The sequence below is a fragment of the Otolemur garnettii genome, unplaced genomic scaffold (genome assembly GCF_000181295.1).
Source record: "Otolemur garnettii isolate 467f Iridium unplaced genomic scaffold, OtoGar3 scaffold00009, whole genome shotgun sequence".
NCBI lineage: Eukaryota > Metazoa > Chordata > Mammalia > Primates > Galagidae > Otolemur > Otolemur garnettii.
This window is the reverse complement of record NW_003852404.1, coordinates 1784950-1838050: the sequence shown is the minus strand read 5'-3', so window position 1 is coordinate 1838050 and position 53101 is coordinate 1784950. Positions and strand designations below refer to the sequence as shown.

The following is a 53101-nucleotide window of genomic DNA, read 5'->3' as shown; positions in this document are numbered from 1 at the left end:
AAAAAAAAAAAAAAAAAGACATTTATACTCTACACTTAATAGATTTGACATGTACTCTTACAAAACATGAATAGACTTTTTTTTTTTCAAAAAACATACAAATGGTTAACAGGCACATGAAAAAGTGCTCAACATCACTAATCATGAGGAAAGTGCAACTCAAAACTCAATAAGATGTAACTCCACACTTGTTAGAATGGATGTTATAAAAAAGACAAGAGATAAGTGTTGGCAAGGATTAGGAAAAAAGGTAACTCTTATACACTATTGGTGGGAATATAAATAAGTATAGCCATTATGAAGAACAGTATGGAGATGCCTCAAAAAACTAAAAATAGAACTACAATATGATCCAGCAATCCCACTTCTGAGTATATATTGAAGAACTAAAATGAAAAAAATATCTGCACTCCCAACTCTCATATTCATTGCAGCATCATGTACAATAGCCATGACATAGAAGAAACCTAAGTGTCCATTGATAGATGAGTAGATTTTTTAAAAATATGGTATACACAATGGAATATTAACCAGCCTGTTAAAAGAAGAACATCTTGCCATTTGTGACAATGTAGATGAACTTGGAGGGCATCATGCAAAGTGAAATAAGTTAGACACATGAAGATAATGTATGATCTCATAGGTGGAATATAAAAAAGTCAAATCCATAGCAAAAGAGAGTAGAATGGTGGTTTCCGGAGGCTGGGGGTGGGGGTGAAGAAATGGTGAGGAACTGGTCAAAAGATACAAACTTTCAATTATAAAATGAATAAGATCTGGGGATCTAACATGACTATAGTTAACAATACTCTATTGTTTACTTAAAATTTCCTAAGAGAATAGATCTTGTCTCAGCGCCCCAGTAGCACAGTGGTTAAGTGCCAGCCACATACACTGAAGCTGGCAAATTTGAACCCGGCCCGGGGCCAGCTAAACAACAATGACAGAGTGGCACCTTTGGCTCAGTGAGTAGGGCACTGGCTCCATATACCGAGGGTGGTGGGTTCAAATCCAGCCCCTGCCAAACTGCAACAAAAAAATAGATGGACGTTGTGGTGGGTGCCTGTAGTCCCAGCTACTCGGGAGGCTGAGGCAAGAGAATTGCCTAAGTCCAAGAGCTGGAGGTTGCTGTGAGCTGTGATGCCACAGCATTCCGCCCAGGGTGACAGCTTGAGGCTCTGTTTCAAAAAAAAAAAAAAAGTGACAACTGCAACAAAAAACAGCTGGGCCTTGTGGCGGGCCCCTGTAGTCCCAGCTACTTGGGAGGCTGAGGCAAGAGAATTGCTTAAACCCAAGAACTGAAGGTTGGTATGAGCTGTGACACCATGGTACTCTACCGAGGGTGACATAATGAAACTTGTCTTAAAAAAAAAAAATAGATCTTAAATGTTCTCAACACACACACACAAAAGGTAAGTAGGTGAGGTGATAGATGTGTTAACTAACATGATTGTGGTAATCATTTCACACATATATAAAATCATCGTGCAGGACACTTTAAATTTGTACAATTTTATTTGTCAATTATACCTCAACAAAACTGGAAAAAAATTAAATAATAAGACACAGGTAATTATAAAACCATTTTTCTGTGCACAAAAGCACTTTGGACAGAGAAGCCATTGACACTTAATATTTTTCAAAGGTTTCACAATACATCTGAAATCAAGTCTAGTCCCTAGCACAGCCCAAAGTGCCCAGACGGGAAAGTCAGTCCCTGCCTGCCCTCCTAAGTCATCTCCATGCTCCTCCACCTCCTGCCTAGGTCCCCAAGCCCCACTCTGTGTGGCTGCCCGTTGCTGGATGCTAGTTCCCTCACCTCCTCCTTGCGTTGGTGCCATCTGAACTTCACCTTGTTCTTTCCTGCTCATCCTATAATTCTCAACTTGAGGATCTTTCCCTTGGGAACCCCATGCTATGACTAAATTTCCCCCCTAAAACAAACTCTCACAGCACCCTGTACTTTTCAGGTTGAATTCACATTGGAATTCTACCCTATATATTTATTACCTTAGGGCACTCTTGGACACCGAGGGGCTGCTTCTTGGGCAAGAGTGACCCCCTGAGTGGTAACTTACCATTCAGCCAGGTTACCGACAGGTGTTTTCTGAAGCAGCAAACAAATCTCTCATGGCCTTCTGAAACTCAGCAGGAAGACCACAAATCACTCCTCAGTCCTCCAGGACTAATCCCCAACTACTGACACTCAAGCCAACGAAATGCAATCCCTTCCCCCTCCTATGACCAGGGCTTCTCCATGCAATGCCATCCCCTCAGCTCTGTATTGGGGTGCAACCCTTTGGCCAAGTCTCTTCATCTGTGAATAGTACCTGAAGGTCAGCAGGACCCTAATGTTTTAAACAAATAGAACTAAAGCAATGGGACAGAACCAAAAAGCAACAACATTAACAAAAAGCACCTCAACCACAACTTTATGGCACTCACATTAATTTATTTGGATGGATCATAAACTTAAATGTAAAGCCTAGATACACCTATAAAGCTTCCAGAAGACACAGGAGGATATGGTCATAACTTTCGGGAAGACAATATTTTCTACCCAGGACACAAAAAGCCCTAACCATAAAGGTTTTGGCTATTTATTTAGTTATTTATTCCGCCACATATCCCTTCAACATATTTGCAGGTGTATTCTGCCACATACCTCTTTAATATATTTCCAGAGCTGATATTTGAATTTTTTTTTCCACAGGAATTTACCAAATATTTTATTTTAGAATTCAGCCCTGATGTCATAACTACAAGACATTTTAAATCAACAGTTCCTAAGCATGCTATCACATTTTTTTGCAGTTTCTATAGATTTATAGATGCCACAATAGTTAATAGAATGAATCTAAAGTGTTTTCCATTCTTTCTTCCTCAGTTCATTTCTTTTTATCTTCCCACTGACAGTCTTTGTCAGCTCTGGAATAAATTCTACCTTTCTGGGATGTTTCTAAGGTGCTGTAGTTTTTTTTAACATGCTCCTGAATCTCCTTTTTAAGTTGTTCTTGATCGTGTAACTTGTAATCAGGATTCAGAACAATAAAAGCCTTTACTACCTCTCCTCTGATGGAGTCCGGACTGCTGACAACAGCTGATTCTGCAACCGAAGGGTGCTCAATTAGGGTACTTTCTACTTCAAATGGTCCAATTCGGTAACAAGAAGATAATATGATATCATCTGCTCTTGCAACAAACCAGAAGTAGCCATCTTTATCCACATACCCTCTGTCCCCAGTGATATAGAAATTGCCTCATAGAGTTGAAGCTGTTTTTGAAGGATTATTTATATAGTGAGTAAAAAGACCCAATGGTCGGTTAGGTAGAACTCGAATGCCAATATCTCCTTCCTGTCCAGGAGGTAAAATATTGCCATGTGCATCTAAAATCTTAACATCAAAAGCTGGAGAAGGCTTTCCCATTGAGCCAGGCTTAATTTTCATTCCCTTAAAATTTCCACAGATTAGAACCGTTTCAGTTCGTCCATATCCTTCATAGATATCAAGGCCAGTCTTGTTTCTCCATTGTTCAATCACTTCAGGATTGATTGGTTCCCCAGTGCTCACACAGTGCTTTAAGTTTTTGAACTTATAGCTGGTCATATCATTGTGTATAAGCATTCAGTAAGCAGTTGGTGCCGTACAGAAGACTGTGATAGGAAACTTGGAAAGCATTTGCAAGATGGAAATTGGCTCAAAATGGGATAAATAGTGTGAAAATACACATGCTCCCTGGCTCCATGGAGATTAAAAACACTACTCCACGCAGACTTTGCCCAGCCTGTGTCTGAGGTATTCCACATCACATCTGAGGGTGTCAAATCTAGCCAGAACCTTCCGTTTATAGATAATCCTAACCAAAACTGCTATGGGTGTGCCCAGTCATCTTAGGAGATCCGCTTGTTCCACTGGTGAAGAAAATGGCCATCATTTCATCATGTTTTGTCTTCACACAGATATGGTTGTCACTGACATATTTCATCTCCTTGAGGTTCCCCCACCCCTCTCTGGAGTTCTGAGACACAATCAGCTTGGAGTGCAGATTTTCACATTTGGGTGCAACAGCATCTACTGTTGGGGCTAAAACATAGTTGGTAATGATACACTTTGCATTTCTCTGATGTCTGGAAAGTTCTCTTTCATAATTTCATGAAGAAGAGCCTCAGTGTTTTGTGAAGCAACTATGGAAGTGTCTTGGATTGTGTGTGAAAACACCACACTGTACCCCCAAAGTGCATCAATGTACACAGTTACCATTCAATAAAAAAAAAAAAAAAGAAAAAAAATAATACACTTTGCTTTTGAAGATTGTAGTCTGTAGAGGATATCTTTCTGGGTCAGCTGAGTGGTTCCTGGAATTAAAACTGTACCTTTTCCACATTGGTTCATTGGTGTAGGATATCTTGAGCAAAGTTGAAATACTCTGGAATCTCCAACTTGAAGTCTTGTTTTATGGATTCATAGCTGGAAAAATTCTGTGGTGTTGCTATTCTATAGTCTTTATGCAGTGCTCTCACAGAGCCAGGAATTACTAGGTGCTGAAAACATTTGGCACGAAGTAACATCTTCATGGTGATGAGAGCAAGCATCCGTCTTGTTGGATGTTTTAGCACTCAGTATTTCCACAGAGAGTAATACATCTGTTTCTTTGGGTCTTCATTTCCAAAGGTTCCTCTATTACTATCACACAAAACTTACATTAAGTAAGTTTTTATGCTGTTCTCTTGTTAATCTGTCTTTTGTTTTAGGAGCTGTAGCTATGAACCTTGCAATGGAGAAGGGATATACATGTTTTCTCCTCTATATTATCTATCAATTTTTTATATTTAGACCCTAGAAATAATTAATGATGAAATGTTAAAGTCATTCCACTTAGTTAGGAATCTGAATTTTTTTTTGAGACAAGACTCTCACTTTGTCACCTTCTATAAAGTACTGTCATGTCATAGCTCACAGCAACCTCAAATTCTTGGGCTCAAATGATTCTCTTGTCTCCCAAGTAGTTGGGACTATAGGCACCCACTACAATGCCTGGCTATTTTATTTTTTGAGACTGTGTCTGAAAAAAAAAAAGATAAAGATGAGACCCCAGTGGGTTTTTATTTTTATTTATTTTGTATTTATTTTCACTTAATTTTTGTTAAATCATAATCACATATACTTATGGGGTACAATGTGATGATTTTGATATAGAATGTGGAATGCTTAAATCCAACTAATTAACATAACCATTGCCTCACTTACTTTTGTGGTAAGACATTTATAATATGTTCTCAGTTGTTTTGAAACGTACACTTGCACTGTGTACATTAGGTGAGATCCCACCAAATACCCTTCCTCGTGTCACACTATTTTTAGAGATGGGGTCTTGTTCTGGTTCAGACTTGTCTTGAACCCCTGAACTCAAGCAATCCACCTGCCTTGGCCTCCCAGACTGCTAGGATTACAGGCTGAACTTTTTTTTTTTTTTTTTTTTGAGACAGAGACTCGCTATGTCACCCTGGGTAGAGTGTCGTGGTCTCACAGCTCACAGCAACCTCAAATTCTTGGACTTAAGCGATTCTCTTGCTTTAGTCTCCCAAGTAGCTGGGACTACAGGCACCTACCACAACACCTAGCTATTTTCTGGTTGTAATTGTCATTGTTGTTTGGCAGGTCTGGGCTGGATTCAAACCCACCAGCTCCGGCGTATGCACCCTAGCCTCTGAGCTATAGGCGCTGAGCCTGAACTTTGCTTTTTGACCTAGCCTCTTTCATTTCTGGAAATCCTGAATCTTAAAAAAGTTTGTAGTTATTAACATCACTAGTAATGTATCCTAGTGAATCCTGGATCAGAGTAAAAAATATTGTTATAAAGGGCATCATTGAGACAATTGCTGAAACATTAGCATAATTTTTTCCTGTATATGTAAGAGAATATTCTTATTCTTAGGAAGTGCATAATGAAATATCCAGGCATATTATAATGCCTTTTAAACTCATATGGTTCCGGAATATATAGGTGTGTGTATGTGTGTCTCCACACAGAGAGGAGAGAGACAGAAGGAGAAGAAGAGAGAGAAACAGATAAAGGAAATGCGGCAAAATATTTACAATTGAGGAATCCAGGTAAACCACATATGAGTGTTCTTCATACTCTTCTGTGAGTTAATTTTTTTTAATTTTCAAAATCGAGAAGAGTTCTTGGTGAAACTAAAAAAAAATATATTCTTCCTGCATGTGAATTGAAATCTTTCTCCTAAAGAAATCTATCCCTTCAGATCTAATTCTGCCCCTGAGAATATCTTTCTGGATCAGTGTATTTTTTCCCACTATAATAGAATTTCAGACATTAGAATAATGGTATCCTAGCATTCTCAAAACCTTTTCTCGACAGATGATGTGGGTGGGAACTTCATTCCCTCCTGACCTTTGCTCCCTTCCTGCTCCTAAGTCCTTCTCTTCTAATCAGAACTGATGTACATACACACACAAACATATATCCCCACAAGCATCACACACACACACACACACACACACACACACACAAACACAGAGCAACATTTGACTTTAGCAATCCTATGTCAGCTTTCACATGTGGAGAGCCATCCATGTGAATGGACAAGGAGTTATTTTCTTTGCTGCATAGAAAACCTCAACAATTTGGGAGGCTGAGGCAAGAGAATTGCTTAAGCCCAGGAGTTGGAGGTTGCTGTGAGCTGTGATGCCATGGCACTCTACTCAGGGGGACAGCTTGAGGCTCTGTCTCAAAAAAGAAAAAAAGAAAACCTCAACAATATCCAGGTCTTTTCAATGTGACTGTAACACAGACTGTTACTGCACTGGCAAAGAAAAACTAGATAGCAAAGCATTGGAGCTTCAAGAACTCACAATGTGGCTCAGTGCCTATAGCTCAAGTGGCTAAGGTGCCAGCCACATACATCAGAGCTGGCGGGTTCGAATCCAGCCCAGGCCTTCCAAACAACAATGACAACTACAACAAAAAATAGCCAGGCATCATGGTGGGTGACTGTAGTCTCAGCTACTTGGGAGGCTGAGGCAAGAGAATCGCTTAAGTCCAGGAGTTGGAGGTTGCTATGAGCTGTGATGCTACAGCACTCTATCCAGGGTGACAGCTTGAGGCTCTGTCTCAAACAAAACAAAACAAAAAACAAACAAACAAAAAAACCAAATCACAATGTGTGGAAAAAGAGAAGAAATAAGACATAAAGGACTGTTAAAGAAAGGTTACTGTAGTGTAATGTGTTCTTCCATGCCTTTCTTTTCAGAGCCAGAAAAAAATGGATGCTAGATTTCACCAGTTTTTTCTTAAGTGAATGAACTGCCACACAAAATGAATGGCTCCATCACACAACCTAGCAACACAATCGGACACTTTGAACCAAGATTGTCACAAGCTCTAGTCAATGCACAAAGATACAAGATAAATCTGAATCCAGAGGATGTCTATACATATTTAAAGTATTGATTGATTGCGTGGATTGCATGAGACCTGCCTGGAATAGCTTGGTACATTTTGCAATACCAAAACTTTGTGTGGCGACCAAAGCCCTAGAAATTTATTTTTCTCAAGATGCCTCTCAATCTGTTTGCGAATGTGTTTTCCTGGCCTGGTGCAGGATATTTGAAATATAGCTAGCCTCTGAGGTCTCTCATCCACCTCCTTGATTCTGAGCACAGAGAGCATGTGCAGGCTCTGTGTTATAGTAGACCATTAGCACCATCTAAAGGCTGCACACCGAATGTCTTGCCAGTATGCATGTTGCTCAAATGGCTGTTTGTTGTGATGGTATAGTTCTTTAGGGGACTGATACTCTGAAAATTTTCACCTGGAATGAAGTAGTGGGTCACTATTGCAGCTATGTGGCTGTGATCCTTGTACTCTTGGGGAGGTACATGTGGTCTATTGTGCTTGTCTGTTAGAAAGAGGTAAAAGAGTAGGCTATGTATATCTGAAGCTGTGTTGGACTCCTTTCTTGTGTAGGCCCAGTAAATTTCCTGAGCTGAAGGATGACAGCTCAGGAAATTCATTCTGCCCGTGGGCCTAGTTTAAACTTCGCCCTGAGTGTGGGGGTGTAGAGGTAAGGGAGAAAGGATGGGGACAGGTATCTAACAGCTATTACCTTGCCCTGAGAGATTGGGGCTCCAATCTTGTTTTGCTGTGTGCTAAGTTTGTTACTTTAACCTCATTGAACTTCTTATCTATAAAGCAAGGCCATTCAACTGGGTTATCTCTAGGGGCCCCTCCTGTACTGACTTCAGTGTAGCCTTGGGTTCTGGAAAGATGTTATAGATGGATGGGCTGGTTCCTTACCTCTATTTCATATCATTGCAGGGAGCAAAATAAAATTATCCAGGCAGGACTCTGTTATGGAGTTCTTACTCCCAGCCAATTTTTACCCAAATCCTTTGGATTCAAAGCCAAGAAAAGTATGATTTAAAATTTATTTGAGAAGTTTAAAGGGGCCCCAGTGGCTAGCTATAGTCCTCAGGATCCCTAGAAGCTGGTGAGGACCCAAGAACCTTTTAGAAATAGATACTGGTCTTTTTTTTTTTTTTTTTGAGACAGAGCCTCAAGCTTTCCCCCTGGGTGGAGTGCCGCAGTGGCATCACAGCTCATAGCAACCTCCAACTCCTGGGCTCAATCTAGTCTCCTGCCTCCACCTCCCAAGTAGCTGGGACCACAGGCGCTCGCCACAACACCTGGCTATTTTTTGGTTGCAGCCATCATTGTTGTTTTGGTGGGCCTGGGCTGGATTTGAACCTGCCACCTTAGGTGTATGTGGCTGGCGTCTTAGCCGCTTGAGCCACAGGTGCTGAGCCTAGATACTGGTCTTATAAAAGACTTACACAGTCAGTGGTTTTTAGAATAAATTTACCTCTTTTTTTTTTCAGAGCAAAGTAACCTCTGATTCTAAACCAGGTACTCTGATGTAGTCATCCAGTGGGAAAATGTCTTGTCTGAAGGTCAAACCTAGGTAAGTGCAGAGAAGGAGGCTGGATGGAAAAAGAAAAAAAAAAAAGAATCAAACTTAGTAGACAGAGATCTGTGGTCACTATAAGACTTGGGACAAATCATGCAACCTCTTTAAGCTTTGGTTTCCATGTCTGTAAAATGTGGGTAACAGAAAAGTTGTTGAGGGGATTCAATTACATAGCGTATCCTTCTTGTCTAGCCCCAGAGAGTAAAGAGTCTATGAGTGATGTCATTGGCTTCCTATCTTAAAATCAGTCTCTCCTGTTGAATGCAACAGAGTTCACAAAGAAAGGCTGAAGGCTCTTGCTCATGAGCACAGGCCCCAGCAAGAGTCCAAGTCTAGACTCAACAAAGGCTTGCCAGTTTTCTCTGACACACAGCCCAGGGCCTTGCCTTTGTTTTTCAAAATGTCCTCTCTGCCCACTGTTTCCTGAGTATCTGCTGTGGCCCTGCTTTTCCCATCCAGGGTCCTGCTTCTCTGTGTTCAGCATAAGTAGCTTTTGCTATCAGGGTACTTGAAGTTTTCCTTTGATCGCTCTGTAACTAAGCAACTTAATTATGAATCAAGATTCTGCCTAAAAGCTTGTATCTCTCTTTCTTTTTTCCTCAAATACTACTGGCTTGTATCCAAGGCCTCAATGCACAAAAGCGAAGGGAGGGATGACCCACCTACTACTGAGCAACCCCCAATTCCTTCCCATTCATCTGGTGCTTGGGGCTTTTGTTAGAAGGAAAAAGAGAGGAAAAGTGAACTAAGAAAAAAAGAAAAGGAGAAATATAACACATTTCCTAAAATATAACATATTTTTTATTTTTTAAAAATTATATATGTTTTGTGGTAGAGTCTCACTTGTCGCCCTGGATAGATTGCCATGATGTAGATTATCTCACACTAACCTCAAACTCTTGGACTTGAGCAATCCTCTTTCCTCAGCCTCCTAAGTAGCTGGGAGTACAGGCGCCCACCACGACACTTGGCTAGTTTTTCTAATTTTAGTAGATATGGGGTCTTCCTCAGGCTGGTCTCAAACTTCTGAGCTCAAGCAATCCACTCACCTCAACTTCCTAGAGTGCTAGGATTACAGGCATCAGCCACTATGCCTGCCCAACATATTTTTTAAAAATTCTCAGAATGAGTGATGCCTGATCATCAGTTCTACTCTACATAAAATAACAGAGTTAACTATGTTTAAGACTGGTCAAAACAATATTTTAATGGTATTACCAGATTACCTTCATTATTCATCACGTATATAAAACATCACCCATGCACAACCCTTACAAAGAAGAAAAGGAAAACTAGAGAAACTCAATAAGTAAAAATACAAGATTTCTTCGAGTGAAAATAAAATAAAAATAGATTTCTTAAAAGCTCCTTTACTGGCTTGGCGCCTGTGGCTCAAGCAGCTAAGGCGCCAGCCACATACACCTGAGCTGGTGGGTTCAAATCCAGTCCGGCCCGCCAAACAACGACGGCTGCAACCTGAAAAAAAAAAGCTCCTTTACTTTGAAAACAGGTAAGTGTTAGAGGAGGGAGTGAGGGTGCGTGTGTGTGTAAAAAGAATATTCATGGAACAGGAAGAGACTTTACAATCTGGTCTTAGAAACTAAGTAGAGGTGATTGACTTGGGATTAGACAGTCAGTTAATGGTGAAGTTAAAGGTGCATTTAGGTTTCCAGACTCCAAGGAGACTGCCGGGTAGAGCCACATTGGCAATAAAGTCTCTGAAATATCCAAGTTACCATTGCTTGCCAAGTTCCAAGCTGATTCATTCATAATTTGCAGGCCCATCCTTTTTGCTTTGTTTTTAGATTTATCCATCATAATGGCCTTTTCCCCTTGTGTTCAGTATATCCACAAAATCTCAAAACCAATATGTATTAATAGTTCAAATTAATATTCCTTGTGGGTGTAAAATACATACCAGACTTCAAAGATTTGGTATGAAAAAAAGAATATAGGGCGGCGCCTGTGGCTCAGTGGGTAGGGTGCTGGTCCCATATACTGAGGGTGGTGGGTTCAAACCCAGTCCTGGCCAAATTGCAACAAAAAGTAGCTGGGGGTTGTGGTGGGCGCCTGTAGTCCCAGCTACTTGGGAGGCAGAGGCAAGAGAATCGCCTAAGCCCAGGAGTTGGAGGTTGCTGTGAGCTGTGACGTTACAGCACTCTACTGAGGGCAATAAAGTGAGACTCTGTCTCTAAAAAAAAAACAAAAGAATATAAAATGTCTCATTAATTCCTTTTCAATATTGATTACCTGTTACTACCAAATGATAGTATTTGAGATAATTGGATTAAGTAAAATATGTTAACATTATTTCACCTCTTTCTTTTTTTTTTAAAATATGACTACTAGGAAATTAAAATTATATATATAGCTCATATTACATTTCTGTTAAGCAGAACTGATTTATGTAATACAGAATTATATTGTTCCAATTTTATTTTATTTTATTTTATTTTTTAGAGACAGAGTCTCACTTTATCGCCCTTGGCAGAGTGCTATGGAGTCACAGCTCACAGCAAGCTCCAACTCCCAGGATTAGGCGATTCTCTTGCCTCAGCCTCCTGAGTAGCTGGGACTACAGGTGCCTGCCACAACACCTGGCTATTTCTTTCTTTCTTTCTTTCTTTCTTTTTTGCAGTTTGGCTGGGGCCGGGTTCAAACTTGCCACCCTTGGTATATGGGGCTGGTGCCCTACCCACTGAGCCACAGGCACTACCCAAATGTTCCAATTTTAATTTGATTTTCTATCCTTTGTTTAATTCTAAGACTTGCTACGAATGTTTCTGGCTCTGGGTGAATGATTGCTGTTTTGGAAAAATGGGAATTAATGTAAGAGACAAATAATTAAGATGTATTAAACTGTGTTAATTAGTAACTGTGCTGTTTGTAGAAAATGTATACCTGGCGCTAATTGGTAGTTGTTCTATTTTGGAAAAATAGAAATTAATGTAAGGAATCAATGATTTAGATGTTTTAACTTGTATTATTTACTATAGTCCTCCCTTCTTTGGGGTGGAACATATAGTCTCTGACTCTCTGGTGTTCTTAAATTTAAAATTGACCAAGATATTTACCTTCATGAGATTCTTCCATCAGAAGATGCCTTTCTTCATGCCACCAGAACATGCTTCAGAATGGGCTCATTAACTTACATCTTTAAAAGGAATGGTTAAGGGGGGAAGAGGGCACAGTATTTTTGAGAGTAACTGGATGATCAGAAGAAGAGAAGGTTGTACATTTATTTAAGAGTAAAATAATTTCCCAGGAAAAGTATTGAGAAACTTGCATACTTCATTGCTTTAGTTATTTTACTATAAGGCTAATTCAGGAGTGTAGGTGGGCACATAAAATGATCTCATGGGCATTTTCTGCCAGTAGTATGAATGTAATTTGAAGGTAGAATACATAAACTAAAAATTAAGCTGTAAAACAACAATCAGCTCTAATTTCTTCTATTGATTTAGTACTATTTTTTAGTATTTTTTAGCTTTAAAACATGAAAACTTTTTACTGTAGAGTAATATAACAAGAAATCTCAAGAACGCATAAATTTTGCTGGGAAAAAATTAGAGCAAAAATAATGTTCAATTTAACCAAAGCTGTATTTGAGAAGTTATAATTTGATCAAACTATGAATATGTAATGGTAACAACAGCTAATACTCATGAGTGCCTACCAGGTGTCAGATATGGTTCTAGTTCTCTACAGATCATATACGACTCATTTAATCCCCAGAATATTATTGTGAAGTACAATACATGCATATTATCCTCATCCCTGCCTTATAGATGGGGAATCTGAGGCAGACCAAGACCAAACAACTTGTCACGTGGCTGATAAACAGCAGAACAAGAGCTACGAACCCATGCAATCTGGCCTCAGAGTTCATTCTCTTAACATCTGATGATGAATACTATGAATTGGCAGGTAAGAGGAGACAAAGAATCAGAGAAATTCACAGGATGTTGGTTTCAACAACAATAAAGGCCTGTAGTCCCAGCTACTTGGGAGGCTGAGGCAAGAGAATCACTTAAGCCCAAGAGTTGGAGGTTGCTGTGAGCTGTGATGCCACGCACTCTACCGAGGGCGACGTAGTGAGACTGTCTGAAAACAAAACAAACAAACAAACAAAGTAAAGCCCTATTTTGTGTGTTGTTCATTAGAAATTATTAGCAAGAAGAATCAAGATCATAGCATCTGCCAATGGAGTGAACGCTAGTTGGAAAGTCAGGAGACAGAGGATCAGAAACCTCTATAAAATGAGAAAGTTGGACTATATGCTTTCCATGTTCTTCTTCAAACCAGTGATTCTGTTAGTGCTGGGGTTTCTTCCCACAATGACTACCTAAAGAGCCATAAATTGCAAATGAAGTTATGGAACCTAGTGTGGGAAAGAGGAGGAGACTGTCCCAATGCAAAAAGAGAAATAATTAGATATGTTAGGATTATGGGGAAAAACACACTTAAAAACCAAAGAGTAGACTAAAACATTGAAGAGAATACATTCTTTTTTTGCAGTTTTTGGCTGGGGCTGGGTTTGAACCCGCCATCTGTGGTTTATGGGGCCTGTGCCCTACTCCTTGAGCCACAGGCACTGCCTCCAAAAGAATACATTCTTAAGACTTTAGTTATTTAAAACCACAAGCAGGATTTAGAATGTTAGCTCTTACAAAGAGAGACTTTACATATTTACATTTATTTTCAGAGCACATGTGCCTGCAGATACTTGAGCTACACTTTGTAATGAAGATGGCAACATTAGATTTGGTGATGGTTTTGAAGACAATGAAGAACTCTGAGATAAAAAAAAAGCCATAATAATTAGGAACCACATGCACTTATTCATACTGTCTGTAAAGTGAGTGTAATATTAGCCTTAAGGGCTTTGGGGAAGATTAAATGAAAGAAAGCAGAGAAAGAGGTAAGTACAATGTCCATTTCATTCTATGCTGTTAATTAAGGTTAACAATGATGACAATGATGATATGCTACATAAATGGACCTATTTCTAGGGACTCATGTCCAACTCTCAACAATTTATACCTAAAACATTCACATTATACATAACATTAGGACATTAAAGCTATTCAAAAGATCATAGCCAAATATAGAATTTGGGGGTTTTGAGGGTTTTCAGGGTGGGGGGGAAGACAGGGCCTTACTATGTTACCCAGGCTGGCCTTGAAATTGTGAGCTCAAGCTTTCCTCCCACTTCTTCCTCTCAAGTAGCTGGGACCATAGCACTGTGGCCGGCCCATGGTAGAGTTTTAAACCCATAAATACAATTTTGTTTCATATATAACTTGGAATGTATTTATTTTCTCCAGAAATTCATATTAAATAGTTTATTCTGTAAAATTCTATTGGGTTAAAGCACTGTATGCGATCCCTCAACAAGCTCCTCACATTGTGGGGTCATAGTTTGCTAATGAGAACTGACAAATAACAACAACACAAGGTGGTTCGATCTGCCTTTCCTTCTGTCCACGTGCTTTTGTAAAAATGAAGAAAAGATTTTCGAACAGCAAAGAAAATATAGACTTTGAAGCCAGAAGATGACCTCAGGTTTCTTATCTGTGACACTTCTGTAATAATTAACTTACCCCATAAGGATATTTTGAGAACAAATCAGATACTATCTGTGCAGATGCTGTACAAAGGGTAACGTTTAAACGGTCACTTTAAGACCAAGAACATCAGATTATCTCTTTGTGGGTTATCTCTATGTGTCACTAGTGCACTTATTATAGTCAGCTCTCACCCTCTCTAGCCTATATTAAAAGCAAGGCTATGACTTTTTCATTGCAATATCTCCAGCATTTAGTATTCTAGCTGACATATAGTAGGTGTTGGCACATATTTTTAAAAACTACACATTTAAAGGAAGCAAAAACATCGATTTGAACCCTGAAATATTTGGGTCATACAATGAAACTAGTTGGCTGAGATCCAAAAATAATGGACTTCTTTCTTTTTATAGGCCCATAAATATGTAGAAGTTGCAGTTACAGGCTTAGATCTCAAGAGTCAGATATGAGATGGAATTTGCAGTGCAGGGTATTTATTAGGGACTAGCAGATGTGGAAGAGAAGGGAAGAAGCTTTTTTTTTTTTTTTGAGACAGAGCCTCAAGCTGTCCCCCTGGGCAGAGTGCGTGGCACCACAGCTCACAGCAACCTCCAACTCCTGGGCTCAAGCGAGTCTCCTGCCTCCGCCTCCCAAGTAGCTGGGACCACAGGTGCCCGCCACAACGCCTGGCTATTTTTTTTGGTTGCAGCCGTCACTGTTGTTTGGCGGCCTGGGCTGGATTCAAACCTGCCACCTTGGGTGTAAGTGGCTGGCGCCTTTGCCGCTTGAGCCACAGGAGCTGAGGCAAGAAGGGAAGAAGCTTAGGTAGGAAGAGGAGTGCTCATTAGCACGTCTTCCATCAGGCCAAGATAGCCAGGCTTTTTACATTGGCCTCCATCAGTTACTGGATATGAGCCACTCTGGAAGAGGACATCCTTGGGCATGGTGACTCTGCAGCTGAGGCAGTCCCTAAATGTGTTGTCAACAAAGGAATGGGGACCTGGCTGGTGCATCCCTATGTTCACCACAGTCATCAAATTTAAAATGCTCTGCCTACTGTGTGAGAAGATAGCATTGATGTTTGAAGATACAGAATAACTTTAGTCAATGAGTCATTTAAAATTACCTTCACAGTTGAATAAAAGAAAAGTCCTGTGCTCTCACAGATTCATGATAGAATATATCAAAACATGTAATTAATATAAGGAAGACTTACAGGAAAACAAAGGGTTCTAACATTGATTTGTGGGCACGTGATGTCAATTTCTCATGAAATGCTATATTTGGCAGGTGTCTCCAGGTATCCGTTTGTTCACTGAAATACTTTATTTTATTTTATTTTATTTTATTTTTTATTAAATCATAACTGTGTACATGAATGCATTTATGGGGTACAATGTGCTCATTTGATATACAATGTGGAAAGCTTACATCAAACTTCCTAACATAACCAACACCTCACCTATTTGTTGTGGTAAGACATTTATGTTTATGGAAATACTTAATAATTTAAGTGAAGAGCTCCTCCTAGGGTGTAACGATTCAGCTACAGGCAGAATTTTTCCCACATCCAAGCCAGTCCATTGTTCTAACTCATGAATAGAACAGACAGGTTTGTTGGTCAGGATGTGCCTGTACCCTGGAGTCATAAAGAAGGTACCAGCAGCAGGAAATGGCTTCCCTTTCCGGTATAAGCCTCCCTACTCCCACCTCTTGGGCCCTACGCATTTCAAGTTTCATTTTGGGAAGCTCTCTTGCTCAAGTGTGTATGTTTCAACAGTGCCCAAAAACCTGACCAAAAGCAAACATGTGCCTTAATTCCTTCAAGGTCACTATGAGGAAATCAATTTACTCAAACAGTTCCTCAGTTATGTTGTGTATGCAGCCTCCTTTACAAAATGATGCGTTCAGTGTATTAGCAAACACTTGAGTTTAGAAGAATATCAGCCACGATTTCCTCAGAACCAAGAAAGATCGATTTATCTTTCATTTTAAGCTTCTGGAAAAAGTTTGGCATCTTATAGGTAGAAGACTTAAGGGAAAGCTAGGATTTCAAGAAGACCAACTAAGTTCATAAACCCCTCTATCTTCTAGAGTACCATAAACATATTATTATTAAATGCTCCTAAATGATGAGGGTAAAATCAGTTTACAAAAGGCTTGCCTTGACTATTATGTTTCATCATACAGTTTTCTAAGATGTGAGCTACCGAGATTTTAGTATTTTAATTTTCCTTTTCTTCATGTATAATAAATGGGGAAGGCAAGGGAACATTCCTTAGGCATTCCAGGAGTAGTGTTTTAAACTGATCAATGTTTTCATTTGGTTCTCTCTCAATCTTTAGGGGTAGGCACCAAAATAAAGCTAAATATCTTTAATTTTTTACAAGCTATGATACAAATTCCGTAGTAACTTAATATCCAACGATGTCTGAATTCTCTCAGTTCCCAGGGCTATTTTAGGTCTTCAGGGAAAATAGAGCTCTTTTTCTCCTTTCTCAGCCTTGGTATGCCCCCCATTAAACTTTTCCCTGCCTGGCCACACTCTTTACTAGTTCATTCACTGCGTTCAGCATGGAAGATCTAGAAAGAAGTGAAATAGTGGGCGGGGGAAGAGAAAGGAAGCACCCAGAGCTGTGGGGAGCAGGAAGCCTGAGTTCTAGTTCCAAATCCAAGACTGTGTGTGACTTTGAGCAAGTTCCTGGATTTCTGCAGGCCTACACTTGCTTGTTTGTTTAAGGAGAGAAGAGAGTAGATGCTTTCTAATTCTTCTCCCAAACCCACTGTCCTGTGATTCTCTAATGCTCCAAGCATATTATGCTCATTTTTATGGAGGAAGCTTTGACAACAGACCATGTAATAAGATCTGAAGGGGCTATTTGCTATGGCTTCCAGAGAATTTGGAAGATATGAGTCATAGAACTTCCCTCTTGAGTCCCAAATTGGTAGGAAGGAAACAAAGACTGGAATTTGGGGTGCATATTCTAGATTCTCAAAGCAAACTGAATTTTCTTTTTTGCAGTTTTTGGCCAGAGCTGGGTTTGAACCCACCACCTCCAGCACATGGGGCCAGTGCCCTACTCCTTTGAGCCACAGGCGCCACCCCCAAACTGAATTTTCAAAGCCAAGAAAAGATATTTTAAGGCTAGAAGTGGTATTTTCACTTTGTGATTAGAACATGAAAGAACAGCCATAAATGTGTTAAGAATTATAACTTTTAATTTTCAATATTAAATTTAATTATTCTTATGATAAAATTTATCTTTGTATAATGGTCCAAATTACCATTTCATATTTGCCTTCCAAATGGAGAGAACCTCCAGTTTAGTGGACTGCTTGGTTCTGTCACCATGAAGGTTAAGATCAAGGTCACAATTTAATAGTATTAGTTTCACTCTGTTTCAGAGCCATGAATACAAATTTCACCCTGCTGGCTTTCTAAAAAATATATGAAAACTGCTCCAAAGAGTGTACAAAATCATTATCTCTACAGTACAAGTAATTCACAGGTTGGCTGTCCTAACAGTCAGGGAAGGGTACCATCACCTCTGGTTAACCAAGACAGCATGGTGTCAGGATTGTCCTGGAAACTTAGTTGCCAAGTCTGGGTTAGTATTGAGATGCCTAAAGTGGACATAAATAGCCCTATGCTAACATAATTAGTATTCTCATAACCTTCAGTATCACTGGATCTGGAGCACTAGGCAGTCAATGGCACAGACACCATTGTTTGTGAACTATTTGTCCTCCTACTGGTTCATCAGACTTCACTTATGAATATTTATCATATTTTCTTTTGAGAAAAGTGAAGAGATTAAAAAGGAGGTAACTTCTCTATTTTATTCCAAACCAGCTAAGGAATCCAGAAGGCATTAGATTTTGTGTTCCTTTAATAGCTAAATCCTGAGACTAATAGTCAATTTTCATAAACCCCCACCACCCTAGTACATTGATTTCAAAAAAATGCCACCACTGTGTGTTCTAGAACCCCACCTCCCTCTTCTTTTGGACCCTTTCCTTATATCACAGGAAATGCTCAAGCACTAGCTACACGTATCTTATAGTCTATATCATGGTAGGCTATTGGAGAGGAAAAAAAATACTTACACAGTCAAAACTTTGAAGATCCTCTGTTTTTATTTCAAAACATGGGAATAACTCAAAATTTGAGCCTCAAGAACCAAAACATATTTGAACCAAATGTTCAGAAGATGAGCCAGGCCATTGTTTTGGCAACAAGCTTCACATGGACATATGGATATTAGAGAATGATGCCCGCGACACAGCTAAAGCATTTGCATGCATGAGTATGGTACATTCTCCATGCCACTAATATATATATGCCTTTTCCAAAGTCAGTGCAGGATCCGTATTTGTGCAAGTCTTTAAAAGTCTCCTCCCTTACAAAATTTTGCCATAATTTATCTGAGACAGCCTTCCGGTGATAAATTCTTTATACCACCTTTACTTCCCCAAAGTCATTTCTGAATAGTAATTATAGCTGTCAAGAGTTCCAGTATCATAGAAGAGAATCCGTTTGTTAGTTATTTTAATGTCAGTTAGCTGGCTGTAAGTAAACCTGGCTACACATATCCACATGCTTGGTATCTGGAATTTAAAAATGGGAACCTTTAGCAGGGATGGCAACCTTAGACCAAAAGGACAAAAACCCAACAACAGAAGATGTCCCAAAATGAATTGGGGCTTTCCTGTTTTCCAAAGCGAATTCTTAACAGCGACAGGCAGACACACTTTTGCATGGGGCCCACTTTTTCCCACTAATGCTGAATTATTGGAAACCCAAACAGCATTCAGAGCCAAGGGGGAAAATGCCTGAATCTGAAAAGGAACCAAAAGAAATTGTACCAGGGAAAAAAGATGGGAACTGAAAACAAGTTCCCAGAGTATCTCTCTCTGTCAACAAGCATGTAGAGTCTTTATTGCTAGAATATGCAGAGTCCCGTGGGAATTGCTGCATCTTTTTTTTTTCTTTGTCTTAACTCTTTTCTTGCTACTCTTTCGCTGGCTGGTTGATCTGCGTCTGTGGTTGTCCCATCTTGAAGCCACCCTCAGCAGCCGGACTCAGGAGCTACATTCCTCACAGTGACAGGAGAGGATGTACCGGTAGGTGGCAGTGAGTCGCATGCCCCCTGAGCATCGCAGGCGCAATGCTTTCAGCTTGGAGGTCTGGGGGCGGCAGCAGTGACAGGAGGAACGGAAGGGTTGCTTGAGGACAGTGCTGAAGGATACCAAGGGCTCAGAGCGTGAGGCTTGGCTGCAGTGTCCTTCACACCTGGCCAGGAGCACCATCTGGGGAGAGAAGAGGAGGTAGTGACCATGCAAAGATGCCAAAAACCTGAGCTAGCTACCATAGCAACCTTTTTTTTTTTTGCAGTTTTTGGCCGGGGCTGGGTTTGAACCTGCCACCTCCAGCATATGGGGCCAGCGCCCTACTCCTTTGAGCCACAGGCGCCACCCTCTATAGCATCCTTTGAAAGGCCCACACACTTCTTGCCAATTCCTGCTGGATCAGACCAATGGCTCTCAGCACTGGTTGCTTATTGGAATCACCTGGTCAACTTTAAAAACACTTCAATACCCAGGGCCCATTTCAGGCTAATTGATTTAAAATCTTTGGAGGTAGAGCCAGGTTTTTTTGATTTTCAAAGCTTCTTAGGTGATTTCAAAGCACACATGTAATGAGGGTTTAGAAGCACTGGATGAGGCTTATCACCATTCTGTGCAACTAAAAATCAAAGAACAACAACAAAAATATTTCTCCTGATACGTGTCAGTCTACCCCTGGTCCAGTGCATTACAACTCTATCAGTAACAACATGCAGAAAGTCATTCCAAATTGAAATCAAAGAGTAAATAAAGAATGGCCATAGGAGAAAGGAATTGGTTTGTATAGGGAATAGCTAAAGAACAGGGATACAGTTTCTGAAGGAGGGATAACCTCAATGAAATGTTCTAGATGCTGCAACTTGGGACAAAAGTATGACATTTCTTGGTTTGTACAGTGAAGGGGCATGAGATCTGTGCAATCACACCTTAATCTTCAGAGTCATTTAGGGCAAATACTAGGATACACTTATTCTGATCATCTCCATTTCCAAAGATTTTGGCTGGGGTCAAAGAGGTTGTATGTTCTTTACATTGGCTCTTAACTTAGCTTTAGTAAACAGATAATTTTAAGAATCTCACGAAAACTGATAAAGTTATGATCAGAAACAAGTACATAAGCACATACTCAATTTTTTGCATACAGCCTAAGGGAATGGAAAAAAAGGCTTATTATGTATCCCATACATAAATCCTGGTATCCTGGAAGTGGAAGTCATGGATGGGGTAGGGTGAACCAGCTTGATTCATAAACTACATAACCCCATATGCTACAATAGAGAGGGGGTTGCAGGACCTGAGATTAGAGGTCCGTGTTTATGTAGGGGGGGTCTTGCTTGGTGAATTTTATTTTAAATGATGGAGGAAAAGTTGTCTATAATTCGAGAGCCAACAGCAGGGCCATACAAAGTGCAACTATTCAAATGAAAGATTAAACAATACATATATATGCATGAAACCTTTTGACATTTGCCTTATGATATTTTGGGAACTAGCAGTTATTATTAAAGACTCATCAGCCATTATTTCTGACATCATCCTGTGGGGCAGAGTTAAACACCTGAGGATTAAAAGGAAATGGCTAATCCATCTTCCCAAAAGGGAGAAAGGTAACTTCTGGTAATTATAGATCATTAACATCATTATGTGAGAAGATGCTGTGGGTAAATCCAAAAGTTACTTAGCAACCAGCAAGGCAATATGAAATGCTAGAGTAAAAACAGCAGGGCTTGAGGAAGAATAAGTTGGACTGGACCAACTAATTAATTTTCTCTGAAAGCAAAGAGCAAATGGCATCTATTAGGTCTTTTGATTTTATTAAAGATTTTTATTCTACTCTTCGGATTGATAGGCAAAATAAACATATCTGAAACAGGTTTTTGGTTTGTTTGTTGTTTTCAGAGAGGGGATCTTGCTATGTTGCTCAGGCCAGAGTACAGTGACCATTCACAAACATGATCATGGCTCACTGCAACCTTAAACCTTAGCACTCAAGGGATCCTCTTATTTCAGCCTCCTGAGTAGCTGGGACTACAGGCATTCCCACTGCACCCAGCTCTGGAACAGACTATGAGAGATTATGCCGTAGGTCCCTGGTGCCCACCCCATCTCTCTAATGAGAAAGAGTCCGTGATTTTCCCTAGTCCTTTCTTTGACACCTGCCAGTATGTGGGAAGAACTGCTTCACATCTCACCTTGAGTAGCATTAAATTTTCTGATTTCTAATTTAAATCACCTATTAGGTTGTTTCAGAAGTTATTCAGAGTTACCTTCCCAAACAGAGTCTTTATTGACCCTGTTTCAGTCTGGGTGGATATAGCAATCCGGTACCAACAGACTTAATTCGGAATGGCTAAAGACGATGTGGGGCATCAAATCCAAATGATACATGTGCAGGTGAACTAAACATACACTGAACTGACCAGGCTACTAGCACTGGCTATAAAAGGACCAAGTCAGCAGTGTAGGGCCATTTGTAGACCAGCTAACCTGATTATGATTTCACTAAAAGTTTCAGGATATCAAGCTCTATCCCAGCCCTCACTGAATGACAAGAATTCTAGCATGGGAGGAGCTGGGGCCAACTCCAAGGGAAGAGAACTAAGCTCCTCTTTCTCAAGAACTGGACTTTCCGCACAAGAAGAATGTGTAAACATGTACAATGAACACCTTCAGTGGCTGCCTCGGTTGTCAGAATAAAATCCTTCATTTTGAACAGATGTCAAGGCTTCATGACCCAGGATTCACATATCTTTCCAGTCTTATTTGCAACTGTTCTTATCACCCACTGCCTACTCCGATCAAGCTTTACTTAGGAGTCTATGAAACTGCCCCCAATTCCCCTGCCTCTTGCCTTGGCTTGTGTCTTCTCTCACCCAGGAATGTCCTTTCCACCTGCCTAACAAAATCCTATTTACTATGTGGCCAAATTTAAAGTCCTCCTTCTCAAAGAAGAGCCTATGAAATAATTATTGGATTCTTGATGTTCTCAACACACATACACATCTATGCACACACCTTCGTTGTGGGATACCTAAGTATATAGATCCTAGATCAAAGCTGAAAGAGGTAGGACATCTACCTCTGTTTTGTGTGTGTGTGTGTGTTTTAGAGGTAAAACAGCATTTTGGAAGATAAGATCCACAAATATGTGTCTTTAAGGAGTGAAGAGATAATCATCTGCTCTGGGTTTACTCTCAATAGCCCACATTTTAGCCTTTGTCACACCTCATCTGTCTTTTTTACTAAACATTTTCTGGCCTCTTCCAAACAAGAGCTTCTCAAACAGGAATGTGCAATTGAAACAGCCAGGATCTTTTTAAAAGGCAGGTTCTGAATAATTCTAGAGTAGCACACGAGATTCTGCATTTCTCATAAGATTCTAGTTGATATTGGTATTGCTGGGTACCCACATGTTGAGTAGCAAGGCTCTGGACCCATTAAAGTTTGAGGGCTCAGCTTAAGGTTGAGGATCACTAGATAGCCATCATTTTCCTAACAGGAACATATATGGAGTGCTTACAAGTTGTCTCATTTAATCCTCAACAACAGTACAAGAAAGGTACTATTATGATCAGTACTGTTACAACAGATGAGAAAACTTGGGCTTTAGAGAGTTCCAGTAATTTGCTCAAACTCAAATTTCTGGTAAAAGGCACAGCTGGAACCAAACCCAGGTATGTCTGAAACTAACCCCCTGACCCAAACAGCTATAATACCTGCCTCCTAACACTGAGATGTTTTAAGGAGGCGTGAGCCAATTCATACCTTTCCCTTACCTATACTGACGTGTCCCTGGGACCCCTGACCATGTCATTGCCATAGACATATAAGCCAAGTCTAACCTTTTTCTTATGGGTGTCTTGGGAAATAACATCACTACCCTCAAGCTCATGCAGAGCTGAATCTTCTAAGAGCCTGACTGATCAGGTGTGTCCATTAGCATCATAACAGGGACCCTCCTGTCCCATCCTAGAACAGTGTTTTGGCTATTTTACCCCCAACTGGGTGGGAAACATATTTTGCCTTTTCATGGCACTGAATACTGTGTACCTCTATTTCTGTGGCCCTTGAAGCACCCTTTTTCTCATCAGGAGTGAGACCCACCCATGCTGTTTCTCCCATTCCTTTAGCCACAAGCAACCTCAGTAAACAACTGCTCATTGCATCTTTGGGTACCCAGTTCAACCTCCAAAGGGTCTGTGTCAGACTGAAGGCACCAACAAAATTACAATAAGGGGAACAGAGCAGCATGGGCGGGGCTTGGGGGAGTGGAGGCTTTGAAGAAGTGAGTGGGCAGCTTACTCTCCAACTAGAATCTGGTCCCATCACCTGGGTCACAAAGTAACACTACGTGGCCTGTGTACACTGCACACCACCCTTCCCTCTCCCCCTTGTTTACTTGCAAGCATTTTGAGGGCAAAAACTTTGTCTTTTTTTTCTTTCTTTCTACTTTAGAGTCTTCAGCACCTTCTGCAGCATGTCCACCCAGCAGGCACTGAGTTTAAGCAAGAATCAAGTTATGTGTCTCACGCAGTCAATTGTGTTATAATCATGACAGTCCTGACTCCTGTCACTTTTCCTATCACACTATGAGCTTAGTGGGCAGCTATAGTTGGCCTGAGAGTCCTAACAGCTTCCTCTCAACTCCAAGACTCAGACCTTACCATGTCAGTCCCTTTTCCTCTGGGAGTTTTCCTGGGCTTTATCCTCTGAACCCTCCTCCTTCTCCTTTGCCCAGGGCCATCTGCTCCCATGGCCCTGAAGAGTTCAGAAAACTGTGCCCTGGTTCCATACCCTGGCCTGGGACCACTATCTATCTCCCACTCTTCATTCAGCTCAGCCATCACAGGTCTGCCCTGCCAACCCTATTCCTGAAAACCCCTCTCTGGCCTGGAATCCCAAACTCACCCTTTTTACGCTCTCCTTCCTCCACTCACCTGGGAAGGAAGGTCAGCCCAGACAGCAGAGGCTGTTTCTCTTTTACTTTTATCCTTCCTCTTAGCACCCAGCACAGCGGCTTATATTCCCTTTGCTCTTCTGCCCCACCCTGTGTTTAACAAGAACCACAGTGAAGTTCAGTTTCCTAATCCTTTAAGACTATAGGAGATCCCAGCAGTTATTGAGGTCTCAGTAGTGACTGAAATAGAAAAGCAAGTCTAAACACCTGTCCAGTTTATAACCTCACCATTAAGATCATAATATCATTTATTAAATGTCTTATTATATGCTGGACACTGTCCTGACGAATATTATCAGCAACACCCATACCCACACCCTCAGGTGGACAGCTCCATTTTGCATGGGAAGAAATTGAGGCACCAAATGCAGAAAAGAAATTAAAAACCAAGTGGCTTTCACTTCAAAGCCATTGATACCTGAGTTACCAGTACCTTAAAGATTCTTCAGGCAGCCCATTCCCACTAACCACTGACCTTTTGCCTATTTGCTGTACAGCCTTTACTTAGAATTTCAGAGAAACATGGTCTTCCATGAAGATTATGAATGAACTTGCCACTCCCAGGATCCTTTGTGCCCAGGAGGTACCACCCCTTAATTCTACCAGGTACATCCTAATCTGTGGCACATTCCTGGATGAGCCTTGTGGCCAGTTTTTCCTGCCTGATTCCATCTCAGCCCTTTCCTGAATTGCTAGGAGATGGGTGACAGGATCCTGGGACTGTCCAGCTGCAAGTTCAGAGCTAGGATGGACAAGTTGTCTCACTGAAGGCTCTTAGAAAAGTTTTCAGTACTATTTCTTTGTTCTAGAAAAAACTGCTGAGTATAAATCATTATTGCTGGCTGATCAGAAGTTGAGCCCGGACTTCCAAACAATGGCTCCTACATTCTGCTTGTGTTCCTCTATGTAGTGGAAAGATGAATGTCCTGAGGCAGACATTGCCAGTCCCTGGTTATATATGACATCAAGCAGCCTACTTCTGTCAGGTTTCACTTTTCCTTAATGGTAGAATGGGCATGACAACACATGCCATCACAGATTTGTTTGCAATAACTAGAACATAACAGTACTGGTATAGAATGAGGTACCCAACACATATGAGGTGTTCAAGCAAGTGCTCTTCTTTCCCTGAACCTGGGTTACATGGTCCTCTTCATCTGTCTTTACAAGGCCAGGTGCTAGATAAACATGAGTTAAGCTCTGGCAACTTACAGGTAAACATAGGCATGTGTCTAGTAACAGCTCTTGAACATGATGTTGAAGGAGAATTTTTGTGAAGAAGAAAAATCTACCCTAAATGTCTTCTTTGTAAAAGAGACTAGGGTTGATTGCTCTTTTTTCTAGATACAGGCTAAATGTTTTATCTTAAGTTTCTTTTTTCTTTCTTTATTTTTTTTTAAGAGCCAGAGTCTCACTTTGTTGCCCTCAGTAGAGTACTGTGGCGTCACAGCTCACAGCAATACCCAGCTCTTGGGCTTAGGTGATTCTCTTGCCTCAGCCTCCCGAGGAGCTGAGACTACAGGTGCCCACCACAACGCCTGGCTATTTTTTTGTTGCAGTTAGGCTGGGGCCGGTTCGAATTCACCACCCTCGGTATACAGGGCCTGCGTCCTACTCACTGAGCCACAGGCGCCACCCTATCCCAAATTTCTGAAGGCACACAATTTCATTAAGACAGACCCACTTGGGAGAAGGTCAGCCTGAGCTTGTGAGAGCCAAGAATTATAGAATCTTTCCAAATGAAAAACAGTTTTGTTCCTGGATACACAGAGAAAAATCTAATCCAGAAAATATCTGGGTAGTTGGGGTTTTTCCAGACATATTTTATGACCAAAGAAGAAAGGTTTATAATTGCAAGTACCATGTACATAAAATTATTGCTATATTTGGGATCATTTGGGATATTTGAAAACAAACTGTTCCCATGAAATTACAAAAATTTCTCCTACATCACAATTTTGTGTTGTTATTTACCGTGGCATTCTGGAAAAAACAAAAGTGACCAATGTTACACTGAAGTCTGTTTCTAACGTTCATGCTCAAGCACCGTGAGTTTGTCGGGCTTCAGATAATGAAGTCTCTTCTTTGATCCTCCCTAGGTTAATGTGAGAATTGCTAAGACATTCCTTCAGCATTCCATCCACACTTTCTAGATTGTTTTCTGATTTTTACAGATGCTACTATTCCTTTCTATCATCACAGTGACACTTTCTTTGACAAAATTTTAACCCCTTCCTTTTTTTTTTTTTTTAAGAATCATGTTTATGGAGGACAACTCACCAAAGCAGAGAAATTATCCAGGGACTAAGAAACAGCACTAAATATTAGTGCTGTTTGTTTCTGAAGAGGGGAAAGAAAGAGAAGCTAGTAATTGCTATAGTCAACCTTACTTGGGCTTACAGTTTCTGAGCAATTACAGCCATAAAAACACTCCTCATATATATATATATATATTTTTTTTTTAAATTTGTTGTAATTTTCTTTTCCTAGGAAAGGATTGTAGGCCTGTAGAAATTTACATTCATCTATTTACTTCTTTTTTTGGTTCTACAAGTACAAATAAGAGACAAAATTTTTCTTAAGTGGAAAATCTCTGATTTTTCCCACAGTCATAGGTCTTGTTAATGTAATGGTTAAAGTGATTTAACTCAAATTCTAATTCCCCCAGACCTAAACAAGTCATCATCATTGAGCTATAATCAGAGAAGTTAATGGAAATTTTAAAGGCAGACAGAAGTCATAATGTTTTTAAATAGAGAGTGGAGAAATGGACTTATATGGTCTTAATTCTAGTGGTTGATATTATAAAAAAAGTCTTGATTATACTGGTAATTTAAAAAATACTTTTCATGTGAGAATATTTAAGTGCTTTTAGTCTTAAGACTATAAGTGAACATCTCTGAAGTTGGGCTAAAAAAATTCTCATTCACCAAATGTAGACAAATTTCATTCACGTGCCTGTCTGGGGTCAATGATAGTCATGAGAATTCATTCAGAATATGTTCTTCCTTACAATGTGGTCCATGTGGCTGGCCACTCTTGGTGGCCTTTTAAGCATGATATTCCTTTGCACGCCAGTTGAGCATGGGTTTCCTCTGCAAGAAAAATGTAACCTATTCCAAACAAAAATAATTTGGATAACCAATGTAAAATGATAAATTATCAAGTTTTCATCGTATCTTTTGAGATCATTTTCACATAAACATGGCACGTGGAGAAAGGCTCAGAACAGAAAGCCAGTTACCATATATTTCACTAGAAAACTCGATGGAGATCCCTCCAAGAAGTAGGTTCCTATGCTCAATCATATTTTATTTTCATTCTTTTCCTTTTTATTGCTGGTGGAAGTAGAAGGAGTTATGACAGCATTTTTCTTTCATGAATAAGGACAGTACCACTCATAAATTTCACAGCCAGGAACAAAAGACACAAGATGAGTGTGGACATGGTTGATTAGCCAGTTTTACTGACAAAAGTGCTAAGTATAGTAGGAAATCCTAAATGCCTGATTCTCCCACAAGCTCTGTGGGCCAGCCACATAGCTCAAGGTTGAGTTAGGATCATAGTTCTCCTTGAATCCCCTGACAAAGAAATATGGCTTCTTTCTTGTGTTGAAGGGGAAGGTGATGCTCCCCCACAGAGACCTTGGTCTTACCTTTGAGCTACACTTGTACAATGGGTGACTGATAGAATCCACATAGTGGTGCCTCATGCAGCGTCGAGGGTCCGAGTCCATCATAAATGAGCTGTCCCTTTTGCTGTCTGTATCTCCCATTATCACCAACAGGGAGAGCATAGAAAAGGATGCAGCTAGTACATGATTTCTCATTGTTGTAAGGGAAAACTTCTCCAGAAGAACAGTAGAGGGAGGCAGAGGACAAAAATTTGGAAATACCGTCACCTCCTAGGATCCAGTTCCTTTCAAGGAAAGGGCAGGATCTGGCTGAAGCTTTCTGGTTGTCATTGTCCTTTGTATGTCTGAGTTTTGTCTTACTCTTTGCACTTGCAATCCATCATCACAGTATCTGCAGCACAGCTGGAATGAAAACAGAAATTATTTTCCCCAGAAATATTTACCCAGAACCACTAATGGAACCCAGGAGGGATTGAGTGGAATTTTTCCATGTCATTTTGAGTGGAGAATATTGGTTTCTAGAGTGTCATTAGCATAAGCTGTCATCCATTCCACACACCCCCAGCTTATACTACATATTTATAACCATTTGGAAGTGGACGTAATGGTTTAATGGAAGCACATGTTTACTTTAATTGCTGGAGTCCATGTTCCTAGGGGCAAAAATAGTTTGAACTCATAGTAAAGATTAAACATGTGGTTCTGGTGACAGCATAACTGAATTGGGTGGTCTCATCTTTATCCTTGGTGGGTAGGGGCAAAAGGGTCTATTCGGTTTCTTAATAAGCTTTGGTGTCAATGTCAGCTTACAGGGTGAGAAAGGAGGCAGATCAGTGGTAATGAACACAGGCCACATCCCATGAGGAAGCACATTTTCCATTTCCAAGTCCATACCCACCTACCCACCTAGTTTTCCACTTTGGTGTGCTGAGCTTATCCTGTTTTTGTTTTAAGTCCGGTGCCACCTAGCATCAGTGACAAACTGCATCTGAAATACACAGTATGATAACTGGCCTCCAGCATGGTTAAGTTAGCACACATGTATTTGCTAACAGAATCACACATTTCTGTAGAGCCTTTGTAGCCTGGGCACAGACTTACCATTAAAATGGGATCGTATTATACAGCTTTTATTAAAATTTGCTTTGTTCTTTTAATCATACCTCTTGGATAAAGGGCTAGAGTCCAGAGATCTTCCCAAATCAAATCACTAACCCCACTAGGCATGGCCAACCTCAATGCTTTTTAGCACAGCAGAAGACAGAGTACATCCAAAATATTTCCACACCATTAGGAAAATTGTGGAGAGCTGACATTACATCCAAAACAAAACCAATGTGATAATTCAAGCTTCAGAAAAACTTTCAAGGGCATTTTAGATAAAGTTTGATCATTTTGTTCACAGTACATTTTTAAACTTCCTACTTATGCATGTTCTGAATAAACAGGAAAAAGTGTTGATAAAATCAAGATTAGAAGTTCAAGTCGGTATAAGCCAATTTGTTTTGCCCCAGTAGAATAGCCTCAGACCCACTTAGCCTCAATCAGCTATCTTGCAAGTATGGGGCAGGGGTTCCTAAGTGGAAAGGGATGTGTAAGGTAGGGCTACTTCAGAGCAGGGCGTTATTGGCAATGGCAAAACCTCAGTACATGTGTTTCAAGAAAGTCCAAGAAATTTCAGGAAGGGCAGGGACCAGTAATCAGGGGACCTACCTGGTCTTGATTCCTGCCATTTATTAGCTGAGAACCTTACCCAAGTCATTTAAACTCTTTCAGCCCCAATTTCCTCATCTGTAGAGTAGATGAGTTATCAGAGATGGCATCTGCTATTCCCTCTTGTTTAAAATGCCACTATGTGATAGCTATGGATTCAGTTGCCATGATTTCCACATGCAAAAGGTAATCTTAAGGTTGAGGAGCCTGTATTTCCATACAACTACATACCATTTTCCTTTATGTGTATGCTAATGCAATATCTTATAAAAATGGATCAAACCTGTGTCCAGTGTTCCAAGTCAGCAAAGGGTGCAGAAAAGCATATTTTGCTTTCTTTTCAGTGGCATATTCTAGGTTTCTCTTGTACATATTGCCCCGAAACTCACCAACATTTCAGCTCAAAGAGTGAGAACTTTCTTGGAGTCTATGTTCATGAGATGCAATATTGCTGACTATTTCATGAGTTTTAATCTGACTAAATTATCCAAAGTGGTTATCTGACTCTTTGAAGCCTTAAATTAGCCTCAGAAAGAGAACTGATTGGATTTTTCCTTCCATTGCTCCCATCTACAGATATTTTCCCCAAGAGTCAATGGTCAAAAGATGAAGGGAAAAGCAAACATCCTGGTCCTGGCCCTCCTTTTCCACTGCCAGCAGCTTCTCTTCAAAGCCATGGCCAGGAGGCATGGTAAATAAGTGAATAAAATTAAAACAAAAATGTATAGCCTGATGACAAAGATAAGCTACAACATCAACAACAAAATCCTACACATATGTATGTATGGTTGTATTAACATTTCCACTTTCTCCACAGGAAAAAAAATATGATGCCCCTTAAACATGGAAGATAGGCACCCTCACTCATTTAAGAGAGATAAAAAATAAAAGTATACTGAGATACTTTGCTCAACCAATCAGATTTACAAAGATTCCAAAGTCTAATCATGCACCCTATTGGCAAGGCTATGGAAAAACAGGCCCATTTTGGAGCTAGTTCAATATAAATTGGTCCAAACTTGGTAGAGGCCAACTTGGCAATATCTTTAAAAATGTAAATGTATGTAATTTAGACCCAGTAATTTCACTTCTGCGAATTATCCTGTATGTGAAATCACATGAGAACATGATGGTAATAAGCGTAGCATAAAATTTGAAGCAGAACAAAATACCTATCAATAGTGGACTGATTATATTTTATACAGATTTATATAATGAAATACTGGGCAACTATATAAAAAAAGATGAAGAAACTCTATGTACAGATTTCTGTTAAAATGAGGAGGGACAAGAATATATATTTGTATTTGCACAGAGAAGCCCTGGAAGGATATCCAAGAAACTAATAAAATTAGTTACCTGTGGGAGTTGTGGGGGATGCATGGGAGAAAGACGTTTCACTGTATACCTTTTTGTAGTTATAGACCTTTGAACCTGTGAGTGTGTTACTTATTTAAAAATTTATATAAAAAACAATGCTTTCTCTTTTAAAAACTCAGCTTAAAACCAGTAACTTGTTGGACACAGTGGCTCACACCTATAATCCAAGTGATTTGGGAGGCTGAGATAGGAGGCTTACTTGAGGCCAGGAGTTTATGACCATCCTGGGCAACATAGTGAGATCTAGTCTCTGAAAAATAAAACCAATAACAAAAACTAGCTGGGAACAATGGCACACACACACTTAGTCCCATTTACTGAGGAGGATCACTTGAGCCCAGGAGTTCAAGGCTACAGTAAGCTATGATCAAGCCACTGCCCTCCAGATTGTGCAACAGAGCAAGATCTTGTATCTAAAAAAAAAAAAAAAAGAAGTGTCCTTATAATGGACTAAAAGGCCCTATGTTATCTGATCCCTCATTCCCTCTCCACTAACCCCCCCCAAACAAAAAAAGCACTAGTAGCTAAGTTAATGGATGTTTAATGTTTTTCCCAGTTTATTTTAATGATATTATATTTTTGATTCTTATAATATGGGAAGACACAGGAAATAAAAATACTTTTAGTTCTTGTACATTACTGCCACCTAGTAGCCCCATCTTGAATTGCAATCATAGTTAATTTTTTTTTCCTGAAAAGTGAATAAAACATTTTTGCAAGCCAATATTGTAAAGTTGATATGGATCAAGAGATAGGTAATGTTAGCTGCAATGTAATTTTATAATATGTTTTTCCTGTTAGAGATGATAAGCTGAACCTAGAAGTAGCAATAAAGAATAAAAGAGAGGAAATGTTGCTACACCACTGATTCTAAGAAACAGATTTATGATTTCAACATACTCATACAGCACTATACTTTTTGACCAGCATTTATCTTAAACTCTGAATTAAGAATGAATATCACAATGTAAATAGGCCACAGAAATTGCAGAACCTTCAAAATAAAAAGATAAGACTCTTGTAACATAACATCTTAAGTGTTCAAACTTAATGAACCAACATTGTTGCATTGATGAAGAAATAAAAATAAAACTCAAGAAATGAACAATGTTAGGGTGAGGTGTCTTAACACTGTATTGCTCTGGGTGTACATAGCTGAAAATATGCAGAGTGAGGTTATAGAGCAGGGGTGAGACCTCATTAAAAAAGAAAATCAGGAATTAAGAAAATTTACACCAGTTAGGTGCCTGTAGCACAGTGGTTATGGTATCAGCCACATTCACTGAGACTTTGAGGGTTCGAGCCCAGCCCAGGTCAACAACAATGACAACTGCAACAAGAAAATAGCCAGGCATTGTGGCGGGCACCTGTAATCCCAGCTACTTGGGAGGCAAAGGCAAGAGAATCACTTAAGCCCAAGAATTTGAGGTTGCTGTGAGCTGTGATGCCATACATAGTACTCTACTGAGGGTGACATAGTGAGACTTTGTCTCAAAAAAAAAAAAAAAAAAGAAAGAAAGGAAGAAAGAAAAAGAAAAAGAAAATTTACAGCACCAAGATCCTCACTTTCAGGCAGCCTAGGAGTATCTCTACTTTGTAAGGGCTTCTGACATTTTCTCAAAACTAAGTTAATTCTAGTTTGCCTTAATGTTTTAAAGCCATGTGTCATAAAATCAAATGCTGCCTAACTTAATGCTGACTTAATGTAGGCAATAACGAATTGAATAAGAATGACTCTTTTACTGAACTCACTAGTCCTGTGGCCACTCTATCCTGTGGTATAGTCTCTGAAATATGGACTTGGCCAATGTACAGAGACCACATTCTAATAGCTCCAATGTGGAGCCTCTGCCGGCAGAAGAGGCATGTAGGCTGGCATGCCCAACTTTGGAGCTACCCTCCAAATGATACCAGTGGAAAAGAACAACTGGTGCCCAGATTTCCCCACCTGTCACCCTCAGCGAAATAATATAGCAGAGCTTACAGCAGGCCCAGCCTCCTGGGTGAGACATGGTGTTGTGCCCACAGATCTGCTCACTCTTGGCCTGACCTTCTGCCTAGCAGAGGGTAAAGTATTGGTTTCATGCAATTTATTCCAGCAACAGGCCGAGACAAGTGGAATGTGCCAAGAATGGCCATCGTCTTGGCCTGCTTGCCAGGCACAGGAGGGTGGCTCTTTTGGTCCATATTCCTCCCCCCAACTTTAGCTGTTCTTAATACTAATATATGCAGATATTCACTCCTGTGGCTTCTTTCAATGAGTATTTTTTAAACATATATTCATTGAGGACTCACTATATGTCTCCTTTTGTTCTATCAGATAAGAAATAAAGGTCAGAAAAAAAAAAAAGATAGTTTCTATCCTGGACCCATCTTCTAACTCAGCTCACTGCATCTACAGGCAGAGTGGCCTGTTGTTTTCCTGAGTGACTTTTTGGACACATTGAAAAATTTTCTTAACATCTAATTTGTACCCAAGATGCACTGCTTCATTTCTAAGAAGATCTAAGTTTAGCAGTTATCTGCTTAATATAATGACTTTGGAATGGAGTCAATGGATCAGCCAGAATTATTTGGTATTTATTATAATTTTTAAAAATTATGATATGAAGCGTGAATAAAGTAAAGATGGCAGAACATACAGTCTCTCTCAAAGGAATTCCCCCACCCAAATACAACCCAAGATTTATAACTGTGGAAGAAAGCTTGCTATGTAACACTTCATACAATACAAGGATTGGAAAAGTAAGAAACTCTAGGTCTAATTCTGAGAATATGAAGTACTAAGTAGCCCCTTCCCAGGAACTCTAAGAATTCCTATTGGATCTAATCAACTAGATGCCTTGGAGAGTAAGTCAGATGCCTCTTCCCAAGGCACTTAATTTACAAACTGTAAACAGTATGTTGGATTTTATAAAGCATCCTGTGCACTTAATGAATAGTTTTTCATATTATTTCTATGTAGAAACACATCAGTAGCAGCCAACAAGTCAGGCCTGGGCTGACGCAGAGGTAGCAGTACTGACTGCAAATGCCTGTAGGCTGGTAGCCTGCCAACCCCAGGTATCTCCAAGAATGGGCAGTCACAAGGTCAGTAGGGAGGGAGTGTCTGCTGGCCCTTTCATCTCAGAGACAGACACGTTTCATGTGTTGATTCTACAATGCTGGGGTGGTGAAGGATGAGAGAGCTTGGGAGACAATGACTGTCCCCATAGTGCTACCTTAGGAGAAAGGGGACAACATCCTTGGGGTTAAACAATAGTTCTCCTGTCTGATAGGACTCTGTGTTCCCTCAACCTGCACCACTAATGAAGTGTGACCTAACTCAGCTGTGGGGGTGATGGAAGAAGAAAAGAGAAGCAAAAGAGAAGAAGGAATATAGCTGAGGAAAGAGGCAATAAATCACAATTCTGGGATAAATAACAGTGCTACAACAAATGATTGGGAATAGAAATAACTTGGGGGGGGGGATGAGCCAACTGTCAAGCAGCCCCGACTGTGTGTGTGTCCTTGGCTTGAATAGTTTTACTGTCTGGGGAAGGACTGGAGTGGGAGGACTCGGCCTTGAGCCTGACTGAAACTTCAAAATCTTGATCTTGACGCATTATCAGGAAATGCAGAAAAACCTCTCATTGTTGTCCAAACTCTCAGTTACCTATTACTTTCATCTTCTCTTTCCCAGGCCTATTGCTAGTTTATATTTTTAGTGCCCTGTGTCTAGCTATTTTGCACTGATTTGTCGGAAATATTAGATAACAATTGCACTACATTTTGAAAACTAAAGAGCATTCGATTGTTGCCAGACCTGGTAAAAAGTAGGCTGCTCTGAGGCTCTTCAAGCCATCAGCCCTCACTGCCATCACTGGCTGTGTGATCATATATTTTTTTTTAATTTCAGATTGACTGTGTGATCTTGAGCAAATCACTTGCCTTCTCTTGGACTCAGTTTCCTCATCTACAAAATGGACATATTGGTCAAAATATTTCTACGGCTCTATCCATTTCTAACAATCTCTAACTCTACCCAAGCTTTTCAGAGTGCATTGCCTATTTTGGGACTACGTAGTCCCCAAAGCAATCTTACAAAAAGAGTTCCTTCCATTTTCAAGGAGCTAATGATTGCATAAGAGCCCAAATGAGGTCTAATGTGGTTCCTGAGCAAAAGCTGAAGGGCAAGAATTAGCCTCTTGATGAGGCCATATTGGTGACCTGAAATAAAAACAGCCCTTAATAATCAATTGATTGGGTTCTTGCAATGTACAAAATATAGCTTATAAATTTATAATATCCTATTAATAATAGGAAGTGGTTAGCAGGGATATTTAACCAGTTCCTGTTTCTCCTAAAGCCCTTGTAAAATTCATGGTATTTCTATCTAGTCCCCATGAAAGCGTAAGAGGAGAGTAGAAAGGCTAATAGTAAGTCAATTCTAGACTTAGACTTCTCTCATTTGATGACAACACAAGCTGAGTTCAACCTTCCTACACTTGCCTTATGAATGACCCCTATTCCTAAACTGAACTTAAGCTACAGATCTACTCTAGTGGAGGATAAGAGACGACAACTGGTTAGACAATAGGAAACTGGCGACCTGCAGAAGACTGAAACTGGATCCACACCTTTTGCCACTAACCAAGATAGACTCTCACTGGACTAAAGATTTAAACTTAAGAAATGAAACTATAAAAATACTAGGAGAAAGTGTAGGGAAAAAACTCGAAGAAATAGACCTGGGCGAAAATTTTATGAGAAGGACCCCCTGGGCAATTGAAACAACATCAAAAATACACTACTGGGACCAGATCAAACTAAAAAGCTTCTGCACAGCCAAGAACATAGTAAGTAAAGCAAGCACACAGCCCTCAGAATGGGAGAAGATATTTGCAGGTTTTGTCTCCAACAAAGGTTTAATAACCAGAATCCACAGAGAACTCAAACTTATTAATAAGAAAAGAAAAAGTGATCCCATTTTTTTGTGGGCAAGAGACTTGAACAGAAGCTTCTCTGAAGAAGACAGGTGCATGACCTACTGACACATGAAAAAATGCTCATCATCTTTACTCAGAAGAGAAATGCAAATCAAATCCACTTTGCATTAGATATCATCTAATTCCAATAAGGAGCCCACATAACAAAATCCCAAAACTATAGATGTTGGCTTGGATGTGGAGAAAAGGGAACATTTCTGCACTGCTTGTGGGAATGCAAGATAATATGTTCCTTTTGGAAAGAAGTTTGGAGAACACTTAGGGAACTAAAAGTAGACCTGCTGTTCAATCCTTCAATTCCTCTACTAGGTATAAAAGACCAAAAATCACTTTACAACAAAGACATTTGCACCAAAATGTTTATTGCAGCCCAATTCATAATTGCCAAGTCATGGAATTAGCCCAAGTGCCCATCAACCCATGAATAGATTAATAAATTGTGGTATATGTATATCATGGAATATTATGTAGCCTTAAAAAGATGGAGACTTTACCTCTTTTATGTTTACATGGATGGAGCTGGAACATATTTTTCTCAGTAAAACATCTCAAGAATGGAAGAAAAAGTATCCAATGTACTCAGTACTATTATGAAACCAATACATAATCACCCACACTTTCATATGAAGGAGGGAAGGGGGAGGGTAGGGCAGAGGGAAATTTGGGTGGTGGGAGGGTAATCGGTGGGACCTCACTTATGGTGCATATTGCAAGGGTACATGTCAAATCTATTAAAAGTAGAGTATAAATGTCTTAACACAATAATTAAGTGAGGTGAAGGCTATGTTAACCAGTTTGATATAAGCATTCCAAATTGTATATAAAATCAGCACATTGTACCCCATAAATGCATTAATGTACACAGTTATGATTTAATAAAACAATTAATAAGAAAAAAAAGAAAATTTGTGTTCTATGCAGATGTAGAATTAATAAGATCTTAGTGTTCAAGAACAAGGCACCTTGCTTGATAAAGTGTCTAGAGAACCTCTGAACCTCTGTGGTAGGGAAGATACATTCCTGAAGCTCTGGGCTAGGACATGGCTCTAAAAAAGTTGACCATTGGGTCTGGTTCTTGGATTCTGTGCTAGATGTCTGTGGGCTTCTATAGTTTCTGTGGAAAGAATCATTCTGAGTTCTTAACAGGTGACATAACAAATTGACTTTTAGAGTATAAACCTTGCATAATTAGAAATGACCAAGTCTAATTACTCGAATGTCAAAAGCACTTTTTTGTCGGAGTCTTTTCCTCTCAGGGTTTGGATTACTTCTGTAAATCTAGCCACCTGACTCAAAACTGTGACTGATATGGTGATGAGCTGTCAGAAAGTGCTTAGGTGTGGCCTTTTCTACAGTGCCACAAGTCCACAGTAGCCCTCAACACAGAGTCCCTTTCCATCCTTTCATCAATAGGGAATAGAAACAGGGAGAGAGGAAGCCACAGAAGATGTATAAAAAGAGGAGGGATTATTTTTGATGTTCAAAATCCACCACTGTCTGTTCAATTTTTTCACATGGTACAATTGCAGAAATGGAAGGATCCCTTCATTTCACCCACTTCCTCCCAGGAAGGAGGTTTTTGTATGAGGAACAAGACACATTCTACCGCCCATGCATAAGACTCTCTGGAAAGAAAGCAGGAGAGTTCTGAGATATCCAACTTAAAGGAGTTAGTCCTGCCAAAATGCATGAAGGTGTACTCTCCCTATGGAAAAGAAAAGGTGGCTGGGTGTTCTGGGGACCCTTGTGCGGAAATAACTCAACACTTGCTCTGCCATTGGATTGCTAGCTGTGGCATGGCTTTAGGAGGAGAGAGGTGACCCATCTCAGTTCAGGGTACAGGCTCCCTTTTACCCTAGAGCCAAATGAGTATGTTGGCTTTTCTTCAAAGTGTCCAGCAAAGTGTTTCCAAAGCTGCATTTGAATCTCCTCATCCACAACAACAACATTTTGGAATGATGGGTAGTGATCTCACCTAACAGCTGTAGATAGAGCCTTTGGTTAAGAAAGGGGTATGAACAATAGGAGCAACTCAGTCTTCCCATTTCTCATTTAATTTGCCTTTTCTGCCCAATGGTGGGATTTGAATACTGAATTCAATCCTGTTTCAATTCGGAACACTTCTGGATGCAGACCTGTGTCAAAGGGGCATGGTTAATTTAAAAATCACAAGAAAATGCATGTCATTATCTTGCTAATAATCCTGAATTTGTTGGGCTGGTGGTTTTCTGTTTGTGTTTCGCTTAAACCATGCATGCTACCATTATATCCTTTGTCTGTCTGCTCTCCTGTAACAATCCTATTCTGCTACCTTTGGATTCCAAATCTCAAAAGACAAATTTAGATTCTGAAAAGAAGTAATATTTCATCATTTGGGGAGGGGGAGTAGAATCGTAGGAATGTATGGAGTCCTAAAATATGCCTTTGGGTTTTTTTAAAAAAGACTTTAATTAAGGATTGGATTTCTTTGATTCTTAATATCCATGTTAGGAATATGTATACCTACTTTTCACTTAGCGTTGAGGATGGGGGATGTTTTTTCACTTGAAGAGCTGACCTCCTTTTCAGGTAAAGAAGGCAACTTCAAATCCCTTCCTAGGAGAGAGTGGGTGAAATGAAGGGATACTTCCCTTTCTGAAATTGTGCTATTTGAAAAAATTGAAAAGGTAGTGGCAGATTTTGAACATCAAAAATAAAATAATTCTTCCTCCTTCTCTTTGTTATTTCTCCCATGACCTGCTCTCTTCCTATTTTTATTCCCTATTGATGAAAGACAGCAGAGTACTCCATGTTTAAGGCTGTTGTTGGTTTGTGGCACCTTAGCATTTTCTGACAGTTCATCAACTTTCTTGAATGTCATAACCTGTAGCCCTTTCATTTTTAAAGGATATTGCAATTGGTTGGATCACAGCTTAAAAGAGAAAGCTGGGATTGAGCCAGGTCTTGGAAGACAGCAAATAGTCTGAAAAATTCTTAGCTTTTGTAGAAAAGAGAGAGAGAGAGAGAGAGATATCTATTGCAAATTTCATACTCGTTCTAAAGCTGCTAGTCAATGTTCATGTCCAAACTTTGCCATGAGGGTGAAATGGACCCCAATTAGATGAATTCCTGATTATGAGCACTGGAGGATATGTCACCCACTGAAGCTGCTCATTCTTTGAATCTTCTGAGTCAGCACTCTTTCTAACAAGAAAGTAGTTGTTCCGGACTGTGAACCCCATCCAGGGTGTTACATCCTGACTATTGAAAATAGGTCTGGGGGTGTGACTCTTAGGGGATATATGCTCAACCATCAGGCTTTGAGAACCACCAAGGAAGAGGACAGCAAGCATAAATAATGCCAAGCAAATGACTGCCAGAGATACGAGGAAAGAGCTTTGCAGTTTGCAGATGCAGGGGAAGCTGGCATCAGAAATAATGCTATCGGCACAATCTTCCTCAGAAACTCAACTGTGTGGGTGTGTAAATTTGCAACCTGCACAGCCAAGCAAGCCCTCATTTCTGTACCAGATTCTTCTGCCCCCTCCCCCTCATACACAAGGGTTTCGGAAGGATTCCCCATCCTCTGTTTTCTCCTGACATCAAACATAGAAGTTCATGGTTGCTGACCTGATGGGCTAGGAGTGGGTACTACCAGCTGGAATGTTGCCACTGGCAGGGGCAGACAAGAAAACAGGAATGCTCTTAATGTCTGCCCAAAGAAAACCTTTGATGGACAAAAGAGTGGTTGTATTTTTACCCTCTCCCTTCATGCTGCCAGGCGTCTTTAAATAGATCCTCTAGCCTAGGGACTTGTATGGAATAATTCATATTAAAACCCAAGAAGTAGCAGTGAAGGGGAATTGGTTCTCTCTTCTCTTTCTTTTTTTTTTGTTTTCTTCCTTTCTTTTTTCCTTCCTGTCAAGCTAATAGGAAATACTCATTTTAATTCAGCTGTGTTAAATCTTTTCCTTTTGGATCGTTGAATGGACTTTAGCTAATTCAAAAAAGTCAGCCAAAGCCCCCAGGAAAAGAGAAGGAATAGGAAGCCACCTTGTGGATTGCTCTTTAATACCTTTTGGTCCCAAGGACATTAGCAGCATCTTGTAAGGATGCTGCACAGGGAGATTTACATGAGGCTCTTAAATGGGAATCTCTAACTGAGAGGTTCACTTTTCTTCCGTTTGCAACTCCTCAACCAAACTGTTGTTCTGCTGTTAAGAGAAAGAATTAAAAAAAAAAAAATCCCTCCCTATTTTCTGGCATCTCATGCATTTTTATTGCGGCTCAACCCAGGATCAATTTCTCCCCTCTCCTTTTCTCCAAGCAGGTTTCATGAAGACATCCATTCAGGCCTCTGGTAGTCAGATTAAAAGTCCTATCTCTCCTTCTTTCTGTTTGGGGAGGGACAGATGTGGGAAGAAAGATGAGAAAGGGGGCAGGGCAGGGCCCAAGGATCCAGGAGGCTTTGTTTCAAGTCACTTGTCTCCCCCCTAAAACAGAGAATAACCACATTTCTCTTAATGTAGGCCAAAGTGCATCCAGGCGTTCCCCTAGTGTTCCCACCCCCGGGCCTTTGCTGGAGATGTTCGGGTCACTGTGATAGTATGCTTGTCCCTGCCAACCCGGTCACTCCAGCTCTGCTCTCAGCAGCCTAAAGGGCAGCTGAGCCATGTGGCTGCTCCTCTCTGTGAGTGGGTTCAGGCTCGGGGCTACAAAAAGCCCCCCAATCCTATCAGCCCAGCCTGGGAGAGCTGGTGCCAAGAATGACATCTTGGGAATACTATGGAGATGGGAGACCTCATGGGCTGTTCTCTCTGAGTGGAACAGGACCCACGCTGTCTGGAAAACAGGCAGAGCAAAGAGCCAGCTCATAACAGAAGGAGCTCAGGCAAAGGGGAAAAGAGGGAAGGCTGGGAGCAGTGGTGAGAAAAGAAAAGAAAAGCCACATGCCACCCAGGAAGATTCCAGGGCAGGCAAGAGGAGGTGGTGGAGGAAAGACTTGCAGGAAGAAAGTACCCAGACATGGCACTGCCAGTCTAGCTGGATTCTTTTCTGAATTAGATTATGCGAAAGAAAGAGGGGAAATATATAGCGGCCAGCTGTTCAAAGGCTTACAACCTTGCTTTTATTGTCCGGGTAAGTTGGTGAGGTGGGGCATCAGAGGAATTCCAAACATACCATCCCAGAGAAATTTTAATATGTTCCACAGTGTCATACACTAAGAGGAAATGACAGCTGATCACAGCCAGGGCAGGCCACAACAATCCAGACCCTCCCACCGGCCTGCTTCCCCCTCTGCATTAGCACTTCTCAGTCCTTCCACCTGCCTCCCCATCCCCTTTGTGCCCACTGGCTGCTGGCCTAGCCAAGAGGGCCTAGACAAAGTAGCATTGACCAACTGTCATGAGAAGAGGTGAGGATGGGCTCAAGGCCTCCGGCCAAGAAGCTGAGAGCTGGCGAGGGTGAGTCAGGCACCCCAGAGAGTCAGAAGCATTTTATTCCCACTATGGGGGATTATCTACTGATAAGGACCAAGTCAAGGACCCTGCTGATGCTGTCTTCAGGGTTTTTTCCCAGTAACCTTACCGCATGATAAAACACAATACTGAGTTACTTGAAAGCAACACTGTGTGTGGTTCTGACAGAGACTTGGGTTTGGGGAACAGTTTCCAGCAGCTTCTTCCCAGCGGCCTCTTGAATATAGGCCAGGCCCAGAGGTCATTAGTTTTATTCCTGGGGGTGGAACAAGTAAATGGTGGGAGATACTAACTGCATCTTTCTCTGTGCGCATTTCTAATTCAATGATTCATCTAGTGTCCCTGATATCAGCTGCTGAGTAGGTGACTCATGTCCAGCCCCCCCCCATAAAAACAGCATGTGGTCCTTTCCAAAGGGTGCTCCAGTGAGCAGAGAAAGGATCAACTGCTCTTTTTCCAGGCATCTTCTACCCAGGCTGGAAAGATCCAGGCTATGATAGCTGTATAAGTGACATGTGCCCAGGATCTGGTGAAAAACGAAACCCCTTAATCATAAATGGAAAGAAAACTCATTGATGAGTGAGAAACATTTCAAGTAAATCTGGAAACCAGTGGCTATTTTAAATGGTTTTTTATGGCAAAAGAAAGTTCTTGTACAGTCTACCCAATGGCAAACTCCATTTCAGTCCTGAAGACAGCATATGGACTTAGGGTGTGGGACAATGTCTCATTCACCTGGACTAGCACAGCATCATCAGGACTAGCACAGCATCAGGAACATAGAAAATGCTTAATAAATATTTATTAACAACAATTATAAAATAAATAATTAACCAACTAAGAATAATAGTACTTGAACTGTGAGTTCTTAAAATAAGAGTAAAAATTGCCGGCCACCTTGGGTGTCTATCATTCCAAGAAACTCATCACATTTTTTAAGAGCCCAGGAAAATAAATGAGTTGGAAATTGTTAAATGTATTGAAAAATGATTTATTTTTCCCTTGACAGTGTCATTGGAACTCAAATTAAGATTGAAAACTCCACAGGCACATTTCCATCTGTGAGTGTCAGCTGCTTGGTACACAGTCACAAGAAGGCCTCAGCCAGTTCTCCTATTTACCTGAACCAAATGTATTTTGAAAGAAATGATGCAAAACATTGCATTTTGTGTTCAAACACTCTCATGTAATGATCTGAACAATAGTTTAAGAAAATTGTTTTGATTCAGCTAAATGCTTTGCTATCAGCAATGGTTTTAAAAAAATCACAGTAAAATTCTATAGCAATAAAATCCACTGTATCTTTTACAGGATTTCTTAAATAGTGACTATATTAACTCATTCAAAAGTCAGATTTTCATTCAACAATGCTTGTAAGGCTAGTTATCAGTAAAAACCAGAAACGTTCCCCCACAGATGATGTCTTGCTTGGCAATGAAAACTGGTCAATAGGACCCTAAAGTTTACTTGCAGAAACAAGAGTGGTAAGAAAATGAATAGATATTTGCATGGTCTAAAAGCTCTGCTCAGTAAAGAAGCATTATGCAGTCCCTACTGCCTTTGGTTGACACCCACAGCGAGCACTACATTTTAGGCATCTCTATGCTTTCAAATGCACCTGATATTTAACGTTCTGGGTTACAGCAATTTGCTGATGCCAGCTCCTTGTAATTAAAATAGCCTAATATTAAAAATAAAAAGAGGAATTCTTTGCAGCAGCCATATCTGTTATTAATGACAATTACAAAGAACTGTACATGGGACTCCTATCTTGCCAAATAGCTTCCCTTCCCACACCTGAATCTCTGTAGAGAGGAGTTTGCCTCATTCACAGAGGCTTATCTAGGCTTGTCCTTTACAATGAGCCTCAGTTACTGGGCGTTCTGAGTCATTAACATTCTGTACACAATCAAACTTCCCGTCCCCCAAGAAAGAGTTATGCCCAGGCCTCCTACAGCTCAATTGTTCATTTAAAGAGAGCACTTGTATTCAGGAGTTTGAAAGAACCTTCTGAATATTCCTCAGGTATCTGCAGGAGCCATTCCTACAGGTCCTGTTCCCTGTGCTGGTGGGAGCATCCTTTCTCTGGTTATTCCTTGGACATCATGCTGCAAGGACGAGCTGACACTAAAAATAACCCCCTTCAGTAAGTCCAAGGCAAACAGCATGCATTTCCTAGGACTTTTTGCCCAATCAAAATCATACAGTAAAACCATCCTCATCTCTGCCCCATGCTCCCGAAAGCAGCTATGGAAGCAAAGTCCTGTGCATTGGGAGAGAGTGCAAAGGAGAGTGCAAGATTCCTACAAAGCATGACACAGAAAGCTAGAAATAAATGTTGCCTATTGTTTGAAGTCATTCTGAGCACTCCGGCAGAGCCCTGGCAGGAGATCAGCAGCATACATAAGTAGTAATAAAAGTAAACAGTGCGTTTTCAAACTCGCAGGCTTGCCTATGTTAATAGTACCCCCATTGTGAGTGGGATGAGGGTGGTGGGGAAGATACTGGGCTGCACGAATCCATGTTGGCGAGTTGCTGCTTCTCAGCCCCCTTTCACAGGGTCAACTATAAGAACCCTCACAAAGTTACATCTAACTACGCAGAGAGTTGGAAAAGAAAATCTCTTTAAGTCAAACCAAAAGATATTTTCGAGCTTCTCTGAGAGGCTCCCTGCTCTGTCACAGACTTCAAAGACCCGTTCATTTAAAAAACACAATGCTAGCATGCTACAGATTAATGCAAATTAAAGTAATGCAAATTTAAGTGGTATTCAAAGGTGTCTCTTTGTCTGAGAGGAGGATGAAACGCTCGGTTTGGAAAGAAGCGATTTCCTAGGCAAGCCGGCAGCGCTTGTTTTCCTGCTTACCTTGGGGGAAACGCAGGGCTCCTTTCTTCTCAGACTTTTCTGAGAGCTAGAAAGAGGTCCTGTTACTTCCAAATGCTTTTGTTCTTCTGTCCCTCTGTCACATGGCTTGCCTTTTATATTTGCAACACACAAAAGTTAGGACTGTTGTTTAAGCGACACAGGGAGAGAGAGAGAGGGAGAGAGAGAGAGGGGGAGAGAGAGAGAGAGAGAGAGAGAGAGAGAGAGAGAGAGAGAATGTCAAATGGAAAAGTGCCATTGCAGTCATATATCAATCAGGCGTGCGGCAGCAGCAGCGCACTAGCAAATGGAAATGCCACGGAAATGTGAGGCGCTGGTTTTCGGGGACTCAGCCGCTGCCCACCGCTCGACTCCCCTCCACGGAGCATCTTACGATGGGAACAGCGTACAACAAGGGCGAAGGAAGTTTCTCTCTCTCTCTCTCTTTCTCATAAGAGGCCAAATGAATATTCTGAATTTAATTCTTTTGCAAGCATTTGGCTGCCATAAAGATGTGCAGTCTGCAATAGAGACGCTTAGTTTTGGAAATACAAAGACAGAGCGGCAGTCTGTTGAAAGATTCGGCAGCTGACTGGGATGAAGTTGAAATGCTAAGAGGAGAAAGATGAGAATCAGAAATCTTTCTCAGGCGATGCTGTTGAAGCAAGTGCAAAACGCTGCCCTATTTTATCACGATGTGTGTGGGTGGTGAGAGTTCTTTTTCTTCCCCGGACTTGTTCATCCATTACACGATTTTTAGCCGTATATACATGATTATATTTACAATAGCACTTTAAGAAGCACCTTCATCTGCATAATTTAGGATAAAACTTTAAATCTGATTGAGAAACAATGAGAATGTGGACTAACAGGTTAAGGCCAACTCACCACACCACAGCTAGTAGAAAAGTGACGTTAAGTACCTGCAGCTGAATAACGCTGTTATGAACTGTGGGATTACAAAGGGAAATATTTCATAATTCCTTTCCTTAAAAAGCTGAAAATTAAGACAGAAAGCTGTCAGCAATTTTGGTTGAAAATACAAAGAATCATTTATGAGTTCTTCACACTAGGTAGACTCAGCCCCAGCATAATTTATTTTAATACTGGTGAAGAATTAAACTGAGGATTTTTTTTAAAGAAACAATAACACGGAAAGTAAATATATCATAGAACTTCATAAAACTTTCTTGGGAGCTTCTTATAATCATTCATGCTGAAACTGTCTTCTCCTGCTGTATCAAACCATTTATTATTCATTAATAAATTGGCAATCACATTATTATTTTTTCACAGATCCTTACTCCAGTCACTGATGTTTACAAGAAACATCTTATAATTTTTAGGTTTACCACCACTCTTTATTTAAAAGCCTCTTTTCTTTTGTTCTACCTGGGAAATAAACCCGTCTACCTTGGACCAGCCAGTCACAAACAGAATCCACCTGCAAAGATAAAGGACAAATGACAAGTTCAAAGCCTCAAAGGAAAATCTGGCACTTGGTTGATGATAATATTGGCTAAATGTCTTAAAAGTAGAAGATCAAAATGCAAATGGAAATTGGGCCTTAAAACTGGAAATAATCTGAAAAGGGAAATGACTTGTAGCTGAGTAAGAGCGGTGGAAATAGTAAGGAATACATTTTCTGGCTCAATTTTGTGGGTCAGATTGGGAGGGAGAATGAACTCTTTGGCCATGAACATTTTCAACTATCAGAGCTTACAATCTATCCACCTTTTCATTTCTCCTAAGAAATAATCTGTGGCTTTCTCAACATATGTTCTCCACTCCACCCTGCCATCTTTCGCCTTCGGGTTGTCAGGGTCACCCTATCTGCTGTGAAGCAACATGAAAAGGTGCGGTTCTTCCTGGGCGGAATTTTCCAGAAAGTGTAAAGATTGCAAACACATTGACTGCTTGGCTGCAGAAGACAGGCTTTCTCCCAGATGGAGCCCCACTGCTTCCTCCAACCGTTATTCTGTCAGGGGTGGCGAAGAATACCATCTGCTGCCCCATTCAAGAGGGAAGTTTTGCCTCCGCCCACTGGGATCCAGAGAGCTGTTTCTAAGCCTGTCAATAGGTATCTGGCAACAGCAACTCTTTTCATCACATCACCATGGTTTTTAGAAAGGTCACTGTGCCACGTATAGTTTCTTTACTGGCCATCATTAAAGTTGATGAGAAAGAAGGGCCTTTAACTTTCCATCCATACAAAAGGGATGAAAAGACCCCTGTTGTTATTTCATATGCACGGGGGGTGGGAAGAATTTGCAGAAAAACGTTCTATCAGCTGGATGGAAAATCCTTGAAGGGATCACCTCTGAGCCTTTTATTTCTGGTCTTGTTTTCAGGTTGCATCTCTCTTTCTTGGTAGCCCTAGTGGCCATTTATAGGAGTCACCTAGCATCCAAACACCCTGGGGGAATGCATAGTCTCAAAGCACATGGGAAATACGACCTGTTTCCTTGTTGTTGAACCTAAAGGAGAAGGTGTTTCCTCTCTCTTCCTCTGGCAGCTGGAGGAGCCAAAGGTGATCAAGTTAGGTTCACCAAATGAGCCATCTGGGAGGAGTGGTCAAGGCATACTGACATCCAGAAGTTATTTTCTCTGTGATCCCACTGGAAATCAGAGTCTAGAGGCTGCAGCTGCCAGTTTGTCAAGAGCAACAGAGCCCAGCAATGTGATGGTGGGTGCCCTGGAGACACAGAGCCCTCCATCCTTAGCAGTCTGGTCTCTTTGGCTGCATCCGTGTTCACCGTAATTTTATGAGCCTGGAGTTCCAGCTTTCCTGGTGATTCTATGAACTGTACCCTTTGAGGTTGGCAACTGGGAGTCCAGACCTGAATACTACATTTTCCAAATGTAAGCAAACTATAACATCATTAACATACAAATGGAAATACAGCCTCCACTTCCTCCTAGTTACTTTCCCAAACAAATATCTGGTTTTAAAGTCATTGTCAGTCTATGATAGCCTGTGCTATAACATTTTGAAAATAGAAAATTTTTATATGGGTATATAAGAAAATCTATGGTGTGTAATCCTGACACATCCACATAGCCTCCCAGGCACAGTTTACAATTATCTGTGAGAATGCTAATCTTTCTTGTCATTATGAATATGATAGTATTCACTCATTCAAAAATACTTGCTAATAATGATAACAATTACTTAATGGGTGTTTACACTCTGCTGGTCTCTGGGCCAAATTTATATGCATTGTCTCTTTCAGAGAGATACACAAGTCCATAAAGTAGAACCTATTATTGTCTTAATTTTATAAACGGAGAAACTGAGGCTCTGAGAAGTTAAGTTATTTGCCTGTGGTTGACACAAGAAACAAATGGCAGATAGAAACTCTGGCTTTCCTGTCTTCAAAGGCCATGACCTAACTACTATGCTATGCTGCCCCCGTTCAACAAAAATTTCCTGATCAATGCCAACATAGTAATGCTCTTGTGGGGAAACAAATAAAAGTAGGACATAATGAGATATCAGGTAACTCCAACAAGAATGGCTCTTATCAAAAAGTCCCAAACAACAGATGTGGAGAAAAAGGAACTCTCATACACTATTGTTGTGACTGCAAACTAGTACAACCTCTATGGAGAATAGTATGAAGATACTTAAGAACTAAAAGTAGGCCTACTGTTTGACCTAGCAATCCCACTACTAGTTGTTTACCCAAAGGAAAAAAGGATATTTTATTTAAAAAAAAAGATACTTGCACTTGATTGTGTACAGTGGCACAATTCACATTCGCAAAGATATGACAAGAACCCAGGTCCACCAATGCATGAGTGGTAAAAAATGGTTTAATAAAATGGTTAAAAATGATTTTTTAATAAAAAATGGCAATATATACCATGGAGTATTACTCAGCCATTAAAAATGGTGATCTAGTATCTTTTGTAACAACCTGAATGGAGCTGGAGACCATTCTTCATAGTGAAGTATTGCAAGAATGGAAAAACAAGCACCACATGCACTCAATACTAAATTGGAACCAGTTGATCAACTAGTTGCACATATGAGAGTACAACTCAATGGGAATAAGGGACATGGGAAGGGGGAGGAAGAAATGGGTAAATCACACATATTCTGAGTGAAGGGCACCCTTACAACTCTGACTCAATCTTTACAAAAGCAAATTATGTAACCAAAACTTAGGTACTCTGTAATATTCTGAAATTGAGGGCATGGATTCAGTTTTTAAAGGTGTTTATAATACTGTAGGGAAGAGAGAAATTTTCACACTGTAGGGAAGAGAGAAATGTTTACTTCTGAAGACTCTGCAAGGTAGAACTTGATCTGTGCCATCAAAAAAGCAAAAAATACAATCAGGGGAAGTGGTACATTCAGGAGAACGTCATTGTATCTTTGAAGGCACAGATAGGAACTAAAGGACAAAGGTAAGTTTCTGGAATGACAGGGTAGCCAGACATTTTGGCTGGGCCTAAATTCATGCTGTAGTGAGCCAGGAGGATGTGGTGAGCAGAGTGGAGCCAAGCTAGGGAGCTGGGGCCAGAAGAGGTTAAAAAGGAGAGGAAAGAGCAGAAAGCCAGACTGAAACAAAGGAGAGCTTATGTAAGTGGAAGAAGACTGAGGCAGAGGAGCAAAGACAAGTTGTATGGCAGGGGTGCAAACAGGTACTTTCATTCATCCATGCATTGAATACTCCTCTATAAAAAGAACTGTCTTTCAAAAAGTGTGATTATTTAAAAGTCATCATCACAAAGCCATGGTAAATAACTGGAAATAAACTTTGAAATACAGAAAAAAAATGTTTTTTCAGTGCCTCCTAACTGCCCAATGTTTTTCTTATCCCAGGGGCCCTGGCATTGGATCAGACAAAGTTTCTATGATTATGGTGGAGGACTATGTCAGTAAGGACACATTAAAAACAAATAGCAAAAACCTCATGTATCACTGGCTTAAAATATAAGGCCATTTATGATGCCCAATCAGGAAGTGGTGGCTCCATGATATCATCAAAACCCCAAGTCCTTCTACTTCCATCATACTCAGTATTGTTGGCGTCTGTGTTCCTCTGGCAGGTCAATTCATGGACATAAGGTAGCTGGTGGGACTCTAAAAATCATACTGAAATTTAAGAGTCAAGAGAGAAAGAGAGAAGTGTTTGCTGTTTTCCTGCTTCTTCGATGAAGAAGAAAATCTTTCCAGAAACCTCAAAGGTTTCCCTTTCCATTTCATTGACCAGAACCTGACCACATGCCCAACCCAACAACAATCTCCGCAAAGGGAAATACAAATGCCATCACTGGCCTGGCTCAGTCACCATTCATTCCTTTGGGTTGGATGCACAGCAGATTAAACAATCAGACTCTCTCAGCAATGAGAGGATGAATGGCAGGTGGGTAGAGAACCAGTGGTATCTGCCACTGCAAGAGAGACAATATATACACAAGATAACTTTGAAGTGTGACAAATGCTCTTGAGGGAAATGAAATAGTCATGAGATAGAGAGTAATTAAGGTAGGGCAAGAAGGGAGGTGAGTTAATAGGGTGATCAGAGTTTGTCTTCTGTGGAGGTGGTGCTTGCATTTAAATGCTAAGAGCAAGATTGGTGAGTAGAAATACAAGGGTGACTGGAATGGAGTAAGAGGGGTAAGTGGTAAGAGATGTGGTGAGAGATAGAAACAGAGACTGTATATCATATATAGCATATAAAGCTATATGGCCAGTGTAGAGGTTTAGGGTTTTTGTTATGGGTTGAATTATATGCCCCCCTAAAAGATATATTGGAGTCCTAATTTCCCAATACCTCAGAATGTGACTTTATCAAGTTAAAGTGAAGTCAATGGATAGAGCCTAATCCAATTATGACTGATGTCCTTGTGAAGAGTGCAGAGGGAAGATGGCCACGTCACTGGAGTGATGCATCTATAAGCCAAGAAATGTTGAAGATTGCCAGGAAATACCAGAAGCTAGAAATTGCAAGTAAGGATTTTCCCTTAGATCCCTCAGAGAGAATGGGATTATTGGAAAATACCAGAAATTAGAAACTGCAACTAAGGGTTTTCCTTAGATCCCTTAGAGAGAATGTGGCCCTGTTGACACCTTGACTGTGGACTTCTGGCCCCTAGAGCTATAAGACAGTAAATTTCTGTTGTTTTAAACCATTCACATTTTGGGACTTTGATACAGCATCCCTAGGAAACTAATATAGTTTTCTCTACAATAGAATGGGAATCCACTGGTGGGTTTAAAATAGTGGTTTACATTAATTTTTCTTTTGAGTCAGGGAGTCAGTGTCCTACTCTATCACCCAAGCTAAAGTACAGTGGTGACATTATAGCTGATTGCAGCCTCAACCTCCGAGGCTCAAGGGATTTTCCTTCCTCAGCCTCCTAAGTTGCTAGGACTATACGTGCCTGCCACTATGCCCACAGGGTCTCATTACGTTGCCCAGGCTCATCTTGAACTTCTGGTCTTAAGTGATTCTCTTGCCTCAGCCTCCCCAAAGTTTACATTTTTAGAACTTATTCTGGCTCATATGTAGAGATGGATCATGGGCAGAAAAAGAGGTGGTAAGAGACAGGTGGAAGGAGAGAAGTCATTGAAGTCGCAAAGGCAAGAAAAGGTGGCAGCTTGTGCCACCAAGGTTGAAGTAGTGGAGATGGAGTGAAGTGGACATATTTTGGATGTGTTTTCTAAGCAGAATATACAAAACTTCCTTCTGGATTGGATGTTGGAAGTGAAAAAAGAAGAAAAATCAAGGTTGATTTCTGCCCCTTGGTGGAGTTAGAGGTGTGTTTGGTGAAAAGCGGAGTTGGAATCATTAATTCAGTTTGGAACAGGTTTAGTTTGAGATTCTTATAAGACATCCAAGTTGAAATGTAAATAAGATGGTTTGCTCTACCAGTCTGGTTTTCAGGGCCAATTTCAGAGCTGTATCCATACCCTTGGAGGTTGTCAACCTATGAAGGATATTTAAAGCTACATGATTGAGACCACCTAGAGAGGGAATCTAGCTAAAAATAAGAGAATTAGGATGAAGCCTTGGAGCTCCCCTACATTGAGTGAGATTGGAAAGAAGTCAGAAGGGTAAGAGGAAAACCAGGAAAGTAGACCATCACCAAAAAACCCCCAAATAATTGTTTTGGTTTTGTTTTTTAATTCTAGAAAGCTGTTGCTGGAAACTAGAGAAAGGATGCTATGGCTTTAGAAATGTGTTTTCTCAGCTTTAGAACTGAATGGAGAGTTGTAAAAATGCTAAGGTCCCAGCTTCACCCAGGCTAATTAAAACAGGACTTCTAGGGGTGGGGATTCAGGATTTGGTATTTTTAAAAGCTCCCTGTACAACACCAAAGGCAACATTCATGAAACAGATAATTGATAAGTTGGATCTTATTAAAATTAAAAACCTCTGCTCTGTTAAAGACAGTATCAGGAGAATGAGAAGAAAAACCACAGACTGGGAGAAAATATTTGCAAAAGATACACCTGATAAAAGAATGATATTCAAAATACACAAAGAAGGCTTAAATTCAACAATAAGAAAACCAACAACCTAGTTAGAAAAGGAGCTAAATGTCTGAACAGACAGCTCACCAAGGGAGATACACAGATGGCAAATAGGCATATGAAAAGATGCTCCACATCCTGTCATTAGGGAATTGCAAATTAAAACAGGAATGAAATTCTACCACACACCTATTAGGATGGTCCAAATCTCAAACATTGACAACACCACAACACCAAGTACTAGAGAGGATGTGGAGCAACAGGAACTCTCATTCATTACTGATGAGAATGCAAAATGGTATAACCACTGTGGAAGACAGTCTGGCAGTTTCTTACAAAATTAAAAATTCTTACCATATGATCCAGCTATGTCACTCCTCAGTATTTACCCAAATGAGTTGATAACTTATGTCCACACACACTTATTTCTGCACATGTATATTTACAGCACCTTTATTCATAATTGGCAAAACATGGAAGCAATCAAGATGTTCTTCAGTAGGTGAATGCATAAATAAACTGTGGTACATCCGGACAGTGGAATATTATTTAATGCCAAGAGAAAATGAGCTCTCAAGCCATGAAAACACACAGAGGAAACTTAAATACATATTATTAATGAAAAACAGTCAACCTGAAAATATACAAACCTAGACTATGCAAAACTTCCTTCTGGATTGGATGTTGGAAGTGAAAAAAGAAGAAAAATCAAGGTTGATTCCTGCCCCTTGGTGGAATTAGGTGTGTTTGGTGGAAAGTGGAGCTGGAATCATTAATTCAGTTTGGAACAGGTTTAGTTTGAGATTCTTTTTTTTTTTTTTTTGAGACAGAGCCTCAAGTTGTCCCCCTGGGTAGAGTGCTATGGCATCACAGCTCACAGCAACCTCCAATTCCTGGGCTCAAGTGAGTCTCCTGCCTCTGCCTCCCAAGTAGCT

At 40.4% G+C, this 53101-nt stretch overlaps 1 protein-coding gene across 1 annotated transcript; it reads right to left on the bottom strand.

Moving 5' to 3' along the window:
* Positions 1-19638: 19638 nt before the first annotated feature.
* On the bottom strand, positions 19639-44830 carry NDP (NDP, norrin cystine knot growth factor). The gene is made up of 3 exons (XM_003783799.2): positions 44681-44830; positions 28296-28676; positions 19639-19866 (listed from the first exon to the last, which is right to left on the bottom strand). Exons 2-3 carry the CDS (start codon positions 28467-28469, stop codon positions 19639-19641), a joined length of 402 nt encoding a protein of 133 aa, XP_003783847.1. The 5' UTR covers positions 28470-28676; positions 44681-44830.
* Between the last annotated feature and the right edge of the window lie 8271 nt (positions 44831-53101).

Bases quoted from the DNA above. Each gene is read 5' to 3' on its own strand.
- NDP (XM_003783799.2), bottom strand. From the start codon at position 28,469: ATGAGAAATCATGTACTAGCTGCATCCTTTTCTATGCTCTCCCTGTTG. The intron at 19,867-28,295 runs GTAAGACCAAGG...TTCTCTCCCCAG, and splicing joins TGTACAAGTGTAGCTCAAAG to ATGGTGCTCCTGGCCAGGTG.